Raw genomic sequence first — 72,089 nt, forward strand, 5'->3', positions numbered from 1 at the left:
ACAAGTTATCTGAAACTATCCAACTTTACACAATTCTAGGTCACTCCAACATTCTTTGAAACTGAGTCTTTATTTTCCTGAAACCATGACTTTGGTCAGGGTTAACTAAACTTTTTTGTTAGCATTCTATCCATTATAAGACTTGCTTTGTTATTGTTTTTGCTTAATCAGTCATATTAGTCTTTGTGCAACATCATTTATTTAACATATAAACTGCCTGTTTCTTGGGAGAAAGCCACACACTTATTCTGGCATTTAGTATTCCCAAATTTGCAAACTGTCTCCTTTTGATAAACATTGTCCCTTTCCTAAATACTGAAGCTTTGCCTTTAATTTGACAATATGTTTTTCCATCTGTTTATCTTCTTTTGTGAGGAGTCTATTCCGGTCTTTTGCTCATTTATTGAGTATCTATTTTGTATATGGCAACTTAGCCAAATATGTTTACTAGCATTATTAGTTTTCTTTTAGATTCTTTGGGATCGTCTACATAAAGGATCATGTCATTCCTGAGTAGAGATAGTATTACTTCTTTTCTCTAATTAGGATGACTTCTATATTTTTTTTTTTTTTTTTGTCAAATTGCACAGGCTAAAACACGTTATTGAATAGCAGTGATGAAATCAAGCATTCTTGTCTTATTCCTGATTTTAGGAGGAAAGCTTTCAGACTTTCACCATTGAATTTTATGTTAGCTGTTTTTCATTTGTTTATTTGTTTGTTTGTTTGTAATAAATGGCTTTTACCATTTTGAGGAAGTTCCTATCTATTCTTAGTATTCTCAATGTTTTCATCATGAAAAGAAATTAGATTTTACCAAAAAACAAACAAATCTACTGTGTTCACAACAGCATAATACTAGCACAAGGACAGGTAAGTAGACCAACGGATTTGAATTAATATTTCAGAAATAGACCCTCATATTTAGGCCAATTGATTATCCATAAGGGAGCCAAGTCGACTCACCTGGAAGCTTATAGTCTGTTTCTCAAATGGTGCTGTGAGAACTGGATATCCATATGCAAAAGAATGAAGAGGAATCCTTATCTCACACCATATACCAAAAAGTAACTAAAAAATGGATCAAAGACCTAGATATATGAAACAGGACCATCAAACTCCTAGAACAAAATATGGGGAAATATTCTCAAGATCTTGTGTTAGGCAATGGTTTCATAGACTTTACACCTAAAACTCAAGTGACAAAAGGACAAATAGATGAATGGGACTTCAACAAAATTAAAATTTTTGTGCCTCAAGTGACTTCATCAAGAAAATGAAAAGACAACCTACTCAATGGGAAAAAAAAATTTGGAAACTACCTATCTGATGAGGGTTAACTATCCAGAAAATAAAAGAAATCCTACAACTCAATAATAAAAGTCTTTTTCTGAAGATAGTATTATTATTAATTTAATTAGACCAAATTTTGTTTCATGTATTGGCACATATAATAAAAAATATTTGAATACAATTTCTTTTATTTAACATCTTTTCTATTTTCTATTTTATAATATACCTAATATCTTCTTTAGGGTTTTATGTAGCCATTTTACAGATAAAAATGCATATATTTGTTATATAAACCAAAAGATTTACTGATATTCATGTACAACACAAAAAGTTTGGAATTACTCCTCTAGCGAAACTACAAGCAAAAAGATGACAGCTATAAATATAGGATATGATGAGTCAATACAGGGAAAACTAAAAAATGAAACACCACTGACTTGGAGAGAAAGCATGGCCTGCCAAGACCTTGATGCTAGACTTCTAACATTGCAAACACTGAGCCAATAAATTCACGTTTTTAAGCCAACCAGTATGTAGTATTTGTTGTTGCTATCCTGGCAAACTAAGGCACAGTCTATACTCTGATTAGGCTTTTCTCTTGCAAGCAGCCAGGTCTTTCTTTTTTTTTTTTTTTTTGGCTCAGGAAGTCACTCAGGAAACTTCTCTTTCAACTGGTTTCCACTGAAATTCACTTATCTGAAGGAATCCTCTGAACATTCACTTCCTTTGAAAATTGTTCCTTTATTATCCTGGTCACTCTGATGTTCCTTCTTTATATTAAAAATAACATATCTACACTTCTTCATAATACTTATATCATCTTGTGTTATGTTTTTGTTAGGAATATATGTGTCATTCTCCTACACTATATTATGAGTTTTTATCATGAGTCATTTCTAATATCCAAGAATTTTTTGGCCCCACCCTGCTCATATCTTGTTTAGTCCAAATCCCTGCATAATGTAAGTATTTGATAAAGTCTGAACTCAGCTGAAATTTTAGAAATTAAAGAAATGCATAAGGATCTAGCTTGGTAAGTTGTGAGGTACGCAATGTATGACATGATCTTTGTTTAATGACATTTAATCAAGACATAAATACAGTTGGAGGGAAATATAATTCAAACCAGATGAAGAAGAAAATGAATTATGAATATAGGTAAGTGCCATGTAGATAAAGATCAAGGAAAATCAATTTGATTTAAAGGACCTGGAAAAGTCCTCATGGAGGAGGTCAGATGTCAAGTCAAGGATGAGGAAGATTGGGTGAAGTGAGTTGTAGAAAAAGCTTTTTCAAGTGAGGGAGATGTTACGAGGTAATTCATTGGGTCAAGGCCAAAGCAAATGTATAGAGGAACAGTGAAGTGAAGCATGTAGCCAAGTGGCCTGAGGTAAGGGAACAAGCAAGGTTGTAGGTACTGTACAGACAGACTGTGGAGTGTCTAGAATACCAAAAAAAAAAAAAAAAAAAATGGATTTGGTTGAAAAATAATTAGGTACCATTGAGAATTCTTGATAAGAATTCTTCAGTGTCACTTTTGTTCAATAATTCAACAAATATTTGAGTACTAAAAAGTGCCAGACACTCTTCAATATATTAGGAATACAGGAATGAGCAAAACAGATAAGGTCCCTTCTCTCTTAAGCCTGCATGCTAATGGTAGTTGTTGGGTTTTGTATGATGGATTATAGATGCCTCAAAAAATAATGATATAGTATGCTGAGGAGTAATTATGAAGAAAGAACAGGGTATGAAAGTAAAAAACAGCTGGAGTGAACACAACACACTAGAATAGTCTCAGTAATTCATATGTGGGTCTAAATAATAATATCAGAATTATTCCCAAGAGGGCATTTAGGATTTAGGGACAGATTCATTTATAGGGTGAAGTAGTCAGTGGCCCTAGATGAACCCACCATATCTTTTAGTCTGATTTCTACCAAATCCTAATTATCTTTCAAGAACCATATTAATCCTGCTTCAGTCAGTGGTAAACAAGACTGAGACTGTTTCCTGCCCATAGTAGATTTTTTGAACAGAATGGTGAACAGGATTGTAAAAATGAGATCAGGGACAGCAGGATGATCAAAATTGTAATCAATTAGATTTTCATGAGGTTCATTTCCATTTATCCCAATATCTCACCAGAACTTCCTTAATTTATGCCACATGGTTTATGTGTTTTAGGGACAAAATAACCTCACATTAATAAAATGATGTCTGTGCAAGTAAGCCCCTTTAGGGATTGTTAAAAAACATGTTTTGCACTCTAAAGAACACAATATTGACACTAACCTATTAGTTGTCTCCAGACGTTCATTTTTTAATCCCAGATGTTTTAGAGACCAAGCATTTTATTTTGAAATTCTATAAATCCTAACACCATAAAGCAATTAACAAGCTGCAACAAACACTTCACTTTGAAATCTAGGTAGGAGAAATATTCTCTTTATTTTTACTTTTCATAATATTCTTGGTTATTTATCTCTCTAAATTTATCATTTTTCAATGTTCTTGGATTACAAATCCTTAGTTAACGCTCTAGTTTTTCTCTAGATTGAAGACCATAGAGACTAGGTTGAGGCAAAATACTGCAATGACTTTTTCTGCTTAAGGTAGAATTTCAAAACATGTAGCAAGATCACAAAGATGTCAAATAATACAAGAATATGCATTGAAAGTCATTTATAATTTATCTGAATTAATGAATTATATTTTAAAATAAAAAATAAATAAAATTTCAGTAAGATAATTTATAGTGACATTATCATTATGAAAAATTAAGTAGTTTTGACTATAGAATTTACATGATTCATCTCTTAATAACTTAATACATCACTTAATGAGAAAAAATAGCTTTGTAAAGCAAAACTAAATTAGCTCTCAAAATCCTAGTAATATTTAAGGATTTCATCCTTTTGTAAGTATTGGGAAAATGAGAATAAAGGCTAACATCTATATATTAATTTGTAGCTATTGAGACATATACTAGAAAATTTTATAAATTTTCGAGGAAGCAGGAAAATAGTAGTGATAAGTCAATTCAGATAAAAGAAAGACACCTGCATTTTTAAAAATGATCTATTTGAAAAATTTTCTTGGTAGACTCTTCTTCAAAGTTAAAAATCTCAATTTGTAGACAAAAAATTGGTGAGGTCGTATCATCAGTGAGATAGTGAAAACAAGTTCATTTTTCACAGGTGATCAGAGTAGATAAAGGATTTGAAATATTTTGCCTTTCTCATATTTTTAGGTGCCTTAAAAGAAGTATGTCATCATAAATCTCTAATACTACAAACCAATAAGAAAATTATACATGATTAAATAAAAAATAGATTGTAGATGATCCCAGATTGCTTTGCATATATAATTCCTGGCTGATGGACAGGAAAATGAAGATCAGTGTGGTCTGGGGTATTTAGTTAGAATTTTAAGGAGCATTATATCTAAACTGTGCATGATATAAAATATGGAAATGATTTTGATATATTGATAAGATAGGAATAAAAGCATGCATGGTCAGTGCTTGTGGAAATGAGTGTGGTACTCAGTGTGGAGGGAGGACAGTGGTGAGCAAGGAGTGGACACAGTGGCATAGCAGAAAGAGCTGTTATTGAAGGGGAGAAATGAAGATGGTGGTCAATAAGGTTAGAGAGAATTGTAAATGCTACCATAAGTAATTTGGATTTATTTTAGAGGCACCAAAGTTTAAACCTTTACTGGAAATAGATTGTTTCTTTTGTCAATATCAGGAAATTATGGCCACTGAACTCCAATAAATATAAATAGTTCTAGAAATGGTCATTGGAATGTGCACTTAAATGAATAAATACGTAATTAGGGGCCCTTTTATGAGAAGCTACAAATGTCAGGAGGAGTCTCTATGGAGATTGGAAAAGGTACATGAAAAATTGGAAAGGGTACATGATGGATATTTATAAAATCTCATAATTTGTTCACAATTATGAGGGCATGCTCAGAAGCCTAATAATATAACATCAAGGAGAACCTTAAATAAGAAATGTTTTTATTCTAATAAATGTAGGAAAAATGATATTTTATTTACAAGTAGTCTCAGAGAATTTGTTCTGCATAGGCAGAAACAGATTCCACAATGCATAGATGTAAATATGAAAGTTATAGTCACAAATTACTTATTAAATAAAGACATGGATATTTATTTCCTGACCTTTCCAAGTACGTTTCATTAAAGGTAAAGTCCTATGTGTGATCCTTAGTTCTCTTTATACATATTCTGAGATATATAAATTTCATCTGAATGCATGTGCCAATTTCAAACATATTTACACTGGGATTGGATATAAAAACTGCTCAGTGGGAAAAAATACATATATAAGAAAATTGCTTTTGAGTATACTATGAATAGTCAATACATAACTAACAGTGAAACCATTTGGAAAAACTGAACAAAGTATGGGTAACCTATATTTGTTCACTAAGCTTGCATAAATTCATACAGAAAACATTTACTACTACAAGCACTGTCTTTGTAATGATTAAAATAGTCCTATGGAACTTAACCTCATAAGTCACATAGCTGGTTTTTAGGGGAGATGATGTGCCCTAGGGGTATGTGTGCCTAGTCTCAAAAGAGATTAATTGAAGCAAGTCCTTATACTGTTTTAAAAAGGGAAATTTAAAGGAAAGATTAGAGATGTAAATTAGAATCTTATTTCTCTGTAATATCTATCTGAACACAGAAGGTAGAGATGATTGAAGATAACCACTCCACAACAAAGGAATTTATCCTCATAGGATTTACTGCTCAACCAGAGCTGAAGCCCCTTCTGTTTGTTGTGTTCTTTGCCATCTATCTGATCACCATGATGGGGAATCTTGGTTTGGTGGCACTGATCTACATGGAGCGTCATCTGCACACACCAATGTACATCTTTCTGGGTAACCTGGCTTTGATGGATTCCTGCTGTTCCTCTGCTGTTACCCCCAAGATGTTAGAGACTTTCTTTTCAGAAGACAGAACAATATCCCTTGATGGATGCATGGCACAATTTTATTTTCTCTGTCTTGCTGAAACTGCAGACTGCTTTATTCTGGCAGCAATGGCCTATGACAGGTACGTGGCAATATGCAGCCCACTGCAGTACCACACCAGGATGTCGAAGAAACTCTGCATTCAGATGAGCACAGGAGTCTACATAGTTGCAAATTTGAATTCTATGATTCATGTAGGGTTACTGTTTAGGTTAACTTTCTGTGGCTCCCATCAAATCAATCACTTCTTTTGTGATGTTTTTCCATTGTACAGACTTTCTTGCATTGACCCCTATATCAATGCCCTGATGATACTTATCTTTGGAGGGTCAATTCAAATTTTTACTATTACCACAGTTCTAATCTCTTATTTCTTCATCATTTTCACTATTTTCAAAATGAAATCCAAAGAGGGAAGGGGCAAAGCCTTATCAACTTGTGCATCCCACTTTCTCTCCGTGTCAGTATTCTATGGTTCTCTTCTATTTGTTTATGTTCAACCAAGCTCAGTCAAAGAGAAAGAGAAAGATATTCCTGTTGCTCTTTTTTATACTCTAGTAATTCCTTTTTTAAACCCATTTATTTATAGTCTGAGAAATAAAGAAGTGTTAAATGCTGTGAAAAGAATTATAAATAACAAACCTCAAACATTCTGAAACAAATATGGGATGGCAAACAAATATAAAATGACTACTTTGTATATAAAATATTAAATCAGTAAAATATCATTTTTGTAAGTCCAGTAATGTATAAATGGATGCACAATACCAAAACAGAGTATTTCTACTGAGATGTATTTCAAAATCTAAGACCATAGATCTGTTAGGAAGGAGTAAATGATTACTCCTGGGGTAACAGATTATCTCACAGCATAATTACATTAATTTTTCAACACTGTCAACAAATGATAGGAATAGAAGACAGTTTATAAATTTAATATTGTTGGCAAATGTATGGAATCTCTAACTTAAAAATTCAATCATATTCCAAGATCTCAAATACTAATCATATGAGAAACACCATCTATCAGATGCAAGCTGTGCTTTTGAGTTTGATTCTCAGTTTTGTTTTTGTTCTAGAGATTATGAATGAACGTGAATTTATGCAAACTATGTGTTCTCAAATCAAGAATATTTTTCTTTGGTCTTAGATATCAGTCCTCTCAAGCTCTCTAAAATAAAGTATCTTTATATTGAGGATTTATTATTCTGTAGTTGCAAATGATGCTACTTATAACGAAATCCCTATGAATTTGAATATTTTCATGTTGTTTGATTAGTTATACACACATGGCTGTACAGTTCCTAAATAAATCAATTAAATCAATGGTTTGTTTCCCTGTTGTCATGTTTGTCTTCTTTCTTATTAGAAACACCACTAACCTGTAGTGTTTCCAATGCAGATTGTGTTATAATCACATCATTAGCAGAAGTAGGGAAATCAGTGCAAGCAAGTGAACAAAAATATTTACTGAACACTTAAAAGTAAATGTGAAAGAAAAAAAAAATACTTACTGAGAACCTCATATCTGGTAGGTAATAAATTAGAACTTTTGAATGCATTCAATACCAAAGAGTTAGGCATTATTTTTTCATATATTTCCAGAGCATAAACTCACAGTTTGAAATATTTAGTAGCTTAACCAAATTCATCTTGCTCACCTGGTATTTGGATCTGGAATTTGGGTCAAGACTGCCTTTTCCCCATAATATTTTACAACTCCATTCACAGTAGCTTAAGTTACAGTTAATCACAAAATATGAGGATATTTAACATACGTATGAATAAAAATTAATGCAGATTATACACAAACAATTCAGATTGTGTTGGGAGTTCACACATGAATTTCATGGGACATTTTGTCAAATTTAAAGGGATTTTGGAATCATTTGTTAGTGGGATTTGGGTGGATAAAATGTTATATATATAATGTTATAGATATATATATGTGTGTGTGTGTATATTATATGTAATGTTATATATAAATATATATGATATATATAATATATATTCCAAAAGTTATATTCCAAAATAAGGAATTGTCAATATCCTTACTGTCCAGATGTCCTAGTACTAGTCCTAACTAGTCCTAGTCCTAGTACTGATCTTCCTAGTATTAGAAAATAGTATAATGTTGTCAATCATAATTTCAGTTTAAATTGTGTTACATGCCACAGACACAACCGAATTTCCTTCTCTATTGCATTATTTTATATTGATTTCTCAAAAGAACTTTCACTTTTATAAAACAGTAATTACTTAACCCTGGCCATTCTTGGTCTTTTGTAAGTCTTTTGTAATTCAGATATATTTTTTTGATGTTATTGTTTTATTCTAATGTGTTCCTTGAAATCACTTGCAGTTAGCTACAGGTCTGAGAGTTACATCTTCACCATAAAAGGGACTGTCACAGCCACCCATGAAAAGGACTGGATCAGGTACTTGGGGACACCAGATTCTAATGACATTGCTTTAAGAACCTTGAAACCATACCACAAGACTGAGTCATGATTTCCAGAAATCTAATGGGATGCTGAGTGGTTCTTGAGATTGCTAACACAAGATTGAGTGGAAAAATAATTATTTACTTCGGACCAAATGGATTGGTGAAGAATGATTATGATTTTGTTTAAAATATTGCTAGTGGTTTAATGTTTTTCTCTCTTCATATGTGTGCATGTGTGTATACATAAGATGAATATACTTTTAATTACTGACCTCATGATATATTGCTCTGGAATTCTCCAACATGCCTCAAAAGAGTAAAGACATTTCCCATTTAATCATAATAGCATCATCATAAACAATAAATTTACAAATATTTAAATGCCATATATTAGAGTTCATGTGCAAGTTTTTCCCAATTGTCCCAAACTTGTCCTCTATAGATAATTAGTTTTTTGTTTGTTTTTTTGTTCTTTTTTTATTTATTAAAATTTATTCACACACCATACAATCATCCAAAATATGCATTCAATTGATCACAATACCATCATATAGTTGTTCATTCATCACCCCAATCTATTTTTTTATTCTCCTTGTACCAGAAAAAATGATCATAAGAAAAAAAAAAATAATGGTGAAAAAGGAACACCCAAATCATCCCCCCCTCCTGCTCTATTTTTCCTTTAGTTTTTTGCCCCCATTTTTCTACTCATCCATCCATATGCTGGATAAAGGGAGTGCGATCCACAAGGTTTTCAAAATCACACTGTCACCCCTTGTAAGCCACATTGTTATAAAATCGTCTTCAAAAATCAAGGCCCCTGGGTTGGAGTTTGATAGTTTCAGGTATTTACTTCTAGCTATTCCAATACATTAAAAACCTAAAAAGTGTTATCCATATAGTGCATAAGAATGTCCACCAGAGTGACCCCTTGACTCCATTTGAATCCTCTCAGCCACTGAAGCTTTATTTTCATTTCATTTTGCATCCCCCTTTTGGTCAAGAAGATGTTCTCAATCCCATGATGCCAGGTCTAGATTCATCCCTGGGAGTTAGATCTTGTGTTGCCAGGGAGATTTACACCCCTGGGGTTTCGGTCCCACCTAAGCGGGAGGGCAGTGAATTCATTTGTGGAGGTGGCTTAGTTAGAGAGGGCCACATCTGAGCAACAAAGAGGCATTCAGGGAGAGACTCTTAGGCACAATTATAAGCAGGCCTACCCTCTCCTTTGCAGCAACAGGCTTCTTAAAGGCAGGTCCCGTGATAGAGGGCTCAGCACATCAACCTGCCAGTTCTAAATGTTTGTGAGAACATCAGCAGCCATCCAGGTGAGGAAGCCCAACACCTCTGCATTTTCCCCCAGCTCCTCAGGGGAGCTCTGCAAATTTTTTTCATAGTTTTTTTTAATTAACTTTATCAAAAAATTAAAAAAAAAAACAGGCAATAAAAACCATTTCAAACAAAAACCAAGGAAAAAAAAAACAAATATCCTAGAATAACTACTTTACTTCCAACATGTTCCTAATCTACCCCAAGAAAATATACAGACTATATCCTAGGAAAGGAATAAGAAAAACAGATAACCTAAGATAATTACATTTTGTGATCTTGTTCCAACCATACCCACCAGAAATTAACAAACCATAGTCATTCCTGAGCATTCCCAGAGCATTAAATTTACCGAAGATAACTTATCTGTTCTTATTAGATTGTCATTCCCCCTTCACTAATTGCTATCTTTTGCTAGGTCCCCTGTATTCTACATTAGTGGTAACATATAATATTTCTCTTCTTGTGCCTGGCTTATTTTGCTCAGCTTTATTTCTTCAAGGTTCATCCATGTTGTCATATGTTTCATGACATCATTCCTTCTTACTGCCATGTAGTATTCCATTGTGTGAATATACCACATTTTATTTATCCACTCATCTGTTGAAGGACATTTGGGTTGTTTCCATCTCTTGGCAATTGTGGATATTGCTGCTATGAACATTGGCAAGCAGGTATATGTTTGTGTCACTGCTTTCAGATCTTCCGGGTATATACTGAGAAGCGTGATTGCTATATTGAAGGGTAATTCTATGTCTAGTGTTCTAAGGAACCGCCATACTGTCTTTCAGAGTGGCTGAACCATTATACAGTCCTACTAACAATGAATGAGTTCCAATTTCTCCACATCCCCTCCAGCATTTGTAGTTTCCTGTTTGTTTAATGGCAGCCATTCTAATTGGTGTGAAATGGTATCTCATTGTGGTCGTAATTTGCATCTCCCTAACAGCTAATGCATCAAGGATTCAGGAAAGTTCACTATTTACATTGCATTATCATGAATTTTTATATATCTTTAATCTAGGAGAATGATCTTGCTTTTTTTTCCATGAATGATATTTAAGTTCTTAAAAATTGAGTCAATTGCCTTATAAAATATCCTGCAATTTGTATTTTTCTGGTTTCCTCACAGTTATATGCAGCTTAAATAATATACCCTGATATGTGTGTTGTTTTCCTTTCTGCAGCATGACTGGTAATGCTAATGTTGTTAATTTGGTTAAGGCAGTGTCCAACAGATTTTTCCATGGCAAAGATAACATGTTTCTTTCATAATTAAAATAAAACTAGTTGGATAATAAATGGAATACATGTGGATTTCAAGATCCCAATACTTTCATCAATGGTTTAACTTTTATTAATACACCTTGCATGAATCAATTCTTACTTTGGCAGTGGAAAAAAGTGTTTTATCTGATTTCTCTATGGCTTCATTCTGAAAAGTCAAGCTTTCCCTCAAGGCAATATTATATGTTTAAATAAAAATTTTTAACAGTTTTAGAATCACTGAAAAATTGTGATGATAGTAAGAGAATTCTCATATATGATGCACCAAAAATTATCATATTATTAACCTTTATCTTACAAATCTATGTTACATTTGTTGCAATTAATCATCAGCATTGATACATTATTATTAACTAAAGTCATACTTTAGGTAGTTTTAACTAATTTTCTGTTTCAATATCCCATCCAGGATACCACATTACCTTATTCTTTAGGCTCCTTTTGGCCTAAAATGCTACTCAGATTTTCCTTGCTTTTGATGGCATTGCTTGTATGCAAAGTATTTGCTTTGATATTTTCTCCAGGCTTTTCCTTAATTTGTGACACTATAAGATGATCCAGGCTTGTCATGTATATTTCCTTATTCAGTCCTAGAATCAACTATTTCTCCAAGGTTTCTTTCATTGGGGAATGCTATTAGAAATGAAGATCTGTGGAATAGTGCTTATTACTACTGGTATGTCATTGCTTCTAGCTAGCAGAGCAAGGATGTCTGTGTGTGTCCCTGTTGCTCTACATGCTCACCAGCAACTGGAATTCTCTGCATTTTTGTTTGTTTGTTTGTTTGTTTTTTAAGACATTACAGAGGATAACCCATTACTGTTTTAATTTGCAACTCCTTAATGGTAAATGATATCGGGGTCATTTTCATATGCTTATTTGCCATCTTTCTCTTCTTGGTGAGCATAGATCTTGTGCTTATTTTTTAATGGTGTGTTCATTTTGTACTTGGCAACTTAGCTGAATTAGTTTATCAAAACTCTTAGTTTCTTTTGACTTCTTTGGGATCACATTAGTTAGGGTTCTCTAGGGAAACATAACCAACGGGTGTATATCTGTAAATGTGAGATTTTATACAAGTGTCTCACACAACTCTGGGGATGCATGAGTCAGAATTCCATAGTCAGAATTCCATAGGACAAGATGAGTGAGTCCAAATTCTATAGGGCAGGATGATGATTCCATATTCTGTAGGCAGGCAGGGAGCTGGCAACCCCAATGAAGGTCTTTGTTGAACTCCCCTGGAAAAGCTGGCTAGCTAAAGAAGAAGTGAAAAATCTCTTTCTTCTCCCTTAAATGTCTTCAACTGATTGGGTTAAATCCAGCTGATTGACTTATTTCATTGTGGAAGAAACTCCCTTTTTGATGTAATCAGCCACAGATGCAATCAATTGTCTCATGATTTAATAAATGAGGCTTCTGTTTTATTAACCAGCCACAAGAGTCCTTTCAGTAACACTCAGGCCAGTGCTTGCTTTACCAGAAACCTGGGCACAATCACCTAGCCAAACTGACACATGAACCTAACCATCACAGAGATTTTCTATATAAAGGATCATGTCATCTGATAGAGATCATTTTACTTCTATTCCAATTTGTATGCCTTCTATTTATTTTTCTTGCTAATTACACTGGCTAAAACTTCTGTTGTTGAATTGTTTGGGTGAAAAATAGACTTCTTATCTTAATCCTGATTTTAGAGAGAAGATTTCATTCTATAACCATTGAGTATTATACCTTGGGTTTCTCAATAAATAGCTTTTTGTCATGTTGAGGAAGTTCCATTTAATTCCTAGTTTTCTGAGTATTATCATCATGTGATGGAATTACATTTTGTAAAATGCCTTTCCTGTGTTAAGATTATCGTCTGTTTTTCCCTTTGTTCTATCTAGAAGGAACAGAGAAAATTAAACTATATAAATTAAAAACTAATTATTATGATGCTTGGTGAAACTCTTCTGCTTATAACAATTTGTATTAGTCTCCTAAAAGGTTCAGACATAGTGTATCTATCCTCTCTATTCTTTCTTTCTCTATGACCCCATCTATTTTCTATCATTTTAAATATCATCAATATGAAGATATCCCAACAGATATATTTCCAGCTCTGACACATCCCCTAATCTCCAGAATCATATATCCAACTGGATACTTGACATCTTTGTTTCATAGTTAAAAAGGCAACTCAGATTTAATGTGAACACACACTGCACTTGAAATTTCCTTAAATATTTTACCCCTGGTCTTCTTCATCTTGGCTGTACTATTGACCTACCAGTTGTTAAGGAGAAATGCAGAATAGTCCTTCCACTCCCGATACTATAACATTCAAACTTTCATAAAATTTACCATTGTATCTCTTAACTTTATCTTAAATGTGCTTACTTCTCTCCATTTATACTATCTGCATGCAATTCCATATCACATCATCTCTCACCTGTTTGATAGCAACAGTTTCAATCTGCTCACTCTAGGTTCCAGTTTGCTAAATCTGCAAAATACCAGATATGGATTGGCTTTCACGAAGTGAATTTATTAGGTTACAAATTTAGAGTTCTAAGGCCATGACAGTGTACAAAATAAGGTATCAACAAGAGGATACCTCCACTGAAGAAAGGCTGATGGTGTCTGGAAAACCTCTATCAGCTGGGAAGGCATGTGGCTGTTATCTGCTGGTCCTTTGCTCCTGGGTTGTGTTTCAAATTGTCTTTCTCTCAAATCTCTCTGAGCTTCTGTATCTCTTAGTTTCTCTCAACTCTCTGTTTGGTTTTCCTGACATGCTGCTCTCTTAGTATCCAGGAGTCCTCTTTTTAATTCTCTGGGGCAAACTCTGGGCTTTGTCTCTTTGGTTAGCATCTCCAAATATTTTTCTGTCTGCTTCACCAAGTATCTGGGTCTGGGTCAGCTCTTAGACTCTCATGGGGGCAAACTCTGAATTACATATCTTAGCTTCTCCCCAAAATGTCTCTCTCAGCCTATCTGAATGCCTTCTCTCCATGAGCCCTCTAAAGGAATCCATTGATCTAATTAAGTCACATATGGAATGGGTGGGGTCACACCTCCACAGAAATGATCTAATCAAAAGGTCTCACATACAGTTGAGTGGTTCACATCTCCATGGAAACTACCTAATCAAAAGGTCCCACCCAAATCAAAAGACTCATAAGTCTTCCCCGACAAGATTGTGTTAAAGAATATGGCTTTTTTGGGGGACATAATAGATTCAAACCAGCACACTCTACTTTACTCCTTTTACTTCTTTTGAATATTTATTCATAAAACAATTTAAAAATAGTACTGAAAGATGCATTTCAGACACTAGTATCCTGACCAACACCATGACCTATGCATCTCAACTTCACAATTTTGCAATTTTTTAGAATTAACCTAAAATAGAATAAAGAGTCTGACAACATCACCAATGTCAGGAGTCCCATACCCTTCCCCCAACCCCCATAAACATTTTGTTTTGGTACATTGCCTTTGGTACACTAAAGGAAGTATAACACAATGTTTCTGTTAATTATAGTCTCTAGTTTGCATTGACTGTTTCCCCCCAATCCCATCCTATTTTTAGCACCTTGCAATGTTGACAATCATTTGTTCTACCTCATGTGAAAACATATTATTACCTTTGATTACAATTGTTGAGCACCCTAGGTGTCTCTGAGATATACAGTTCCAGTTTTTATCTTTCATCTTTCATTCTGGTGTCTCATATGGTCCAAACCTTCTCTTTCAACTATATTCACAGCCATCTTTGTTCAGTGTACTTACATTGCTGTGCTTCTATCTCCCAAAATTGTGTTCCAAACCTCTCACTCCTGTCTTTTCTTTCTGTCTGCAAAGCTTCCATTAATGTTTCCTGTAGAGCAGGTATCTTGCTCACAAACTCTGTCATTGTCTGTTAGTGAGAGAATATTTTAAGCACTCCCTCATATTTGAAGGATGGTTTTGCCAGATATAGGATTCTTGGCTGGTGGTTTTTCTCTTTCAGTATCTTAAAGATAACACAACACTTCCTTCTTGCCTCCATGGTATCTATTGAGAAATCTGCAGATAGTCTTATCAAGCTTCCCTTGTATGTGATAGATATCTTTTCTCTTGCTGCTTTCAGGATTATCTCTTTATCTTTGATGTTTGATAATCTGATTATTAAGTGTCTTGGTATAGGCATATTCAGATCTATTCTGCTTGGGGTATGCTGCACTTTTGGATCCATAATTTTATGTCTTTCATAAGAGATGGGAAATTTTCATTGATTATTTCCTCTATTATTGCTTCTGCCCCTTTTATCTTCTCTTCTCCTTCTGGGACACCCATGACATGTACATTCCTGCATTTCATTTTGTCATTTAATTCCTGGAGACATTGCTCATATTTTTCCATTCTTTTCTTTATCTGTTCTTTTGTGTGTAAGCTTTCAGTTACCTTGTTCTCCAGTTCCTGAGTGCTTTCTTCTGCCTCTTGAAATCTGCTGTTGTATGTTTCCATTGTGTCTTTCATCTCTTGTGTTGTACCTTTCATTTCCATAGATTCTGCCAGTTTTTTTTTTCTTTTGATTTCTACCTTATGTATGCCCAGTGTTTTCATTATATGTTTCATATTTTTTGCCATATCTTCCCTAAACATTGTGAATTGATTTAGCATTAGTTGTTTAAACTCCTCTATCTCAGTTGAAGTGTAGGTTTGTTCCTTTGACTGGGCATAACTTCATTTTTCTTAGTGTAGGTTGTAGTTTCCTATTGTCTAGGCATCTGATTTCCTTGGTTATCCCAATCAGGTTTTCCCAGAGCAGAATAGGCTCAGGTCTGAGAAGGAAGAAATATTCATTATCTGGTTTCCCTGAGGGTGTGTCTTAGAAGATTAGTGCACCTTGTGAGGCCTCAAGTCACTGTGCTTTTCTGCCCAGCAGTTGGTACCTGTCAGCCTGTAGCTCCAGACTGTTGTAAGGAGGTGTGGCCTGTGGCTCTTTTCTCCCAGGCTCTGGGGTCTGGTTCTGAATGTAAGGTGGGTAGTAGAGCTAGGCCTCACCTCTTTCCTTTTAGGGAAGATAGAATCCCTAGGGAGAGGTCATCAGCATTTGAATGGTCTCTGTCTGTGCTATCTCCACCCTTGTCTGTGTCAGAGAGCTGGGAACTGAAAATGGCTGAGGCTTTCTCCACTGAGCTAAAAAAGGGACAGAAAGCATTGTTTAGGTCCAGTCTACAGCCACCCTCTGGCTCTCTAAGTCAGCCATCACCAAAACCCTCTGTCTGCTTTTTGGGGATTCATTTCTTGCATTGAGCAGAAATTGAATCCCCAGTTGGAAGTCAGTTGAGCTCTATTTGCTTGCTCAGAGAGTGCTGCTGTCTAGCACCATGAGGCTTTGCAGCTCAGGCCATGGGTGGAGGGGGCTCCTGGCTTGGATCTGCAGTTTTTACTTACAGATTTTATGCTGCAATCTTGGGCATTCCTCTCAATTCAGGCTAGTTTATGATGAGTGGACAGTCATTTTTGTCTCCCCACAGTTATTCCAGGTTATTTACCAGTTGTTCCTGGTTGTTTGTTACTTGTTCCAGGGGGCCAAACTAGCTTCCACTCCTCTCTATGCCACCATCTTCTTCCATCTCTACAGTTAGTAGTTTAACATTCTTTCATCAACAGTAACAAATTTATTATACCAATACTATGAATCAATAATGGAGGGGGGATGGTTAGGGGTATGGGAGGATTTGAGTTTCCTTTTTTTTTTTTGTCTTTCTTTTCTTTTCTGGAGTAGTGAAAATGCTGTAAAAATTGAAAAAAAAATAATTGTGTTGATGGATGCACAGCTGTATGATGATACCATGGGCAATTGATTGTATGCTTTGGATCTTTGGATAATTGTATGGTATGTGAACAATCTCAATAAAAATAAATAAATAAAAGAAAAAAATGAAAGAAAATTAAAAAGAAGTTTCCTACCCACAATAGTCCTACACACACAGGAATGGTTAAAAGAATGTGGCATTTTCTGGGATACATTATAGCTTCAAACTACCACATCTTAAAAAGTTATCTTCCAATCTGTGTACACAGGATACTTTGTAATGTATTCTGATCTTTAAATTATTTCAGCAGTGTTTTGAAGTTTCATTACACAAGTCTTTTATACCCTTGTTAAATTTATTCATAGATATTATATATTTAAGGCTGTTGTAACTGGAATTGTTAACTTCTTTGTAATGTTCAGTATTAGTGTTTAGAAACAGAACCAATTTTTGCACATTGATGTCACACTGTGCAACTCTGATGAAGTTGTTTATTAGCTCTAGTAACATGAAAATGGATTACTTTGGATTTTGTGTATACAAGATCATGTCTTATGGCAAAGGAGACAGTTTTACTTTTTTCTTTCCAATTTGTTATCTTGTATTTCTTTTTCATTCCTTATTGCTCTGGCTAAATTTTCTAGGAGAATATTGAAGATCATAGATGAAATTAGGCATAACTGTCTTGTTCATCATCTTAAGGGGAAGCTTTCACTTACCATTTAGAATGATATTTTTTTTTCATACTTACCCTTTTCATGTTGTGGAATTTACCTTCTATTACAGGTTTTCTGTGTGTTTTAACCATAAAAGGGTGCTGGATTTTGTCAAATGCCTTCATGCATCTTTTGAGGTGATCATTTTTCTGTGTAAAGAGGGTGTTTTTCTTCATTCTGTTAATGTGATGTATTATTTTAATGTACTTTCTTATGTTGAGCCACTCTTGTTTTTTGGGGAGATAAATGCCACATGGTCATAGTTTGTAATACTTTTTTTTTAATTCAATCTTATTGAGATATATTCACATACAATACAATCATCCACTGTGTGCAATCAGTTGTTCACAGTACATCATATACTTGTGCATTCATCAACAAATTAATATTTTCATCACTCAAAAAAAATAAAAATAAGAATAAAAATACAACTAAAGACAAACATCCAAAACATTCCATCCCCCAAGCCCCCTTATTATTCATTTAATTTTTGTTCCTATTTTTCTACTCATCTGTCCATACACTGGATAAAGGGAATATGAGCCACCAGATGTTCAGAATCACACAGTCACACCATGTAAGCTACATAGTCATACAATCATCTTCAAGAATCAAAGTTACTTCATTCAGTACAACAGTTTCAGGTATTTCCTTTTACCAATTCCATTACACTAAAAGCTAAAAAGGGATATCTCTGTAATGCATGAGAATAATCTCCAGAATAACTGTTTGACTCCTTTTAAAATCTTTCAGCCACTGAAACTGTGTTTTGTTTCATTTCTCTTCCCCATTTTTCTCAAGAAGACTTTCTTAATCCCATGATGCCATATCTAGGCTCATCCCCTGGAGCCATGTTCCACATTGCAGGGAGAATTACACCCCTGGCTGTCATGTCCCATGTAGGGGGGAGGATAGCAAGTTTACCTGCTGAGTGGGCTTAGTGAGAGAGAGGCCACATCTGAGCAACAAAAAAGGATCTCTGGGGGTGACTGTCATGCACAGTTTTAAGTTGGTTTAGCCTCTCCTTTGCAGTAACAAACTTCATAAAGGGAAGCCCTGAGATTGAGGGCTCAGCCTTCTAAATTGGTAATCCCCAATGCTTGTGAGAATATCAGTAATTCCCCAGTTTGGGAAGTTTAATATTTCTGCAGTATATCCCACTCCCTCAATGGGGCTTTGCAAATACATTTTTTTCTCTGCCCAAATTACTTTGGGATGTATCAGGGTTTCACAGTATCCTGACAGCAACAAGATCTCAGTTCCTATTCAAATCCCATGTAATTGAGGTGTTAGAATCAACTGACTGTACAAGTTAAATTATTTGGTCTGCTACCAAAAATATATATTTTGCACCAAGTAAATATCTCTTCCTTTGGTCCCACACAGAAGTTGAAGTTTTAAAATGCAGTCAATATTGTGCTTTACCCTTTAGTCAGTTTTGCCTTAGTCCTAAATAAATATGCTTCATTCATATCTCTTATTGAAGTGTGAACTTTTTTTCAGATTTTTAAACAGTTGCTGTAAGGGGTAATAATTTCATTCATTGCTCCCAAGCTCTAGTTCTGAGTCTCAGGTGTCACACAGATACTCACACTTCCAGGGACCAACCAGGTTATAGACAAAGAGCTCAGCATCGTAGAATACAGATATAACCATTACAACTCAGGAATAGATGTTACTGCTGTAAGAGCTTACAGTCTAGGGACCCTACAATAAACCTTCCCCTTATAACCTGTGCTCTAATATTCAATTCTCAGAGTTTGTATATTAAGTTAGTATGTATTAGTGAGGCATTATAATGTTTGTCTTTTCATTTCTTGCTTAACTCAAAATGCTCTCCTCAAGGTTCATTCACATAGTTGCATGCCTTTACAACATCACTCCTTCTTGCAGCTGCTCAATATTGTATTGTATGCATACATGACTGTTCACCATTCTGTTCCCCAGAAGACATACCCTTAGGCCACCTCCATCTATTGCAAATCATGAATACTGCTTCCATAATAACCAGTGTGTAAATGTCTATTCATATCCCTGCTCTTTCCTTCAGGGCCATCCTTTTGTATTTAATGCTGGAAGCTCTTTGGGGAAAATGGTGAGCATTTCACATGAAATCTGAATTGATTGGTACTCGTTCTGCCACCGTTTCCTGACACCAAGTCTGTGTATTTAAGTACACTGGGAGCAAGTGTGCTGAGGTCTGCAACACTTTGATTTTTATTTATCCTCCTTTCTAGATTTAGCTTAAGCAGGAAAATCTCCTCTTTCACAGCCAACTTTTTTTGGCTAGCACTACTTGAAAACCTAGCTACTTTTTGAACTAAAAATAATAGGAAAAACTCACTATAATAGACCAAATCCACAGGAGAGAGCTGCTCTCACAAATCATCACCTGTTACCCATACCTATAGCACACACCTCACAGGAAATCACCAGCTTGGATTACCATCAACTCTCACTAACTTTGTGCCCAGAGCCTGGAAAACCTGCAGGACATTTTCCTCAAGGATCACTGTTTTTCCTAATGCCTTCCTTTGGTATCCCTCTATTGACCACCTGCTTCTTATCATTTTAGTCAGCTTGGAGGGGGGCACATACGGCAAGAAGTAGAGATTTTTCACAGGTGAGTCCACTGGCCACAGAGCCTCTTACAAGCATCAAGAGACATTCAGAGAAAGCAATAATTAACCAACGTTCAACTCCTACCTGGCTCCTCTATCCAAGGGTTGTGATTGTGTTCCTTGTTTTGTCCTAGCAGTGGTTTCCACTTGCCTTTTTGGGTCAAGCTTTTCCACCTATCTACAGGGGTGGCTCAGAGGAATCACAGAGGCTTCCTCAAGAACCCCAAGGTGGAACCAGATGTTGGCTCCTCTAAGAAACAAGCCTTATTGTTCGGGTAGATGCTGCTTTGTAACAACACAGTCACCAGACTTTTCCTGATGGCCATATGTTCTTCCTAGATTCTGAGAGGGGGCCCTAAGCAAGAGGCTTCTCCTGACCACATTTCCCTCCTTGGTGCATAGCTTTATCATGGACCATGTACTTCCTGGGAAGTCTTGGTCCAGGGCCTCTGTTCAGCAATTAGACAACTTCCAACTAATAATAGCTGGCATCCAGAGGGCCAGGAAAGAGGTTGACTCAACCTGCCCTTTTCTCCATTTCATATTCTCACCTGGTCTGCTTCTTGCTGTTTTCACCCACTTCTCCCCTACAAAAAAGGTACAAACATCACTGACTTGATGAAAAGGTTGTGAGAGAGGTGAACAAACCTGAAACAAACTGTCTTCCCTACCAATGCCTGAAACTGCAGGAGCCTTGCGGGAGAACAAAGTACTTGGGTATGGGGGTGCCATCAGACTAGCTTGTCCTCAGCTCAATCCCTCCAAGCCCATCTCCCCTCATTGGCATTGGCCTCTTTCTTTGAGTCATTGTTGTTCCATGTTTCCATGTTAGTCCACATTCACCTTTACATAGGTCTTTCTTTAGATGTGTGCAGCCTTCGCATGCCAAATTCATGAAATGCCTTCTGCCTTTTTTTAAAGAGTCCTTGCTGCAGAGCCACCAGCAGCAAACCATGTTCAGGATCATGTTTAGCATGGATGGCAGCCAGGCCACATGGCAAGGTGGGAAGGTGGGAAAACCCTGCACATTACAGAACAACTCGCAATCCATTTACTGCACCATGGAAAGACTTTTCAAATAACAGGAACTGTGAGCATCTTTACCTGGGGATGGCTTGGGAAGCACTTTCTTGAGAAATATGTTGAAGCTATAGAGTGCTGGCAGTAACCTCTAGGAAGGTGGTGGCAAAGTACAGCACTCAAACTTCTGTTCTAGGGTCTCTAACCTCTGTCTCAAATGACAATGAAAACATGGGCCCAACAAGGACAGTACTGACCATTTCAGTAGTCAGGACTGATTCATCAGATGTCTGGAAAAGAAGCCAGTTCTAAGGGCTGGGCTCTTGGAGCAGAGGAGAGTGCTATTTCTATAACCAAAGTCTAGCAGGTGGTGGTGAGACCAGACTGACTTGCCAGTGACCTCAGCACATGGCATATCTGAGCAAGAAGGCCCTGTAGCTTTTCTCTCTGGGGAGCTCTAAGGACAAAGCTGAGCTCCCACTCTGCTGGCTGTTTCAGCTTAGGGATAGCTGAAGCTCTTGAGAAATACTTTTATTCAATGTTGACAAAGCAGAAAATCTCCTCTGTGGGGGGACCTCTTGGGTCTGGCAACAAAAAGATGGCAGAGTGTGCCACCCAAACACATTGGTCTTGCCTTGCTTTGTGGGAAAGTGCTGGGCCACCAGCCCCCACCTCCAGTCTATCATGCTAGAAAATCTTCTGTCCTGTTTCCTCAGTGGTCTATAGGGAAAATGCTTATTAGGCACTTTCAGCTTTGAGTAAGCCCTCCACCCCCACCTGCCCACCCCACTCCTATCCCAAGGAGAAGATCCATGCTTTTGCTGCTCTTCCTCACCTCTCCTTCTCCCACCATTCTGTGCATCCTCCTCTAACCCTAAATATTGGGAGCTCTGGTCCCCTTTCAATAAATTATGCACAAATGTGAATGACGGAGACAGGGCTGGATATATCTTTGTTCTGTGATTTTCTGGATGTCAATGGTTCTCATCAAATTACCCTACAAATTAGCACCTAAGACAATAAGGAATGAACTTTAAATGTTTTGCTTTCTAAAACAGTCTAATTATCTGCAGCTGGAGGGAAAGAACTGGAAAGTTGGTTTGGACACAGAACAGAAAGCAAGCAAAAAAAAAAAGATCATAAAGGAAGGACTGCACTCAGACATTACCACTTCCTAGAGCCAAATGGCAAAGTCACTGAACTGGAAGTGCCATGAGAGGTGTTTGTGACATCCCATGACTCAACCCTGAGTGGTGCATGAGCACATGTGGGGTGAGTCCCAGGCCTGGCCTAGCTTGTTGTTCTTTTGAAGGACAAAGCTTCACTTTAATGTATTGTGTATAATGTTGGAAAGCAGTACAGTGCCTTATGTCTAGTGGGGACTCTGCCCTCACTCCTGTCCCTTCTGCAACCCTGACAGTTCCAGATTAGGTTTTAGGGTGAGACATGTTCATGTGTACATGTTGATTGTGCCATCTGGTGGTGCTCAGCCATAGCACAAGCTCAAATTGAGTCCAGAACTGTTGTACAAAGCTACATGTCTGCATGATGTCACCTCTGTTGTAACTCTGTGGGAAAACTTGTATGTAAATATACAGAAATAAAATGTTGCTCCATTAATAAACTTCCTCTGCAATGTCTTCCCTACCTCATCTGATGGCATCCAATGAAGGACATTTTACTACCACTATGAGTAACAAAAACACTCCCTGTTCATTCAAATCTTGCTGTATACTGCATCTGTACTCTGGCCCTGAGAGGAGCTGGCATGCTCTGTCATCACTTGGAGAGCCCTAACTGTCCAAGGCAGTCAGAAGCAGAGAGTGCCTTAAATGTAAGCTGTTTTCTGAACACCAGTCTCAGGCCACCTGAGAAACATGCCCACTTGTAAATTTAGGAGGCATCTTTTTCTCACCTACTAATGTTCTGCTTATTGACAGCCTGAGGGTTCCTAGAGAGGTCAAGGAATGAATATCATACACTGTGATTCTGTAAAGAAAGACTGGTAACCCAAAAGCCTCTTCTTTAATGTGGTATTTTTTAACCAGAAAACATTATTTCTTTAATAAAGTATTTATACCAAAAAAATGCAAAAGATAGTTGATATGCTGCAATTTTAGGGTAAGTTTACTGTACTTTTTCTAAATAGATAAGGTATTAAATTAATCTGCCTGAAACATTTTTAACTTTGTTAGATAGTAATGAAACTATACACATTTACACTGATCCAGAATTTGATATCCTACTTTAAAATTCCCAATTAGAAAGCTCGAATATTTTTTAACTTATCATCCAAGTAGGAAGACAGAAAATTTTGTCCTACTTAATAGTGTACAAACATTCAAAAGACCAAATGATAACAATGTGAAAATAAGTAGAATATATTTGTAATGTAAATACATGTCACAGAAACATTTATTTTTGGCACCACCTAAAAACAAAATCCAACAATACTTTGTTACCCTTCAGATATCTGGGAATACTTTAACTTTCTAACTACTAAACTTCTTTTCCTCCAGAGAAAAAATAATTCAAAATTTTGAATTGGTGTTTCAAAAGCAAAGGATTTCCTTTTGTTAAATCTTAAATGATCTGCAGAATGAATGGTTATTCAAGGTTTTAGTTAGCAGTCAATGTGTTCATTATGACTTTACATTTTAACCCTGATTAAAATGCAAAGTTGATTATTTCAAGCAATGATTTTATCCAGAAAGCTATGGTTTCTTCTTAAACAACCATTGTACCAAATGTGTAGTTCTGATTTGAAAACAAATCATAGTGGATAGTTACAAAGGCATTAGAATATGTTAAATTAACGGAAATAGAATCTTGAAAAACTGTCTATTTTGGATAGATGTTAGTGTAAACTTAGAGAGAAAAAACAGTCAATAGCAAAAAAAGTTTTCTTTAAAACAGGTTAATGCTGAGAATAATAACTTTTAAAATTTCTGTTTAAAACATAAGCTTAATATACATAAATACAAATTTTAATTCAAAAACTTATCTCTTTCAAATGTCCTGTTCTCTTACATACAGCAGAAAATACATTTTTCATAATTTTTAACATGATATATAATAATGAGGCTGTAGTTAGATGTACTTTTAATATATTCAAAAAAATATGATTTTCAGTCCCATCCCTAGGCTTATGTCTGTACCATGTTTTCTGAATGGCAAACTGTTCACAAAACTGGTCTTCTGAAGGAGGTGCATAAGAGAAACCAAGGAATGCATTGTCTGCCTCCATTATGCTGGCATTTACCATTGAATAGTCAGAAGATACACACAGAGTATGGAACTGTTTCTTCTGTAAATGTTGCATCAAAGTTCTTGATATCATCTGGTCCAGCTACATTAGGATTAAATGGTAGAGGAATCTTCTTTTGCATAAGGTCAATTCAGCATAGAGATTCAGAAAAAGGATGATTCTGAATTTTGAGAAAGTCTTTGGCACTGAGTCAATTTTGCCTGTCTTTATCTAGGAGTTCTTCCAGAATGGACCAGGCAGTCAGGCTCACTCCTGGCCTCAGACTCAGCAGATTGTGAAGAATATTGTGATATATTTCAGCAACATCTCGACAATAAAAAGGAGGCAACCCTTAGAGCATTTCATACAGTACAGCACCAAGGCACAGTACCAGTCTACTGTGTTGCAGTAGGGCTGTTTTCTGATGACTTCAAGAGGAAGGTACTCTGGTGTCCCACAAAATGTAGCTGTGGTATCACAAATAGCAATTCCTTCTTTACAAAGCCCCAAATTTGGTAACAAAGTATGCCCTACTGAATCCAAAAGAATATTTTCTGGTTTTAAGTCTCTGCACTAGTTATTTCAGTAGCATAAAACTTATCTCTGTGCTCAGGAAAGGACCATTCTCTTTGTAAATGAAAGAAGAGCTCCCCTCCATTAACAAATCCAGAACAAAATAAAGCTTTTCAGTTGTTTGGTAAGACTACTGTAATCCAACCCAAAACAGACGCTTCATATTTTTCAAGAGCACATTATGTTCAGCCATAATATGTTTTTGCTCTTTTCTTTTGAGAACTATTTTTTTCTGTATCACTTTAACAGCATAAAATTCTCCATCCAGTTTCCATTTTGCAAGAAGAACCTTGCCAAAACTTCCTTTTCTGATAACTTTTAAGAAACCAAGGTCTGTTGGTTTGGCATGAGGATTTCCAGATTGTCCCAGGTTGATGGTCTGTGAGGTAAAGTGTAGCTTCTGAGTATTTCTTTCTCCATATCTTCAGATGGATCCGATTGATGTATTGGACTGTCCATTTGAAGGAAAGCTCTGACATCTGGATGGTTATAAAGCACTGGACACCTAAGTAAGTTTTGAATGAATTCATTCAGTTCTGCTCTTCTTTGTTTAATAAAATCTGGATCAAAATTATCACCAAATATTCTCTTGGCAGGAATCTTAAGGGCCATAGCAGGTAACTGTTTCTTTAAAGTGTTGTAAAGCTTATTGAATTCTGCATATCTCTTGAAGATGAACCACTTATGCCTGCCAACTGAAACCAGAACTTTATAAACAGTAAACCTCTTCTTTTTTCTCTGTATTCATCAGAGTTGGGAATGCTAACACTTGGGCAGTTTTCCTTGTAATCCATGGTATAATCTCTTTGAGTTTAGTGCCTCAAAAGGATGTCCTTACTAATATATTGTATTGTATGACACTTTATTTTTCTTTTTATTATTATCTTTTTTATTATTCACCAAAAAAAAAAAAAACTATTTCATAGTAATCAATATGTTCAAATGTTGACTGTGGTGATAAATGTACAACTATCTTATGATACTGTGAACAACTGATTGTGCACAGTGGATAACTATGCTATGTGAATATATCTCTATAAAATTGTAGGAAAAATATAAATAGGGGTAAAAGTGCTGGAGAAAACATGGAGAGAGATATGTACCTATTTTCCATTGATGGGGAGGCAGGATGGTGTAGCCTTTCTGGAGGTCACTGTGCTGGTTCCACAAAAAGCTAAGTATGTGGGCTCCATAAAGTCCAGCAACCTCATTATGGGGTATGTACTTGAAAGATCTGAGAGCAGAGACCTGAATGGACATTTGCATATTGGTGTTTATGGAGGCAGTATTCATGAATTGCCTAAGGGTGGAGGTGGCCTAAGGGTACACTGACTGAGGAACAGAATGGTGAACTGCCATGTATGCATGCAATAGAATATTGAGCAACTACAAGAAGGAGTGAAATTGTGAGAAATACCAGGAGGTGAATAGACCCTTGTCCTAGTTTGCTAATGCTGCAGAATGCAAAACACCAGAGATGGATAGGCTTTTATAAAATGGGGGTTTATTTCACTACACAGTTACAGTCTTAAGGCCACAAAACATCCAAGGTAACACCTCAGCAATCGGGTACCTTCACCGGAGGATGGCCAATGGCGTCCAGAAAACCTCTGTTAGCTGGGAAGGCAGCTGGCGTCTGCTCCAAAGCTCCGGCCTCAAAGCAGCTTTCTCCCAGGACGTTCCTCTCTAGCAAGCTTGCTCCTCTTCAAAACAGTCACTCACAGCTGCACTCTGTTCAGTCTCTTTGAGTCAGCACGTTTATATGGCTCCACTGATCAAGGCCTACCCTGAATGGGTGGGGCCATGCCTCCATGGGAGTATCCCACCAGAGTCACCACCCACAGCTGGGTGGGGCACATCTCCATGCAAACAACCTAATTCAAACGTTCCAACTTAATCCCCACTATTCTGCCTGCCCCACAAGATTTCATCAAAGAATATGTTTTTTTCTGGGGGACATAATACATTCAAACTGGCACAACCCTGTAGACATAATTTTGAGTATAGTACACCAGAAACAAAGGCAAACACTATAGTGCCTCACTGATATGAACTAACTACAATGTGTAAACTCAGAATTGAATCTTAGAGCACAGATTAACATGGAAATAATTATTGTAATGGTCCCTAGATTGTAAGCTCTTACACCAGTCAAATCTATTTCTGAATTGTAATGGCTATCTCCAAATTCTGAGATGTTGATCCCTTGGTGTATAGCCTGATTGGTCTCTGGAACATTGGGTATCTGTGTGACACCTGAAACTCAGAGCTGGAGCTTGGCAGATATTAATGTCAGTATTAATGCATGCAGCAACTGTTAAAAAAAAAAAAAAAAAAAAAAAGCTGAAAAAGATCCCAAACTTCAATTAGAGATATGAGTGAAGCAGATCTGGTTAAGACTATGGCAAATTAGGCCAAAGGGTAAAGGTTGAAACTGACTGTGTTCAAACTTCAACTTCCATGTGAGACCAAGGGAAGAAATGTTTATTTGGTGTAGGATCTATATTTTCTAAACAATATAACTTCTACAGTCAGTTTGTTTCAAACACCACAATTGCATGGAACTTTGAATAGGAAGTGAGATATAGCAGGTCTGTATAGGTTAGAGTGAAATAGCAACACATCCCAAAATAATTTGGGTGGGGAATAAAAATATATATTCAGGGACCCCTGAGGAGCTGGAGGAGGGTGTGGAGGTGTTGGATTTCCTCACCTGGACTACTGTGTTCTAACAAACACTGGGGACTGATGGCTTGACATGCTGAGACTTCTGTCTTGGGGCTTGCTCCTATGAAGTTTGTTACTGCAAAGGAGAGGCTACACATGCTTATAATTGTGCCTGAGTGTCTCCTCCTGGGTACCTCTTTGTTTTCTACATACGGGATCATGTTGTCTGCAAACACTGAATGTTTTAGTTCCTCCTCTCCAATTTGTATGCCTAATTGTTCTAGCTAGAACTTCCAGCTCAATATTGAATATCAATGGTGACAGCTGGCATCCTTGCAGTTTTCCTGATGTTAGAGGGAAAGTTTTAAGGCTTTCAGTTTTTCCCATTGAGTATGATGTTGCCTGTGGGATTTTCATATTTTGCCTTTATCATATTGAGAAAGGTCACTTCTATTCCTATTCTTTAGAGTGTTTTCATCAAGAAAGGATATTGAATTTTGTCAAATGCCTTTTCTTCATTGATTGAGATGATCATGCAGTTTTTCCATTTTGATTTATTGATGTGGTATATTACATCAACTGATTTTCTTGTGATGAACCAGCCTTGCATACCTGGAATAAATCACACCTGTTCACGGTGTATAATTCTTTTAATATGCTACTGTATTATATTTGCAAGTATTTTTCTGGGTATTTTTGCATATACATTCATTTAAGAGATTAGTCTATAATTTTCTTTTTTTAGAATCTTTGTCTGACTTTGGTATTAAGGTGATGTAGGCTTCATAGAATGAATTAGGTAGCTTTCCCTCCTCTTCAATTTTTTGACATAATACTTTTAAAAAGCTGTTAGAATCAATTTTCTTTAACTTTGTTGTAAGTTTTTGCATCTATATTCATAAAGGAAATTGTGTGATTTTATTTTATTTGTAATATTTACTTGGCTTTGATATCAGGGTAACATTGGCCTCACAGAATGAATTAAGAATTGTATCCTCCATTTGAATATTTTGCAGGCTTTTGTGAAGGATTGATGCTAATTATTTAAATGTTTAGTAGAAACTCTAAGTGAAGCTATCTGATCCCGGGCTTTCTTTGGTGGGAGATTTTTTTATTATTGATTCAATCTGTTTAATTGTTGTAAGTATGTTGAGATTTTCTATTTCTTCAGTTGGTTAAGGTAGTGGTTAGTTTGGTTTTCTAGGAATTTATCCATTTCATCTGCATTATCCAATTTGTTGGGGTACAACCATTCCCATATTTTCTTATGACCATTTATTTTTAATTTCTGTAAAGTCAGTAGTGATGTCACTTTTATTTCAATATTTTCTTTTTTTCATTCTCAGTCTAATGAAAAGATACCAGTTTTATTGAACTTTTTAAGCAGTCAACTTTTAATTGATTCTATCATTGTTTTTTATTCTCTATTTTTCATTTATCTCAACTTAAATCTTTATTATTTTCTTCCTTCCGTTAATTTTTGGTTTACTTTGCTCTTCTTCTAGCTCCTCAACATATGAAGCTACATTATTGATTTGAAATATTTCTTCACTTTAAACATGGAATTTAGTCCCATAAGTTTACCTCCAATCACTGAGTTAGCTGTGATCCATAAGTTTGTTATGTTTTGATTTCATTTTCATTCATCTCTAAGTATTTTCTTATTTCCCTTGTGATTCTTTATTAACCCATTAGATACTTAAGTGTGCTGTTTTTCCCACATATTTGGAAATGTTTCAATTTGTCTTCTATTACTAATTTCCACTTTCATTCTATTTTATTTGGGGAAAGATATTTTGTATGATTTCAAATTTTTAAAATATGTTGAGACTTTTCTTATGTCCTAAATTTGGTTTGTCATGGATAATTATGCATGAGAACCTTGAAAAATGTGTACTTTGTTGTTCTTGGGTATAGATTTAGTTGGTTTATAGTTTTTCTCAAGTTCTCTATTTCCTTGTTGATCTTCTGTGTAGATGTACTATACAGTATTAAATGTGTTATATTGATGCCTCTATTACTGTGGAATTGTCTATTTCTCCCTTCTCTCCTATTAGTCTATTTTTAAATATATTTTGGTACCCAGTTTAAGAGCAGTTTCCCCTTTTAACAACATTCAGATATATATTTCAGTGCTGTCAATTATATTCACAATGTTGTGCTGCCATCACTACCATCCAATACCTAAATTTTTTCATCATTCCAAGTAGGAATACTGTACATTTTAAGCCTTAACTCCCTATTCTCTAACCCCACCCTGTGCTGTAGTAACCTATATTCTAGATTCTATGAGTTTGCTTATTCTAATTATTTCATCAGTGAGATCATTCCACATTTTTCCCTTTGTGTCTGGCTTATTTCACTTAACATAATGTCTTCAAGGTTTTTCCATATTATTGTGTGTATCAGAACTTTATTCCTTTTTTATGAATTAATGTTCTTCCATAATGTTATTATGAATTAATATTATGTAAACATCATATACTGTTTATCCATTTATCAATTAATGAACACTTGGTTTTCTTTGATCTTTAGACAATTGTAAATAATGCTTCTATAAATATTAGTGTGCAAATATCTGTTTGAGTATCTGCTTTCAATTCTTTTGGGAATTTAAACTAGTAGTGGGATTGCCAAGGCAAAGAGTCATGAAAATAAAGTGATAACCTACAAAACGGGATAAAATATTTGGAAATCATACTGTTTTATACTTATCTTTCTGAAGTATCACCAAATTATGTTCCATAGTGTCTGCGCCATTTTATGTTGCCCCCAGCAATGAGTGAGTGTACCTACCTCTCTACATCTTTTTCAATGCTTGTTATTTTCCATTTTTCTAAAAATCACATCCATTCTAGTAGGTGTGGAATGGTGTCTCATTATGGTTTTAGTTTGCCTTTCCCTGATGGCTACACATGTTGAGCATCCTTTCATGTTCTTTTCAGCTATTTGTATATCTGCTTTTGAGAAATTTCTATTCAAGTATTTTGCCAACATTTTAATTGGGTTGCTCATCTTTTTGTTGTTAAGTTAAAGGATTTCCTTTTACATTCTGGTTATTAAACTTTTATCAGATATCTGATTTCTAAATATTTTATCCCATTGCATAGGTTATAATTTTACTTTCATGATAAAGTTCTTTGAGGCACTTCAGGTCATTTTTATTCCTCTCTTCAATATCCCTGCATGGATACATTTGAATTTAGACTTTATTATTTTTTTTAAATCTTCATTTTATTGAGATATATTCACATACCATACAGTCATACAAAACAAATCATACATTCGACTGTTCACAGTACCATTACATAGTTGTACATTCATCACCTAAATCAATCCCTGACACCTTCATTAGCACACACACAAAAATAAAAAGAATAATAAGTAAAGTGAAAAAGAGCAATTAAAGTAAAAACAACACTGGGTGCCTTTGTCTGTTTGTTTGTTTGTTTCCTTTTCCTATTTTTCTACTCATCCATCCATAAACTAGACAAAGGGGAGTGTGGTCCTTATGGCTTTCCCAATCCCATTATCACCCCTCATAAGCTACATTTTTATACAATTGTCTTCGAGATTCATGGGTTCTGGGTTGTAGTTTGATAGTTTCAGGTATCTACCACCAGCTACCACAATTCTTTAGAACCTAAAAAGTGTTGTCTAAATTGTGCATAAGAGTGCCCACCAGAGTGACCTCTTGGCTCCTTTTGGAATCTCTCTGCCACTGAAGTTTATTTCATTTCCTTTCACATCCCCCTTTTGGTCAAGAAGATGTTCTCCATCCCATGATGCTGGGTCTATTTTCCTCCCTGGGAGTCATATTCCACGTTGCCAGGGAGATTCACTCCCTTGGGTGTCTGATCCCACGTAGGGGGGAGGGCAGTGATTTCACCTTTCAAGTTGGCATAGCTAGAGAGAGAGGGCCACATCTGAGCAACAAAGAGGCATTTGGGAGGAGGCTCTTAGGCACAATTATAGGGAGGCCTAGCCTCTCCTTTGCAGCAACAGTCTTCCCAAGGGTAAACCCATCAAACCACCAGTCCCCTATGTCTGTGGTCATGTTAGCAACCAGCGAGGTGGAGTAAGCAAATACCCCTGCATTCTCCACAGGCTCCTCAAGGGGGCTTTACATATTTTTTTCCTTGTTTTTTTTTAACTTTTTTTTTTTGAATCAACCGTATGAAAAATAAAAAAAAAATAATATTTAAAAAAATACAATAAAAGAACATTTCAAAGAGACAATAACAAGGGAGTAAGTAAAAGACAACTAACCTAAGGTAAATAATTTACTTCCAACATGTTCCTACTCTACCCAGGAAAGTTACCTAATATAGCAACATTTCTGTGAACTTGTTCCTACTATACCCATCAGAAATTAACAGACCATAGTTATTCCTGGGAATTCCCAGAACGTTAAATTTACTCATGATAGCTTATGTGTTCTTCTTGGATTATTGTTCCCCTTTCCTTAATTGCTCTCTATTGCTAGTTCCCCTACATTCTACATTATAAACCATTTGTTTTACATTTTTCAAAGCTCATATTACTGGTAGCATATGACATTTCTCTTTTTGTGCATGGCTTATTTCGCTCAGCATTATGTCTTCAAGGTTTATCCATGTTGTCATATGTTTCATGAGATTGCTCCTTCTTACTTCCATCGTGTGTATATACCACATTTTCTTTATACACTCATCTGTTGAAGGACATTTGGGTTGTTTCCGTCTCTTGGCAATTGTGAATAATGCTGCTATGAACATCAGCGTGCAGATTTCTGTTCGTGTCACTGCTTTCTGATCTTCCGGGTATATACCGAGAAGTGCAATCGCTAGATCGAACAGTAACTCTATATCTAGTTTTCTAAGGAACTTCCACACTGACTTCCAGAGTGGCTGAACCATTATACAGTCCCACCAACAATGAATAAGAGTTCCAATTTCTCCACATCCCCTCCAGCATTTGTAGTTTCCTGTTTGTTTAATGGCAGCCATTCTAACCGGTGTTAGATGGTATCTCATTGTGGTCTTAATTTTCATCTCTCTAATAGCTAGTGAAGCTGAACATTTTTTCATGTGTTTCTTGGCCATTTGTATTTCCTCTTCAGAGAACTGTCTTTGCATACCTTTTGCCCATTTTATAATTGGGCTGTCTGTACTATTGTCATTGAGTTGTAGGGTTTCTTTATATATGCAAGATATCAGTCTTTTGTCAGATACATGGTTTCCAAAAATTTTTTTCCCATTAAATTGGCTGCCTCTTTACCTTTTTGACAAATTCCTTTGAGGTACAGAAGCTTCTAAGCTTGAGGAGTTCCCATTTATCTATTTTTTATTTTGCTGCTTGTGCTTTGGGTGTAAAGTCTAGGAAGTGTCCGCCTAATACAAGGTCTTGAAGATGCTTTCCTACATTATCTTCTAGGAGTTTTATGGTACTTTCTTTTATATTGAGATCTTTGGTCCATTTTGAGTTAATTTTTGTGTAGGGTGTGAAGTATGGGTCCTCTTTCATTCTTTTGGATATGGATATCCAACTATCCCAGCCCCATTTGTTGAAAAGACCATTATGACCCAGTTCAGTGACTTTGGGGGCCTTATCAAAGATCAGTCAGCCATAGATCTGGGGGTCTGTCTCCAAATTCTCAATTTGATTCCATTGATCTATATGTCTATCTTTGTGCCAGTACCATGCTGTTTTGACAACTGTGGCTTTATAATAAGCTTCAAAGTCAGGGAGTGTAAGTCCTCCCACTTCCTTTTTCTTTTTTAGAGTGTCTTTTGCAATTCGAGGCATCTTCCCTTTCCAAATAAATTTGATAGCTAGCTTTTCCAAGTCTGCAAGTAGGTTGTTGGAATTTTGACTGGGATTGCATTGAATCTGTAGATGAGTTTGGGTAGAATTGACATCTTGATGACATTTAGCCTTCCTATCCATGAACATGGAATATTTTTCCATCTTTTAAGGTCCTCGTCTATTTCTTTTAGTAGAGTTATGTAGTTTTCTTTGTATAGGTCTTTTACATCTTTGGTTAAGTTTATTCCTAGGTACTTGATTTTATTAGTTGCTATTGAAAATGCTATCTTTTTCTTGAGTGTCTCTTCAGTTTGTTAATTTCTAGCACATAGAAACATTACTGACTTGTGTGCATTAATCTTGTATCCCGCTAATTTGCTAAATTTGTTTATTAGCTCTAGTAGCTGTATCGTCAATTTCTCAGGGTTTTCCAGATATAAGATCATATCATCTGCAAACAATGGCAGTTTTACTTCTTCTTTTCCAATTTGGATGCCTTTTCATTCTTTGTCTTGCCAGATTGCCCTGGCTAGCACTTCCAGCACAATGTTGAATAACAGTGGTGATAGTGGGCATCCTTGTCTTATTCCTGATCTTAGAGGCAAGGCTTTCAGGCTCTCACCATTGAGTACTATGCTGGCTGTGGGTTTTTCATATATGCTCTTTATCATATTGAGGAAGTTTCCTTCAATTCCCATCTTTTGAAGTGTTTTTATCAAAAATGGATGTTGGATTTTGTCAAATGCTTTTTCAGCATCTATTGAGATTATCATTTGATTTTTCCCTTTTGAATTGTTAATGTGTTGCAATACATTGATTGATTTTCTTATGTTGAACTATCCTTGCATGCCTGAGAATGATCCCCACTTGGTCATGGTGTATGATTTTTTTAATGTGTCTTTGGATTCGATTTGCAAGTATTTTTTTGAGGATTTTTGCACTTATATTCATTAGGGAGTTTGGTTTGTACTTTTCCTTTTTTGTAGCATCTCTACCTGGTTTGGTATTAGATTGATGTTAGCTTCATAAAATGAGTTAGGTAGTGTTCCATTTTCTTCAATGTTTTGAAACAGTTTGAGTAAGATTGGTGTCAGTTTTTTCTGGAAAGTTTGGTAGAATTCCCCTGTGAAGCCATCTGACCCTGGGCATTTATTTGTGGGAAGATTTTTGATGACTGATTGGATCTCTTTGCTTGTGATGGGTTGGTTGAGGTCTTCTATTTCTTCATTGGTCAGTCTAGGTTGTTCATATGTTTCCAGGAGGTTGTCCATTTCCTCTACATTATCCAGTTTGTTGCCATACACTTGTTCATAGTATCCTCTTATAAATTTTTTTAATTTTTTTGGGATCTGCAGTTATGTCACCTTTTTCATTCATTACTTTCTTTATATGGGTTTTCTCTCTTTTTGATTTTATCAGTCTATCTAGGGGCTTGTCAATCTTGCTGATCTCAAAGAACCAACTTTTGTTGATATTTATCCTCTCTGTTGTTTTTTTGTTGTTGTTGTCTATGTCATTTATTTCTGCTTTAATCCTTGTTATTTCTTTTCTTTTACTTGGTTTAGGATTGGTTTGCTGTTCATTTTCTAGCTTCTTCAGTTGATCCATTAGTTCTTTGATTTTGGCTCCTTCTTCCTTTTTAATATATGCGTTTAGTGCTATAAATTTCCCCCTCAGTACTGCTTTTGCTGCTTCCCATAGGTTTTGGTATGTTGTGTTCTCATTTTTATTCATCTCTATATATTTAGCAATTTCTCTCGCTATTTCTTCTTTAACCCACTGACTGTTTAGGAGTGTGTTGTTTAACTTCCAGGTATTTGTGAATTTTCAAAGTCTCTGATGGCTGTTGAATTCTAATTGTATTCCATTGTGGTCAGAGAACGTGCTTTGAATAATTTCAATCTTTTTAAATTTTTTGAGCCTTGTTTTATGTCCCAGCATATGATCTATTCTGGAGAAAGTTCCATGAGCATTAGAGAAGTATGTGTATCCTGGTGATTTGGGATGTTATGTTCTATATATGTCTGTTAAATCTAATTCATTTATCAGATTGTTTAGGTTTTCAGTTTCCTTATTGGTCTTCTATCTGGTTGATCTATCTATAGGAGAGAGTGATGTGTTGAAGTCTCCCACAATTATTGTGGAAACATGAATTGCTTCCTTTAGTTTTGCCAGTGTTTCTCTCATGTATTTTATGACATCTTGTTTAGGTGCATAAATGTTTATGATTGTTATTTCTTCTTGTTGAATGGCCCCTTTTATTAGTATGTAGTGGCCTTCTTTGTCTCTAAGAACATCCCTGCATTTAAAGTCTATTTTATCTGAGATTAATATTGCTACACCTGCTTTCTTTTGGCTGTAGCTTGCATGAAATATTTTTTTCCATCCTGTCACGTTCAATGTCTTTGTGTCCCTGTGTCTAAGATGAGTCTCTTGTATGCAACATATTGATGGTTCATTTTTTTAAATCCATTCTGGGAAAGTATGTCTTTTAATTGGGGAGTTTAATCCATTTACATTCAACATTATAACTGTGAAGGCATTTCTTGAATCAGCCATTTTATCCTTGGTTTATGTTTATCATATATATTTTTCCCCTCTCTCTATTAATATCCTTTAATGTACCCATACCAAATCTCTTTAGTACTGAACCTTTCTCCAAGTCTCTCTCTCCTTTCTTTGTTTCTCTGTCTGTAGGGCTCTCTTTAGTATCTCCAGTATGGCAGGTCTCTTACCAAATTCTCTCAGCAATTGTTTCTCTGTGAAAAATTTAAGCTCTCCCTCAAATTTGAAGGAGAGCTTTGCTGGATAAAGTATTCTTGGTTGGAAATTTTTCTCACTCAGAATTTTAAATATATCATGCTACTGCCTTCTTGCCTCCATGGTGGCTGCTGAGTAGTCACTACTTAGTCTTATGCTGTTTCCTTTGTATGTGGTGAATTGCTTTTCTCTTGCTGCTTTCAGAACTTGCTCCTTCTCTTCCATGTTTGACAGTGTGATCTGAATATGTCTCAGAGTGTGTTTATTTGGATTTATTCTATTTGGAGTTCGTTGGGCATTTATGATTTGTGTATTTATGGTGTTTAGAAGATTTGGGAAGTTTTCCCCAACAATTTTTTTTGGATACTCTTCCTAGACCGTTACCCTTTTCTTCCCCTTCTGGAACACCAATGAGTGTTATATTTGGACGTTTTATACTATGTATCATATCCCTGAGGTCCATTTCGATTTTTTTTTAATTTTTTCCCCATTCTTTCTTTTTTGCTTTCATTTTGCATTCTGCCATCTTCCAAGCACTGATTCATTGCTCAACTTCCTCTAGTTTTGTACTATGAGTATCCAGAATCTTTTTAATTTGGTCAACAGTTTCTTTAATTTCCATAAGGTCATCTATTTTTTTATTTAGTCTTGCAATGTCTTCTTTATGCTCTTCTAGGGTCTTCTTGATATCCTTTGTATCCCGTACTATGGTCTCATTGTTTGTCTTTAGTTCTTTGATTAGTTGCTCTAGGTACTGTGTCTCTTCTGATCTTTTGATTTTGGTGCTTGGGCTTGGGTTACCCATATCGTCTGGTTTTTTCATATGCTTTATAATTTTCTGTTGTTTTTAGCCTCTTGGAATTTGCTGAACTTGATAGGGTTCTTTTAGGATTTGTAGACCAATTGAAGTCCTTATGTCTAATTTATCAGATCTACAGCTTTGTGGATTACACTTTCTCTAACTAACCATCAGGTGGCGTCCATGAGCCACCTGGTCTCCACAAGCCAGTTCTCCCCTGCTTTGCTTTTGTGGTGAGTGGGGGAGTGAGTCTTGTGGGGTCCAATTGGTGTACCAAGCTTGTGTGTGTAATTGGTGTTGCCCGCCCTGTATATGGGGTGTGTGTCTGGGTGGTCAGGGGGGGGGGTGGCTCTAACAATCAAATCTCCCTGGTGTTCCTGGAGTTTTAAATCTGCTGCAATAGTCTAATCCTTCAGTTCAGTCCTGCCACAGTTTGTCTCTGCCACTGACCCACAAGTCCTTGGCTTTGGCATATGGCTCCTGAGATTTGCAAGTGGGTCCCTCTTCCAGGCTGTGCACTTCCTGCTCCTCTGTTGAGGGATGACTGTGCTATGTCACAGGTGAGTGCCATCCCCCCAGTGCAGTTTTGGGCTGCTGGGCTGTGTAGGGAGGCTCCCAGTCCGCTGAAATGATGGCTGAATGGGGCTTGTTAATTCATACTGCTCCACCTTCCCAACTCTGGGACAACCAGCTGAGGGTGCAGGGAAGGCTAATGTCCATGCCCAGTTTTGTGGTGTGTGTGTGTTATTTGAAGCACTTCCATCACACTGGGTTGTCTGGGGCAGCTCTGGGCTATGGGGCTGGCAATGGGCAGGAGTGTTTCCTGTCCACCAGGATGATGGCTGTGAGCGGACACCCCCCTTTTCTTGGGAAGTTGTGGTGTTTAGTGAATTTTCTCCACAACTGGATTATTGCCTTTTGTCTCAGAGCTCTCTTAGTTCTGCTCTTGTCTTGACCTGCCCAAATTGCAAGTCTTTGAGGCTTTCTGTATTGGTCTTCTTAGAGTAATTGTTTTAGAAACAGAAAAAAACAAAGATAAAAAAAAAAAAAAGCCCTTCTAGCAGATCTAATGGGTTATTGAAATGCTAAGAGACAAAGCAATTAGGGCTATTAAGGAAAGATCCAGGGGGCAGAATGATCAGTTTTTCTTTGGGATTTGCAGATGGGCTTCAGGATCTGAGCTCTGCCCTTCCTCTTTCTATGTTCACCAGAACTCCAAAAATCCTCCGCTTTTATTTTGGAGTTTTTCTTGCTGTTTTTTGCTATGCCTGTCTCCTGTCTGCTGGGCTGGCTGCTCTCAGATTCTCTGGTGTCTGGTCTCAGTCTATCTATGGTTGGAGTTTTGATCGGTAGAATGAGTTTCCGATAAGAGCTGCCACTGCAGTTCTCCCTTCTTCCCAGCACTGACAGCCCCTCCTCCCACAGGACTGAGCCTGGCAGAGAGGGGTGCGGGTCCCCTGGCCACAAAAACTTACGGATTTTGCTAATCTCAGTAGTTTGACGTGTTCATGAGTGTTGTATGAAGTATGCCCAAAGTCAAATTGCTCTGTGGTGTCCAGTCCACGCAGTTCCTGGCTTTCTACCTACTTTCCTGGAGGAGTAACTAAAACATACAGCTCACCTAGCCACCATCTTGCCCCGCCTCTGCTGAAGTGCAGTCTAGACTTTATTATTAAAACAAGTTTTTATTTCTTACTGTAATCCATATCATCATGCCCTTTTCAGGGCATGGTGTTTGCACTTGTCTTATTTAGTGTAAATTTTAATGATGGAGAATCAAAGATGTCTGTATATCATCTGAATGCCAAATATATTTACTGACTCATTGTATAACATCATGCTTAAGTCTTCATGATTATCTGAATCAATTATCTCTGCAAGCCTCAACACTTCTTTCCTTTAAGCTAGTCTCTTTGCCACAAACTCAAAGTGAATTGATGGCAGTTGTATCTTTAAATATAAAAGTTTACTCATTGTCCGTCCTGTATAATCATTTCCACTCTGAGAATCAGGACATCTAAACATATAAAGCTCAGGTATGGGAAGACGGAAAGTGTAAATTTGACAACCAGGAATCTTGGGTAGATTCTGGACCAATCTATGCAACCTACTGAAGACACGTTATAATATAATAATTTTCACTGAATCTTGGAGTATACTACATCCTGTAGGGTTCACTTCCATCATCACAGGGCATCCATTCCAAAATGAGAACTCAAATGTATCTTATATAGGCCATTCCAGAATTGTTTTAAGCCAGGAGTTTCAGGATGTTGTGGAATATGATAGGGCTGGTGGATCAATCATTACCAAATGCCACATCTCCTTTACTCTAAAATAGATTTCTTGGTCCATTACAATAGATCTTAGATAGTGGTGCTTCCTGAAGCCTTGTACATAGGAAAGATAACCCATACTTAGATTATCTCCAAGTCATATGAATTTTTCTCCTATCAGGGTGAAAGGGGTTTACAAAGGCCAACTTGCTTCCAAGTGGTTAATTAAACTCCACAAGACATATTGCCATATTGAAACACCATATGGTTTCTGTTTCTGGAATACTGGAATCCTAGAGGCAACCATAGTTAAGCCTGGCTTGAAAAGTGGGTTCCATGCTGCCAGGCACAAGCATGCCTTCATCTCTTCCAGTATATCATCTTTGTTCATGTGCCAATTGAGTCACCATTTGATTGGCAGATGAACAAAGCTGCACCTAAACTGTCTGAGTTATTCTATATAACTGGTTGTTTAGTGCTCTTCCATTGTAGCTCCCATGGAACTACATGGCATTAACATGTGTTATAAAAATCTCCATACTTAGTATTCACACCAAAAGATCCATCTATATATTCTTCCACAGATCTCCATCCCAGGTCTTTAATTGTTTACCTTCCTGGTCATTGACAGCATCCAGGCTATTTACACTTACTGAATTTGTATCTTCTTACCTTGGACAACATTTCTTTCCATTTAGTAGACATTGATCAAGTCACTGTCCCAAAGGAGGATTTTCCCCTAATGATGCCTTTCATGGCCACCCTTGGATGGAGCTGTAGACTTGCATCACTACATTTCAGCATATATGAAAATACCCAATGGACCATCTTAAAACCAAGATTGGCCATTTCTTCCACTGTCAGCATCATAGGACAATACCTGTGAGGCCAGCAGTGTGATCTGATGCAGAGATGCCAGTGCAACAATATGGATTTCATGGATGTCTGGGGACATGGTTGTGCAGTTTACTCTGTCCTAAAACATTGTTTGTCCCTGATCTTGGATGTACAACCTTCATGTTATAAAGGAATGCTCCTGGGCTGAATGGAATTTTTATTTTTATAGTCTGAGAAATCCCAGCTTATGTAGGGAAGTTCTATCTTTATAGTCAATAGCTGTCCAAAGGTCAGGAGCTCTGACTACAGCAGTGTTCACAGCACATCAGGGAATTATTCTCTTGCATAGTTTATAAATTTCTGTTAAAGACAGCAAAGATTTGCTCAAAATCATGGGGGTGTATGTTGTGCATCTTTTCTTGGTGCTTTCCATAAACTTTCCATGAACTCCACATCCATGCCCAGTTTTATTAATGCAGCAGATCTGCTAAGTCCTGTGGCCCAAATGTAGGACTATTTGCAAAACAGCTTGTAACCACTCAAGAGCTCATTCATTTTATGGGACCCTCTCAAAACTGACAATCTTTTCCAATTTGGACAAATGAATCTGAATGGTATCTTTCAACTATGTCATATATTTAGAAATGTTAGGTTAGAAATTTGTACAAGTCCATGAATTTGTGGTAAACTGAAATTTCATACATAATGTCTATATCATCACATTTCTTCTGAATATAACATTATTTTATATAACAATAGTGTTAGACTAAGCAATGATATTATGATGTCAATATAAAATATTTAACACCATTTCTTTATTTAATCTCATTCTTTTAAAATTTATATTATTAAGATTTATAGTAGCTTAGTATAATACATATCAAAAAAACTCAATTATAAGCATCTTGTCAAGAATCATTTCTAAAAACTAAGAAGTTCTCAGCCCCATCCTGCTCACACCCTGTGCTTCCCCTACCTAGTGTCTTGTGGTTTGCATGATCTATTGTAAGTGGTTGATAAAGTTTGAACAGAACTGTAATTTTAGCAGTAAATGAAGAAAGTAAATATGGAGAATCTACTCCAGTTCATTGTCAGGACCCCAAAAGATATGACATGATCCCTGAAAAAGGCTATTTAACCAAGATGTAGATATTAGGCTACCCATACAAGTCACACCTTATTAAATGTCAGATAACTCATGAAGACAGGTAAGTATCATGTAGATAATGATGTGGTAAAATCAATTTGATCAAAAAGACCTGGAAAATTCCCCATGAAGGAAGTCAGATTTGAGCTCAAGGATGAGTAGGATTGGGTTGAAGGAATAGTAGAAAGAGGTGTTGTAGGTGAGGAAACATTGTCATTGAATTCATTAAGTCAAGGTTGAAGAAAGTACATAGAGGAGCAGTGAAGTGTTGCACATGGCCAAGTGCCCTGAGGATAAAGGGAGAAAAGATGGTGCTACATAAGATACAGACTATGGAGTATCTGTAATAACAATACCGTATAGGGAAAGTGGAGTTTGTTTGAAACTAATGAAGGACCATTAAAAATTCTTGAGCAAAGAATTATTGGCTATCACTTTTTATTCATTTAATGAGTATCTATAAAGCATAACAAAGTGCCAGATACAATTATAGGTATTAGAAATACAGTAATAAACAAAATAAAGAAAGTCCCTTTGCTCTTAAGATAATATGCTAATGTTGAGAGTGAGGAGGGGAGTGATAGATTATAGAGGTAGAAACAAATAACCATACGGTATGATAAGGAATGGTTAGTGGTATGACAAATAAAAAAAAATCACACACACACACAGGGTAAGTCATGTAAAGAGTGAAGTGAAAAGACTGAACAATTGCTGTAATTCATATGTGTGTCTAAAAAGTAATACTGAAATTTTTCCATGAGGGCTTTGTAAGACATGGGGACAGATTCAGCTCACAGAGTGAAGAAGCCCTTGACCCTCACTGAACCCTTCACTACATCACTACCAAATCCTAATTATGCTTTTTAGAAAACCGTATTAATCCCACTTCCTCTAGTAAAGTGAGCAAACCAGCCTGAAACTCCTTTCCCTACATTTTAAGATACGTACAGAATGGTGAACAGGATTGTAAAAGTGATATCAGTTATGAAAGAATCATCAATATGATCATCAAACAGATTTTAAAGAGGGACATTTGCTTTAACCTAGTATCTCACAGAGAATCTTTAATCATGCTGCACAGTTATATGTTTTGGGGACTGAATTTCCCTACAGAAATACACTGATGTCAGTGCAAGGAAATCCCTTTAGAATTTGATGGAAAACTAAGTTTGCATTGTGAGGAATATAATTATTGGCACTGACCTATTAGTAGCCTAATGGATGTTTACTCCTTTAATCCCAAATGTTTCAGAGGCAAGGATCTATATCGTGAATGTCTTCAAGTCCTACTACCGTAAGGAAAATAATTAGTTGTAACAAGGGCCTTCTCAGTGTAATCTAGGTAACAAGGTATACTAATTTGTTTTGACCCTCAATAAAATAAATGAATATTTACTTCTTTTATTTATCATTTTCATTGTTATTAGATTTCAACTCCTTCTTTCTCTTTATAATTATTAATCTATATTAAAGCCTATGGGAGGCTAGAATGAGACATAATACTGAAATCATCTTGATTTTTTCTGAGTATAAGGTAGAATTTCAAAATAAGAGGTAAGTCTCTAAATAATTGTTATATAATTCAGGCATGAGCTTTGAAATTTATTTCTGGTTTGGCTGAATAAGTAAATGGTTTATATTTAATGTTTTAAAATAAAAGTACATAAATAACCAGGCATTGTCTTGCTTTTGATATTATGATTATAGAAAAATAAACTCCTTGTGAGCATAGAATTTACATAATTAGCATATTTAATCCAATGCTGTAATGTAGCATTAATAATAAAAGAAGTTAGAATTTTAAAGAAAACTTTTTTTCTCAGAAGTCCTAATAATATTCAAAGGGTTTTCAATGTGTCTATGTTTTATCAAATTGGAGTATAAAGGCAACCATACCATTTTAAATTAATTTTTAAGCTATTTTGATGTACCTCAAAAATCTTAAAATTTCTGAAAAATAATAAATAAGTCAATTCAGATCATAGAAAGGCACCTGAATTTTTTTTTAAATGATGTGTTTTGAATAATTTCCTTTGCAGACTCTCCTTCAAAATTTACAATCCTAATTTGCAGATGCTAAAGAGCAGATTTTGTATCATTAGTAGGATAATGAAAACAAGTTCACCTGTCTCAGGTGATCAGAGTGAAGCCAGAATTTGAATCAATCCTGCCTTTTCCCACTGCATTTTAGAGCTCCTTTTGCATTAATATGCCACAGTTAGCCTCAAATGCTTAAATTCTAATGGGAAATTGTGGATGGACATATAAAATAAAAATCAATGTACGTCATCTTCAAGCAATTCTCCATTATTATGGGTATATAAATATGTTTCCAGTATTTAGAAAATGGAGATCAGAGTGTTCTGAGGTATTTAGTAATAGGCAAAATTGTATTATGTAGCATTATGTGTAAACTATGCTTTTACTATAGGATTAAGGATTTAAGTATTTAGGCAAAGGACAACTGGACTAACAGTATAGGCAATGCCATTTCTTATGGAAATGAGTATGGCTCTAGCGGTGGTGGAGGATGGAGAAGAGCAAAAGATGGAGAGGGTGAAAAGGTGGTAAATCTTTTGGTGAATGTTTGAAGTAAGGTTGGAGATGGATCTGGTCACAGTGAATTTTAAATGCCACTTAAGGAATTGAAATTTTTCTTAGAGGTTGCAAATAATGAAGTCATCCTGGAAACAGACTGTTTCTTATGTCAATATCAGGAAGTCATGGCCACTGAACACAATAAAGAAAAACAGATCTGGCAATGATCAGGGGAATGTGACCATAAAGAAGTAATTACAAAATGGGGAACTCTTAAGTGATAAGGAAAACTGTTGGTGGCGGGGGAGGTCTCTGTGAAACAGGTTGGAAAGGATACATGAAGGCTGTTTTTCAAATCTCATACTAGGGTCATCAGTCTGAGAGTCTGGCCATAAGATGACATGATATTTGAACATCAAGAAGCCCCTTCATGTTTTAAATAATTATTCAGATAAGTGGAAAAAAAATCTAATATACTATTTACAAGTAGCCTCAAAGTATTTACTCCACCAAAACAGGAATAGGATCCACAATGGGATGATAAAAGTATGAAAGTGTTATATTCAAATTAACTTATTAAGGAAGCATATTTTTTTTTTATTTTGCTATCACTCCAAGGTAATTTACTTTAAAGATGAATTGCTCACCCTTCACCACCTTCATTCTTAGTGATTTTTCATATTTCCAAAGTTATAAAATTAACATATCTAGAGTACCCTATTTTCAATTATTTACTCTACTAGGATCATATGAAAACTATTTTCAGTTTTCTCAGAGAAATATATATATATATATATATATATGAAAGAAAAGTGACTAAGTAAATCTTAATGATCTTCAATAGAAAAAATTATATTGCAATTATTTGGAAACACTGAACCAAATACAGGTACAGTAGATCTGTACACTATCCTTGCATACTTTCATTCGGACAAACCTTTATCACTATAAAACTTCTCCTTAGAATTATCAGAATATTCTTGTGAATCTGAGTTTCAGAGTTCTAGGTGGCAGAAGATGAATTTCAAAGCAACTAATATCCTCTAGAAGTATTTGTGCTTGTGTTCCATAGGCACCACAAAAGCTTGAAGAAGAAACTCCTCTTGCTGTTGTTCAAAGAAAATTGAAGCAAAAATTAGACATATTCTAAATTTTAATCTTATTTCTCCATAATTCTTAATTCAACAGAGAAAGAAGAGATGACTGATCAAAACTACTCCATGACAACTGAATTTATCCTGATAGGACTTACAGATCAACCAGAGCTGAAGCCACTTCTGTTTGTGGTGTTCTTTGTCATCTATGTGAGCACCATGGTGGGGAATCTTGGTTTGGTGGTACTGATCTATATGGAGCGTCGTCTTCACACACCAATGTACATCTTTCTGGGCAACCTGGCTCTGATGGATTCCTGTTGTTCCTGTACCATTACTCCCAAGATGTTAGAAAACTTCTTTTCAGAAGATAAAATAATTTCCCTTTATGAATGTATGGCACAATTTTATTTTTTCTGCTTTGCTGAAACTGTCAACTGTTTTCTTCTAGCAGCCATGGCCTATGACAGGTATGTGGCAATATGCAGCCCACTGCAGTACCACACCAGGATGTCAAAGAAACTCTGCATTCAGATGACAATATGGGCCTACACAGCAGGCAACCTGCATTCCATGATTCATACAGGGTTTCTATTTAGGTTAAATTTCTGTGGTTCTCATCAAATTAATCACTTTTATTGTGATATTCTTCCACTGTGCAGACTCTCCTGTGTAGACCCTTTTATCAATGAACTGATGATATTTATCTTTTCAGGGACCATTCAGTTTCACGGTTACCATGGTCCTAATATCTTATCTTTATATCCTCATCACTATTTTCAAAATGAAATCTAAAGAGGGAAGAAGCAAAGCTTTATCGACTTGTGCATCCCACTTTCTCTCTGTCTCAATATTTTACGGTTCTCTTCTCTTCATGTATGCTCGACCAAGTACAGTTAAAGAAGGAAGCAATGATATACCAGTTGCTGTTTTTTATGCTCTAGTAATCCCCTTAATAAATCCTTTTATTTACAGTCTAAAAAATAAGGAAGTAATAAATACAGTGAAAAAAATTATGAAGAAGATTTAATCTCAGAACATTCTTAAACTGTTATCACACACTGTGGAAAACTGATTTTAACTTGCTAACAACTTTGGTTCTCAAAGTCAAGGGAGTTTAAAAAAAAATGGAAAATGGCCTCGTTGTATATAAAGTATTAAATCTCTAAAATATGTCAGTGTGTAAACCAAAGGATGTGTAAATGGATAAAATAAAGTTCAATACAGGTATTATTCTAAAGTATTTCAAAATCTAAGCTACTGGAGTTCATCAGGAATGAATAAATGATTACTAGAGAGGTCACAAATTGTGTCATTAGTTAAATTTTTAAACATTTTTAAGTTCTAGGAATAGAAGTTAGCATATAAAAGTAACCTCTAATTAGTATTAATGCCAAATTCTTGGAATCGTTAAGGACAATCCTTCAAAATCAGACACATTCCAAATTCTCAAATATTAATCTAGGAGATAAAATCTGTGAATTTGAATTTGATTCTCAAGTCTTTCTGAGATTGTTCAAGGGATTACATTTTCATATGGTTTCTGAAGAATACATATTCTCAAGTCAGGAATATTTTCATCATTAGCATTAATCATTTTCCTCTCAAACTTTCTGAAATGGAATATCTTCACAATGAGGATTTATCACTGTATTTGAAAATGATCCCATTTATATTGAAATTCCCAGAGATTTAAATATTTTATGTAGTTTGATTTGTTGTTTGTGATGCATGACATGCAATTGCAGAAAATGTCAACTCAATAAATGGTTTTGTCCTCCTGATATAACTACTTGTCTTTTTTATTATTAGGAATACCAATAACCTGCACCAATACCTGTGCAAATTATTATTATAGTCATAGAATTACAAAAAATGGTAAATGATGCTCTAGCATAAATGTGGCAGAAAATAATGAAAATCGTAAATATCTATCTATATATTTATTGTTCATTTAAATGTGTAAATGTGAAAAATAAATATTTCACTGAGAACTTACTATCTGCCAGGTATTAAAAACTGGAATGCTTATGTGTATTACCTACATTGAGTTAGACCTTATTTTCACACTTTTCCTAATTAGAAAACAACAACAAAAACTCACACTTTGAAAAATTAAGTAGTCTGGCCAAATTCATCCAGGGATGAAGCTAGGATTTGGAACATAACCTTTACATCAGAGTATTTGTGTTTTCTTTATTAGAGAAGTTGTGGGTTTACTGAACAATCATGCATAAAATACAGGATTCCCATATGCCATCCTGTCACCACCTTGCATTGGTGTGAAGCATCATCATAGCATTTTACAGCTTATTTGACAATGTTTAAGTCACTGTTTATCTCAAAAAACTTATAATAAAGATATTGAACATATGCATATGATAAAAAGGATATAGATCATACACAGAAATTTTAGATTGTTTTGTATACAAAACATTCTGCAGTGTTTATACAATGATCAGATTTTTGAGGGAATAAAAATTCCCAGGAACAATAACATAAGCAGAGTCAATATTCATGGATATGAATATGACCCTCTGGTGGGGAATGAAGGAGGTGAATTTATGTTAACATCATCAAACTTTGAAATCTTCCTGGCAGCAGAGCAATATGATTGTATTTTTAGTAAACTCATCTACATTTGATTGGGAAGAGAGACTGGAAGCGATGAGACTAACTGCAATAATTCATGTAATAGTTGATGACATTTGAAACAGAAAGGGATGCTAAGGATAAGAGTGCATAGAAATAAGCAATTTTTCAAAGAAAAATAGTAAATTGTACTTTGTGAATAATAAAATGAAGACCTATTTTCTTTTTTGTGAGAAAAAACCATGTCATATCTGGTCTTTTATTACCAACATTTCATACAGTGCCTGGCACTTTTGGGCATTCAGTAAACATTTCCTGAGTACATGGTGTTTAAGTAATGTAATATTTTTTTCATTTTTGAACAAATTATAAGCTATCTACTTTAATGGCTGCTTCTACTTCCAAGAAAATTTTCTGAGACAGGGCTCTGGAGTTTGTGGTAGGGATGATGGCAAACTTTTCTCTGAGTGATGCCCCACTGTTGGAGCTGAGAGCTCAGTGGAGGTTCTCTTGTTTTGCATCTCTTAGCATGAGACCACTGCTTTATGGGATAGGCGAAGGGTGACCAGGTCCATAGTATTCTCGAAATGTTGTGTCCAAGGTAGAGACTCCACTGCTAGGAGCCCGGTGGAACCCAGCACATCTAAGTTCCACCACACTAGCCTGGACTTAACAAGATATAGCTGAGGACTGGCTGAGAAGTACTATAGCTTTTCTTCATTTAGGAAGAAAGCAAACTGACAGCAAGCTCAGAGAAGGCAGGTCCATGTGCTCCTGGAGGCAGCAGTCTTGAGTAAAGTCTCTACCTCAATAAACTGGGAAGGAGGATGGAGGAAGAGTACTTGGTTCAAATACCACAGATTCACCTTCTTACCAAATTTTCATAGATTTTCTTGAATGGATGGATATTTTGTATTTGTTGATTCCCCTGAATATCATTTTTAGATACTTTAAATGGTTGTGTGTGCGTGTGTTTTAAATTATATTTTCTGGTCTTCTTAGAGAGTAGGTCAATAGGGTTCTTCACACTGCAATGCCAGAAGTCCATTACCGTATACTCTTAATACCATAATCTACTTCAGATTTATACCTTTTGAAACCAGTGAGATAGAGAAATGTTGCCCTTTGTCTTTGCTTTCCAGGACTGCTATAATAAAATACCTGAACCTGGTTGGTTTAAGCAACCAGAATTTAATGACTCAGTTTAGGGGCTAAAAATCCAAACTCAGGTATGGACAGGCCATGCCTTTTCCAAACTCTGTAGAATTCTGATGGTGGCTTGCAGACAATCAATATCTGCTGCCATCACATGGTGATGGGTTTCTTTCTGTCTCCTCCTGTGGCTTGTACTTTATGTCCTTTCTTATGAGGACTCCAGTCATACTGGATTAAAGCCAACACTTACTCAATTAGACATTGTCCAAATAAGATTTTTGAAGACCCTATTTACAAATGAGTTTAGGCACACTGGACTGGGGGTTATGATTGAACATATCTTTGGGAAGACATGATTCAATCCCTAAATATATGATTGTAAAGGAAGGCTAAAATTGTTCTTATTCATAGACAACATTATTGCTTACATATAATACCCCAAGGAATCTATAAAATGAGAGGAAATTCCTATAATTAATAAATGAGTTTAGCAGTGTCTTTGAATACAAAGTCAGCACCAAAAATCATATTTTTCTAAGCTAGCACTGTACAATTGGAAAATGACATTTAAAAATACCATTTATAATAGCTGCAAAAATGTAATACTTATGTATTAATCTAGGAAATACATGCAAGATCAATTTGCTGTAAACTACAAAATTCTGAGGAAAGATATCATGGAATACCTAAATAAAGAGAAATGTGTCATGCTCATAGACTGGAAAATACAATATAGCAAAGATGTCAATTCCCACCAAGTTAATCTGTAAATTTGATGTAATTCTAATCAAAATCCTAGCAGGATATATTTTTTTATTTGGCTAATACTGCTTTAATAGTAACCTCTTGATAGACAACTTAAGGGACACATTAATTGTTTCAGGAAGCCATGATTTCCCAAAAAAAAATTTAAATCAGAGACATCATAGGTTTACAGAAAAATCATGTAAAAAATACAACATTCCCATATGCCCCCATTATTAACATTTTGTGTTAGTGTGGTAACTTTGTTATAATTGATCAAATAATTTAATAATTTTACTATTAACTGTAGTCCATAATTTACATCAAGGTGAATTTTTCCCATATACCACCCTTTTATTAACACCTTGCATTAGTGTGTTACATATGTTATACTTCATGAAATAACTTTTTAAAATTGTACTGTTCACTGTAGTCCATCATTTACAATAGGGTTCCCTATGTTGTATAGTCATATGTTTTACTTTTTAATTTTTATTCTAGTAACACATATACCAGCTAAAGATCCCCTTTTAACCATATTCACATATATTATACAGTGCTGTTAATTATACTCACAATATTTTACTACCATAACCACCATCCATTTCCAAAACTTTGTAATCAATGCAAATAGAAATTCTGTACAATTTGTTAAGTCCTCATTCTCTACCCCAAATCCACACCAGTGAATCTATATTCTAGATTCTAACTCTATGAATTTACTTATTCTAATTATTTCATATCAGTGAGATCATACAATATTTTCCCTTTTGCATCTGGCTTATTTCACTTAACATAATGCCTTCAAGGTTCATCCATTCATCACATGAATTAGAACTTGATTCCATTTTAATGCTGTATAATATACCATGGTATGTATACAACATATTTTTGTTTATCCATTCATCAATTGATGGACATTTTGGTTGCTTCCGTCTTTTGACAATTGTGAGTAATACCGCTATGAACATCAGTGTGGAAATATTTTTTAAGTTCCTGCCTTAAATAGTTTTGGGTAGATATCTAGTAGAGGGATTGCTGAGTCATATGTTAATTCTATACTTAGCTTACTGAGGACCTGCTAAACTGTCTTCCACAGTGGCTGAACCATTTTACATTCCCATCAGCAATACACAAAGTTTCCTATTTATACACATCCTCTCCAACAATTGTAATTTTCTGTTTTTTTTTTGTTTTTTTTTTAAGTAGTAGCAATTCCAGTGGGAGTGAAATGTTATCTTACTGTGGTTTTGATTTGAATTTCCAAAATAGCTAATGATGTTGACCATCTTTTCATGTGCATTTTACTCATTTGTATGTAATCTTTGGAGAAATGTCAATTAAAGTCTTTTGACCATTTTTAATTGGGTTGCTTGTCTTTTTTATTGTCGAATTACAGGATTTCTTGATTTATTCTGGATATTAAGACTTTATTGTATATGTGATTTCTAAATATTTTCACCCATTGAATAGGTTGCCATTTTACTTTCATGATAAAGTCCTTTGATATAAAAAGTTTTTTTTTAATTTTGAGACGGTCCAAATTATTTATTTATTATTTTTTCTTTTGTTGCTTGTGCTTTGGGTGTAAAGTCTAAGAAACCATTGCCTAACATAAGATACTGAAAAGGTTTCCCTAAATTTTCTTCTAGGTGTTTTAAATTCTTGGTTGTTATATTTAGTTCTTTGGTCCATTTTGAGTTAATTTTTGAATAGGGTGTGAGAAAAAGGTCCTCATTCATTCTTTTGCATATAGATATACAGTTCTACCAGCATCATTATTAAAGGGACTATTCTTCCCCAATTAAGTGGACTTGGCACAATTATCAAAAATCATTTGGCTGTAGACCTGAGGATCTATTTCTAAGCACTCTAATTGAGTCCATTGATTTATGTATCTATCCTTGTGCCAGTACCATGCTTTTTTTCACCATGGTAGCTTTGTAATAAATTTTAAAGTCAGGAAGGGTGAGTCCTTCAGCTTTGCTGTTTACCAAGATGGATTTGGCTATGTGAGGTCCCTTACCCTTTAAAATAAGTTTGATATTTGGCTTTTCAATTTCTGAAACAGTCTCTTGGAACTTTTATTGGTATAATATTGAATCTGAAAATCATGTTGGGTAGAATTAACATCTTTTTTTTTCATTTATAATTTATTTTTATTTTTAATGCAGTTTTAGTGAGATATATTCATATACCAGATAATCATCCAAAGTGCACAATCAGTAGTTCACAGTATCATCATACAGTTGTTCATTCATCACTACGTTTTTTTTTTACATTTTCATTGCTCCAAGAAAAATAAAAATAAAAAGAACATTCACAACATCTCAAAACCCTTATCCCTCCTAATATTTATTTACAGTTTGTCTTTGTTTCCTTACTCATCTGTCCATACACTGGATAAAGGGAGAGCCATTCACAAGGTTTTCACAATTACAAAGTCACACCATAAAACCTATATAATTATATGGTCATCTTAGAAAATCAAGGCTACTGAATTAAAGGAGAACTGTTTCAGATATTTCCTACTAGGTATCCCAATACACTAAAAAGTAAAAAGTGATAAGTATAAAATGCATAAGAATACACTCCTGAATGACCTCTTGACCTTATTTGGAATACTTTAGCCTTTGAAACACTATTTTGTTTCATTTTTCTTCTCCTTTTTGGTCCAACAAGTCTTTCTGAATCCCATGGTGCCAGACGCAGGATCATCCCTGGGAGTCATGTACTATATTGCCATGGAGACTTACACCCTGGGAGACTTGTCCTTCATAGGGGGATGGTCAGTGGGTTTACCTGAAGAGTAGGCTTAGAGAGAAAGACCACATCTGAGCAGCAAAAGAGGTTCTCAGGGGTGACACTTAAGCATAATTATAAGTAGACTTAGCTTCCCCATTGCAGAAACAGGCTTCATAAAGACAAGCTACAAGATCAAGGGCTTGGTCTATTTAATTTGGTAGTCCCAATGCTATATTAAAACTTCCCAGGTGGGGAAGTTTAATATTTCCAGATTTCCCACCAGTGCCTCAAGGAGGCCTTGCAAATACTCTTTTATTCTCTGTACAATTTACTCTGGTATGAATTGGGGCATCACACTAACCTGTACAAACAAACAAGTTCTCACTCCCTATTCAAGTTTCCATGTAATTATGGTGTTTGAATAAATTGAACACACAAGTTAAATTAGATAGTGTGCTACAGAAGATATAAATTTCACACTAAATAAACATCTGTTCCTTTGGTCTCACACAGAAACTGAAGTTTTAAAACACCATCAATATCATCCTTTACCCTTTAGTCTGGTTTGCCTTAGTCCTAACCGGATAAGCCTCATTCATATTTTTAAATGAAGTCTTATCTCTTTTCCAGTTTTTTAACAGTTGTTGTATAGGATAATACTGACTTTCATAGCTTCAGAACTCTAGCTCTGAGTCTCAGGTGTCACACAGATATCCACAGTTTCAGTGAATGACTAGATTGTAAACAAAGTGAGAACCATCTCAGAATTTAGAAATAACCATAAAAATTCAGGAATAGATGTGACTGTTGTAAGATCTTACAATCTAGGAAACTTTTCAATAAACCTCCCCCTGTTAACCTGTGCTCTTGAATTCAATTCTCAGAGTTTGCACATCACATTTAGTTCATATTAGTGAGGTGTTTTAATATTCTTTTTACTTCTGGCTTATTTCACTCAGCAGACTGTCTTGAATTTTCATTAATCTAGTTGCATGCCTCACAACTTCGTTCCTTCTTGCAGCTGCTCAATATTCCGTTGTATGCATACACCACAATTCATCCTTGCATTCATCAGTTGATGCACACTTAGGGCAACTTCATTTATTGCAAACAATGAATACTGCCCACCATATACCAGTGTGAAAATGTCCATTCGTGTCCCTGTTTTCATTTCCTCCAAGTGTATACCTAACAACAGCAACCTGGTGTTATAGGGTTACATGGCAACCCTATACCTTGCTTCCTGTAGAACCACCCCACTGCCCTCCAAATGGGTTGCACCATTATACATCCACAACAACAGTAAATAGGCACATACATCTCTTCACATTTTCTCCAGCACTTGTATCTTTCTGTTTATTTTTGAAACAAACTTACTCACACACCATACAATCCATCCTAAATAAACAATCAATGGTTACTGGTATAATCACCACTATCTATATGAGCACGTTTCCATTTCTTCCACAAAGGAATAAGAGAAAAAAAAAGTTATTAAAAAATAAAATAAAAAGGGAAAGGAACAGTAACATGAAGAATTCCATACCTTGCCCTTATCTATCCCTCTTATTGATATTTAATTTTTGTACATTGCGTTTGTTACATTTCCTGGAAGTACATTACAATGTTACTGTTAATTATAGACACTAATTTGCATTGATTATATTTTTTCATATGCCATCCCATTTTTAACACCTTGCAATTGTGATAATCATTTTTTCTCCTTCATGTAAAAGCTTTCTTACATTTGTACATTTTATATCCTTCATTGTGCACTCTAGATTTTGCTCCCAGTCCTCATTGTCTATCTTCTCTTCTGGTGTCATACATGCCCCTAGCCTTCTTCTTCCAACTCTACTCAAACTCAGATTTGTTCAGTGTACTTACAATATTGTGCTATTGTCTACCATTTTGTCTTTTGGATATTATATATCCTATCATATTTTATTTTTATTTTTCCTCTTTCTTTCTTTTTACCATTACTGAGAGTCTTCAAATCTCTACTCTTCTCCAAACATCTATCTCCTGTATTTTCCTATATGTCTGTAGTGCTCCTTCTAACATTTCTTGTAGAGCAGGTCTAATGTTCACAAATTCTCTCAGTGTCATTTTGTCTGTAAGTACTTTAAACTCTCCCTCATTTTGAAAGACAGTTTGCCAGATATAGAATTCTTGGTTGTCAGTTTTTCTTTCAGCATCTTAAATACATCATACCACTGCCTTCTTGCTTCCATGGTTTCTGTGGAGACACACACATAATCATACTGACCTTCATTTGTATGTGATGTATCACTTTTCTCTTGCTGCTTTCAGAATTCTGTCTTTGTCTTTGACATTCAATAATCTGATAAGTCTCTGTTCTGTGTGGGGTATGATTTGCTTCTTGGATCTGTAATTTTATGTTTTTCATAAGGGAAATTTTCAATGATTATTTCCTCAATTATTCTTTCTGCTCCTTTTCCCCTCTCTTCTCCTCCTGGGATATCCATTGCATGTATAATCATGTGCTTCATGTTGTCATTCTGTTCCCTGAGATTGTACAAATATTTTCCCATTCTTTTCCATGTCTGTTCTTTTGTGTGTAGGATTTCAGATGTAATGACCTCTAGTTCACTAAACCTTTCTTTTGCCCCTTCGAATCTGCTGTTGTACGTTTCCATTGTGTTTTATATCTAGCCTATTGTGCCTTTCATTCCCATAACTTCTGCCAACTGATTTACAAACTTTCAAGTTCTTCCTTCTGTTCACCAAATGTATCCTTTATATCCTTCATCACTGATCTGATTTTGAATTGACTTAACGAATTTGTTTGGATAACTTTAGTTGTTTCATCTCCTATATGTCATTTGAAGTGTTAGTTTTTTCCACTTACTGGGCCATATCTTCCTTTTACCTAGTGTGACTCATATTTTTTTTTGCTTGTCTAAGCAACAGGTTTCCATGATTAGTTTATTCTAGAGGTTGTTTTCACTCTTTTACTGAGGGTTTTCTTCTTGGTTGGCTTTGTTCTCCATCTTTTCTTTCATATTCAAGTCAATTTATTCTAGACATCTGGCATAGTTTTGTTTTTGTTTTTGTTTTTTGTTTTTTCAGTTTTCAGAGTTTACACATTATAATCCATATTGGTGAGGCATTATAATGTTTGTATTTTTGCTTCTGGAATACTTCACTCAAATTGCTGTTCTCAAGATCGATTCATTTAGTTGCAGGTCTCACAGCTTCATTCCATTTTGCAGCTGCTCAATATTCTATTGCATGCATACACCAGAGTTTGCAATACTGTTCATTGTTCAATGTACCCTTAAGCCAGTTCCATTCATTGCAAATCATGAATACTGTTACCATAAACATCAGTATGAAAATATCCATTCATGTCCCTGCTCTCAGCTCTGCTAAGTATATACCCCATAATGAGGTGGCACCCATATGCTTAGCTTTTTGTGGAATCACCATACTCTCCTCCAGATAGGCTACACCATTCTACTTCCCCACCAACAGTAAATAGTTACATCTCTCTCTCCATATTTTCTCCAGCATTTGTATCTCTCTGTTTATATTTTTCCCTACAACTTAATAAAGATATATTCACATACCATGCAATTATCCATGGTGCACAATTGTTTACAGTATCATCATATAATTGTGCATTCTTCCCACAATCAGCATTTGACCATATTCATCACTCCAAAATTTTTTAAAAGAATAATAAAAATGATAAAAAAAAAATACAACACAATCCAATGCAATGCCATGATAAGGTCAGAAAAAAAACACCACTACCAAGAATCACATACCCCTCACTTATACCCCTGTCCCATAGACATTTAGCTTTGGTATATTGCCTTTGTTATATCTAATGGAAGCATATTACAATGTTACCTGTTAACCATAGATTCCAGTTTGCATTGACCATATATTTTTTCCCCTAAAACCAACTGTGCTGGGTTGAATGTATTATGTCCCCCTAAATTCCATTAACTTTGATGCAATCTTGTGTAGGCAGACATTATTGGTACTGATTAGATTGAATGTTTCCATGGAGATGTGACCCACCCAAATGTAGTTGATAAGTCCGGTAGGATAATTTCCATGGAGACATGGCCCTGCCCATTCGGTGTAGGCCTTGATTAGTTTACTGCAGCACTATGTAAGTTCAGACAGAAGGTGTGAGCTTGCTACAGCCAAAAGGGACACTTTGAAGAAGGCATGGGAGCTGAGGAGCTGCAGCTGAAAGACTGTTTGAAGATAGACATTGAAAGCAGACTTTTGCTACAGAGAAGCTAAGAGAGGATAAACACCCCAAGAGCAAATAAGTGTGACGTTTTGCAGGAACTGCAGCCTCAGGAGGAACATCCTGGAAGAAAGCAAGTTTGAAACCAGAACTCTGCAGCAGACACCAGCCATGTGCCTTCCCAGCTATTAGAGGTCTTCCAGACACCATTGGCCATCCTCCAGGGAAGGTACCTTTTGTTGATGGACACTTTATGGATGGCCTTAAGAGTATAACTGTGCAACCAAATAAAACCCCTTTTATAAAAGCCAATCCATTTCTGGTGTTTTGCAGCATTCTGGCAGCATTATCAAACTAGAACACCATCCCTTTGAGGGTAGACTTATTTTGGTGTGGGACTTTTGTTTAGGTTGCTTCTATGAAGCTGTGACCCAGCCCATTCAAGGTGGGTCTTAATCCCCTTGTTGGAGTCCTATATGAAAGGATTAAAAAACAGATGAACCTCAGAGAGCTCAGAGAAGCTAAAATAAGGAAATGTACCAGGAGAAGCCAGAAAGACCTGGATAGGTTGATAAAGAATCCCATAGATATTTTGGAGAAAGCCACAGCTACATGAAGCTAAATCCAGGGGAGAATGACCATCAGACCATGGTCATGTGCCTTCTGATGTTATAGTGGATCGCAAATGTCATTGGCCTTTCTTCAGAGAAGTTATCATACTGTGTTGCCTTAACTAGGACATTTTCATGGTCTTAGAAATGTAAACTTGTGAACTAATAAACTCTCATTGTAAAAGACCATCCATTTCTGGTATAATGCATTCTGGCAGCTTTAGCAAACTGAAACACATTTTGGTAACAGAAACATGGAGTGCTGTGCAATTCCAAATATCAAAAATTTTGGAATAGCTTTATAAATGGATAAGGGAAAGATTCTGGAAGAATTATGAGATTTTGAAAGGATAAGTACAGATGCTTTGAAGAAGCTGTTGGTAGGAACATGGGTGCTAAAGAATTTGTGATCAATGAGCTGTGATACTTAGCTGAAGAGATTTTGAAACTAAATGTGGAAAATGCAGCCTGGCTTCTCCTCAAATATTACAGTAACTTCTGAGAAGAAAGGGATAAGCTTAGAACTGAGCTCTTGGGTTCAAAGAAACCAGAAATTGATTGGAAAATTCTGAGTTTCTGGAAAGTTGTTCCTCAGAGAATAGTGCCCCATATGAAGAATTAACCAAACCTGGAGTCAGTCAGTCATTTCAGTATGGGCTGGACTTAAACACGGACTTATCCAGAAAAGAATTGTGGAAAGTCCTATTATTTGATGTTTGTGATCTCTTTATGCATGCCAAACCAACAAGTTTTCTAGTGAGATCTATATAAACAGAAACACTGCCAGCCTGGACTACATGGGACAAAAAGGGGACAGACTGAAGAAAAAATCACTTCAAAGACCCAACCATGGAAACTAAATTCTGGAGCTAAGAAACCTCAGCCCAGGAGAGTGAACCCACCCAACCAGATGGAAAGGGTGAGCTTGCCCTGGGGTTTGCAGAGGACAGGCCTTCTGCTCCAATGCCCAGGAAGAGTATTACCACCACAAGTCTTTTAGATTTATGAGGGGATTGAGGGAAATTGGCTGCCCCATTGTTAAAGAAGAATGTTGCTACACTAGTCCTCAGAGAGTATAGAGCACATATTTCAGTGATTAGGAGAGCCCAGCCACAACCCACTCATCTAAGGGTGTTGAGAAAGCTTCCAAGAGATGGCAGAGAGTCTAGGTACCACTCTGCTGCTTCAAGAGATTGGAGCCAAGTACCTGGTGGTATCCCCAAAGATTGGAGAGAGCAGGACCACTGCATAAGCACTTGAAGAGGGTGTGACTGCCACTCTGTCAAGTCCCAAGCTTAAAATGTCTTTCTGTAGATGACTCTTAGACTTTGAAATCTAATGAATTATGCCTGTAGGTTTTTGGAAATGTTTGGGTGTGAGACCATGTTTTCTTTCCAATTTTTCCCTATGGCAACTGGAAAATTTATCCTATGACTGTACCTGCTTTTTTTTTTTTTTTTTTTTTGACTTTTAATTGCCTCATTTATTCTTTTATTTTTTATCATCATTTTATTGAGATATATTCACATACCACGCAGTCATACAAAACAAATCGTACTTTCGATTGTTTACAGTACCATTACATAGTTGTACATTCATCACCTAAATCAATCCCTGACACCTTCATTAGCACACACACAAAAATAACATGAATAATAATTAGAGTGAAAAAGAGCAATTGAAGTAAAAAAGAACACTGGGTACCTTTGTCTGTTTGTTTCCTTCCCCTATTTTTCTACTCATCCATCCATAAACTAGACAAAGTGGAGTGTGGTCCTTATGGCTTTCCCAATCCCATTGTCAACCCTCATAAACTACATTTTTATACAATTGTCTTTGAGATTCATGGGTTCTGGGTTGTAGTTTGATAGTTTCAGGTATCCACCACCAGCTACCCCAATTCTTTAGAACCTAAAAAGGGTTGTCTAAAGTGTGCATAAGAATGCCCACCAGAGTGACCTCTCGGCTCATTTTGGAATCTCACTGCCACTGAAGCTTATTTCATTTCCTTTCACATCCCCCTTTTGGTCAAGAAGATGTTCTCCGTCCCACGATGCCGGGTCTACATTCCTCCCTGGGAGTCATATTCCACGTTGCCAGGGAGATTCACTCCCCTGGGTGTCTGATCCCATGTAGGAGGGAGGGCAGTGATTTCACCTTTCAAGTTGGCTTAGCCAGAGAGAGAGGGCCACATCTGAGCAACAAAGAGGCATTCAGGAGGAGACTCTTAGGCACAAATATAGGGAGGCCTAGCCTCTCCTTTGCAGCAACCGTCTACCCAAGGGTAAAACTTATGGTAGAGGGCTCAACCCATCAAACCACCAGTCCCCTATGTCTGTGGTCATGTTAGCAACCATGGAGGTGGGGTAGGCGAATACCCCTGCATTCTCCACAGGCTCCTCAAGGGGGCACTACATCTTTTTCTCCTTGTTTTTCTTTTTTTTTTTTAACTTTCCCTTCTTTTTTAAATCAACTGTATGAAAAAAAAGTTAAAAAGAAAACAAACATACAATAAAAGAACATTTCAAAGAGACCATAACAAGGGAGTAAGAAAAAGACAACTAACCTAAGATAACTGCTTAACTTCCAACAAGTTCCTACTTTACCCCAAGAAAGTTACATAATATAGCAACGTTTCTGTGAACTTGTTCCTACTATATCCATCAGAAATTAACAGACCATAGTCATTTCTGGGCATCCCCAGAACGTTAAATAGCTTATCTGTTCTTCTTGCATTATTGTTCCCCCTTCCTTAATTGCTCTCTACTGCTAATTCCCCTACATTCTACATTATAAACCATTTGTTTTACATTTTTCAAAGTTCACATTAGTGGTAGAATATAATATTTCTCTTTTTGTGCCTGGCTTATTTCGCACAGCATTATGTCTTCAAGGTTCATCCATGTTGTCATATGTTTCACGAGATCATTCCTTCTTACTGCCGCGTAGTATTCCATCGTGTGTATATACCACATTTTATTTATCCACTCATCTGTTGAAGGACATTTGGGTTGTTTCCATCTCTTGGCAATTGTGAATAATGCTGCTATGAACATTGGCGTGCAGATATCTGTTCGTGTCACTGCTTTCCGATCTTCCGGGTATATACCGAGAAGTGCAATCGCTGGATCGAACGGTAGCTCTATATCTAGTTTTCTAAGGAACTGCCAGACTGACTTCCAGAGTGGCTGAACCATTATACAGTCCCACCAACAATGAATAAGAGTTCCAATTTCTCCACATCCCCTCCAGCATTTGTAGTTTCCTGTTTGTTTAATGGCAGCCATTCTAACCGGTGTTAGATGGTATCTCATTGTGGTCTTAATTTGCATCTCTCTAATAGCTAGTGAAGCTGAACATTTTTTCATGTGTTTCTTGGCCATTTGTATTTCCTCTTCAGAGAACTGTCTTTTCATATCTTTTGCCCATTTTATAATTGGGCTGTCTGTACTATTGTCATTGAGTTGTAGGATTCTTTGTATATGCAAGATATCAGTCTTTTGTCAGATACATGGTTTCCAAAAATTTTTTCCCATTGAGTTGGCTGCCTCTTTACCTTTTTGAGAAATTCCTTTGAGGTGCAGAAACTTCTAAGCTTGAGGAGTTCCCATTTATCTATTTTCTCTTTTGTTGCTTGTGCTTTGGGTGTAAAGTCTAGGAAGTGGCCTCCTAATACAAGGTCTTGAAGATGTTTTCCTACATTATCTTCTAGGAGTTTTATGGTACTTTCTTTTATATTGAAATCTTTGGTCCATTTTGAGTTAATTTTTGTGTAGGGGGTGAGGTAGGGGTCCTCTTTAATTCTTTTGGATATGGATATCCAACTCTCCCAGCCCCATTTGTTGAAAAGACCATTATGGCTCAGTTCAGTGACTTTGGGGGTCTTATCAAAGATCAGTTGGCCATAGATCTGAGGGTCTATCTCTGAATTCTCAATTCGATTCCATTGATCTATATGTCTATCTTTGTGCCAGTACCATGCTGTTTTGGCAACTGTGGCTTTATAATAAGCTTCAAAGTCAGGGAGTGTAAGACCTCACACTTCCTTTTTCTTTTTTAGAGTGTCTTTAGCAATTCGAGGCATCTTCCCTTTCCAAATAAATTTGATAGCTAGCTTTTCCAAGTCTGCAAAGTAGGTTGTTGGAATTTTGACTGGGATTGCATTGAATCTGTAGATGAGTTTGGGTAGAATTGACATCTTAATGACATTTAGCCTTCCTATCAATGAACATGTAATATTTTTCCATATTTTAAGGCCCCCTTCTATTTCTTTTAGTAGAATTATGTAGTTTTCTTTCTATAGGTCTTTTACATCTTTGGTTAAATTTATTCTTAGGTACTTGATTTTTTTAGTTCCTATTGAAAATGGTATCTTTTTATTGAGTGTCTCTTCAGTTTGTTCATTTCTAGCATACAGAAACATTACTGACTTATGTGCATTAATCTTGTATCCCGCTACTTTGCTAAATTTGTTCTTTAGCTCTAGTAATTGTGTCATCGATTTCTCAGGGTTTTCCAGATATCAGATCATATCATCTGCAAACAATGACAGTTTTACTTCTTCCTTTCCAATTTGGATGCCTTTTATTTCTTTGTCTTGCCAGATTGCCCTGGCTAGCTCTTCCAGCACAATGTTGAATAACAGTGGTGATAGCGGGCATCCTTGTCTTGTTCCTGATCTTAGAGGGATGGCTTTCAGTCTCTCACCATTAAGTACTATGCTGGCTGTGGATTTTTCATGTATGCTCTTTAAACATTGAGGAAGTTTCCTTCAATTCCTACCTTTTGAAGTGTTTTTATCAAAAACAGATGTTGGATTTTCTTGAATGCTTTTTCAGCATCTATTGAGACAATGATTTGATTTTTCCCTTTTGATTTGTTAATTTCTTGTAATACATTGTCTGATTTTCTTATGTTGAATCATCCTTCCACGCCTGGAATGAACCCCACTTGGTCATGATGTATGATTTTTTAAATGCATCTTTGGATTCAATTTGCAAGTATTTTGTTGAGGATTTTGCATCTATATTCATTAGGGAGATTGGACAGTAGTTTTCCTTTTTTGTAGCATCTTTGCTGGTTTTGGTGTCAAATTGATGTTAACTTCATAAAATGAGTTAAGCAGTGTTCCATTTTCTTCAATGTTTTGAAAGAGTTTAAGTAAGATTGGTGCCAATTCTTTTTGGAAAGTTTGGTAGAATTCCCCTGTGAAGTCATCTGACCCTGGGCATTTATGTTTGGGAAGCTTTTTGATGACTGATTGGATCTCTTTTCTTGCGATTGGTTGGTTGAGGTCTTCTGTTTCTTCTCTGATCAGTCTACATTGTTCATATGTTTCTAGTAAATTGTCCATTTCCTCTACATTATCCAGTTTGTTGCCATAGAGTTGTTCATAGTATTCTATTATAATTTTTATAATTTCCTTGGGATCTGCAGTAATGTCACCATTCCCATTCATTATTTTGTTTATATGAGTCTTCTCTCTTTTTGATTTTGTCAGTCTAGCTAGGGTATTGTCAATCTTGTTGATCTTCTCAAAGAACCAACTTTTGGTGTTATTTATCCTCTCTATTTTTTTTTCAAGTCTCTATGTCATTTATTTCTGCTTTAATCCTTGTTATTTCTTTTCTTCTACTTCGTTTAGGATTGGTTTGCTTTTCATTTTCTAGCTCCTTCTGTTGATCCATTAGTTCTTTGATTTTGGCTCCTTCTTCCTTTTTAATATATGTGTTTATTGCTATAAATTTCCCCCTGAATACTGCTTTTGCTGTATCGCATAGGTTTTGGTATGCTGTGTTCTCCTTTTCATTCATCTCTATATGTTTAGCAATTTCTCCTGCTATTTCTTCTTTAACCCACTGATTGTTTAAGAGTGTGTTGTTTAACTTCCAGGTATTTGTGAATTTTCTAAGTCTCTGATGGTTATTGACTTCTAATTGTATTCCATTGTGGTCAGAGAATGTGCTTTGAATACTTTCAATCTTTTTAAATTTATTGAGCCTTGTTTTCTGTCCCAGCATATGATCTATTCTGGAGAAATTTCTGTGAGCACTAGAGAAGTATGGGTATCCTGGTGATTTGGGATGTAATGTTCTATATATGTCTGTTAAATCCAATTCATTAATCAGATTGTTTGGGTTTTCAGTTTCTTTATGGGTCTTCTGTCTGGTTGATCTATCTATAGGAGAGAGTGATGTGTTGGAGTCTCCCACAATTATTGTGGAAGCAACAAATTCTTCCTTTAGTTCTGCCAGTGTTTCTCTCAGGTATTTTGTGGCATCTTGATGGGGTGCATAAACATTTATGATTGTTATTTCCTCTTGTTGAATTGCCCCTTTTATTACTGTGTAGTGACCTTCTTTCTCTCTCATTTAAACTCTATTTTATCTGGGATTAATATTGCTACACCTTCTTTCTTTTGGCTGTAGCTTGCATGAAATATTTTCCTCCATCCTTTCACTTTCAATTACTCTGTGTCCCTGTGTCTAAGATGAGCCTCTTGTATGCAGCATATTGATGGTTCATTTTTGTTTGATCCATTCTGTGATTCTATATCTTTTAATTGGTGAGTTTAATCCATTTACATTCAACGTTATATCCATGAAGGCATTTCTTGAATCAGCCATCTTATCCTTTGGTTTATGTTTGTCGTATATATTTTTCTATCTCTCTGTTAATATCCTTTAATGTACCCATACTGAATCTCTTTAGTACTGAACGTTTCTCCATGTCTCTCTCCCCTTTCTTTGTTTCTCTGTCTGTAGGGCTCCCTTTAGTATCTCCAGTAGGGCAGGTCTCTTGTTAGCAAATTCTCTCAGCAATTGTTTGTCTGTGAAAAATTTAAGCTCTCCCTCAAATTTGAAGGAGAGCTCTGCTGGATAAAGTATTCTTGGTTGGAAATTTTTCTCACTCAGAATTTTAAATATGTCATGCCACTGCCTTCTTGCCTCCATGGTGGCTGCTGAGTAGTCACTACTTAGTCTTATGCTGTTTCCTTTGTATGTGGTGAATTGCTTTTCTCTTGCTGCTTTCAGAACTTGCTCCTTCTCTTTCATATTTGACAGTGTGATCATAATATGTCTCGGAGTGGGTTTATTTGGATTTATTCTATTTGGAGTTCGCTGGGCATTTATGATTTGTGTATTTATGGTGTTTACAAGATTTGGGAAGTTTTCCCCAACAATTTCTTTGAATACTCTTCCTAGAACTTTACCCTTTTGTTCTCTTTCTGGAACACCATGAGTCTCATATTTGGATGTTTTGTGTTATCTATCATATCCCTGAGGTCCATTTTGATTTTTTCAATTTTTTCCCCATTCTTTCTTTTGTGCTTTCATTTCCCATTCTGTCATCTTCCAGGTCATGGATTCATTGTTCAGCTTCCTCTAGTCTTGTACTATGAGCATCCAGAATCTTTTTAATTTGGTCAACAGTTTCTTTAATTTCCATAAGATCATTTATTTTTTTATTTAGTCTTGCAATGTCTTCCTTATGCTCTTCCAGGGTCTTCTTGACGTCCTTTGTACCCTGTTCCATGCTCTTCTTGATGTCCTTTATATCCTGTGCCATGGTCTTGTCGTTCATCTTTAGTTCTTTGATTAGTTGCTCTAGGTACTGTATCTCTTCTGGTCTTTTGATTTGGGTGCTTGGGCTTGGGTTATCCATATCTTCTGGTTTTTTCATATGCTTTAAAATTTTCTGTTGTTTTTGGCCTCTTGGCATTTGCTTAACTTGATAGAGTTCTTTTAGGATTTGTAGACCAATTGAGATCCTTATCTCTAATTTGTGAGATCTACAGCTTCGTGGAGTACACTTTCTCTGACTAACCAGCAGGCAGTGTCCAAGAGCCAACTGTTCCCCTCAATCCAGTTCTCCCCTGCTTTGCCTCTGTGGTGAGTGGGGGAGTAAGTCTTATGGGGTCCAATTGGTGTACCAAGCTTGCATGTGTAGTTGGTGTTGCCCGTCCTGTATAAGGAGCATGTGTCTGGGCAGTCAGGGAATGGGGCTGCTCTAACAATCAAATCTCCCTGGTGTTCCTGGAGTTTTAAATCTGCTGCAATATTCTAATCCTTCAGTTCAGTCCTGCCACAGTTTGTCTCTGCCACTGACCCACAAGTCCTTGGTATTGGCGTGTGGCCCCTGAGACTTGCAAGTGGGTCCCTCTTCCAGGCCTTGCACCCCCTGGTCCTCTTTTGAGGGATGACTGTGCTATGTCACAGGTGAGTGACATCCCACCAGGGCAGTTCTGAGCTGCCAGTCTGTGTAGGGAGGCTCCCAGTCTGCTGAAATGATATCTGAATGGGGCTTGTTAATTCATGCTGCTCCACCTTCCCAACTCTGGGACAACCAGCTGAGCATGCAGGGAAGGCTAATGTCCATGCCCAATTTTGTGGTGTATTCATGTTATTGGAAGCACTTCCGTCACACTCGGTTGTCTGGGGAAGCTCTGGGCTATGGGGCCGGCGATGGGCAGGAGTGTTTCCTGTCCACCAGGATGATGGCTGTGAGTGAATGCCCCCCTTTCCTTGGGAAGTTGGGGTGTTCAGTGAATTTTCTCTGCCACTGGATTATTGTCTACTGTCTCAGAGCTCTCTTAGTTCTGCTCTTATCTTGACCTGCCCAAATTGCAAGTCTTTGAGGTTTTCTGTATTGGGCTTCTTAGAGTAATTGTTTCAGAAGAAGAAAAAAAGTAAAAAAAAAGAGAAAAAAGAAAAAAAAAAAAATGGCCTCCTGGCAGAGCTAATGGGTTATTAAAATGCTAAGAGACAAAGCAATTAGGGCTATTAAGGAAAGATCCAGAGGGAAGAGAAATTAGTTTTTCTTTGGGATTTGCAAATGAGCCTCAGGGCCTGAGCTCTGCCCTTCCCCTTTCTATGTTCACCAGAACTCCAAAGAGCCTCCTCTTTTATTTTTGAGCTTTTCTTGCTCTTTTTTGCTATGCCTATCTCCTCTCTGTTGGGCTGGCTGCTCTCAGATTCTCTGGTGTCTGGTCTCAGTCTATCTATGGTTGGAGTTTGGATCAGTAGAATGAGTTTCCGATAAGGGCTGCCACTGCAGTTCTCCCTTCTCCTTCCCAGTGCTGATGGCCTCTCCTCCCATGGGACTGAGCCTGGCAGGGAGGGGCATGGGTCCCCTGGCCACAAAAACTTACAGATTTCGCTGATCTTAGCAGTTCCACATTTTCATGAGTGTTGTATGAAGCATGGCCAAAGTCAGATTGCTCTGCGGTGTCCAGTCCATGCAGTTCCTGGCTTTCTACCTACTTCCCTGGAAGAGTAACTAAAACATACACCTCACCAATCTACCATCATGCCCCGCCTCACCTCCTTTAATCCAATCTTGTGGATGCAGGCTTATGAGATTAGATTGGTTCCATGGAGCTATGATCCACCCAATTGTGGATGAGAAGTTTTGATTAGATTATTTCCATAGAGGTGTCTCCACCAATTCAAGTTGGCTCTTGATTAGTTTACTGGAGTCATTAAGAGAACTCAGGGGCTGATACAGACACAGATGCTGGGAGATGCAGACAGAAAGGCATTTGGTGATGCTAAGCTAAGAGATGAAGTCCAGAGTTTGCCCTGTATAATCTAAGAGAGGACCTCCCAGATGCTTAGAGAGAAATACCCTCAGAGAACAAGCAAGGAGGCACAGGAGCTGAAAGAGAGAAGCTAAGAGAGACAGAAACTCAGACACATTATGGAGAAAGCCATTTGAAACCAGAACCTGGGAGCCAAGGACAAGTGGACACCAGCCACTTGCCTTCCCAGCTGGCAGAGATGTTCTGGATGCCATTGGCCTTTCTTCAGTGAAGGTATCCTCTTGTTGGTCCCTTAGTCTGTACACTTTTATGGCCTTAGAACTGTAAATTTGTAACCTAAAAAATCCCCTTTATAAAGCCGATCCATTTCTGATATTTTGCATAGTGGCTATTTTTGCAAATGAGAACAGTGCTTTAGAAAAGGCAAAGGGGATCAATGGATGTAAGGCTTACATATAATAATGTCCACCAAATTGAGGGTGGAAACAGAGGTTGCAGAATTCATTTAATTTGGAGAATCTTGAACTGTTGGATCTTTTGACTCTATGTTCTTAAAAATCATTTAGGCCCTAATAAAATGTTTGCTTATGGTATTTTATCTAACCGTATTACCTAGATAATGGATGAAAGCTGAGATATTAAAACTATTTATTAATTCATTCAAAAATAAAAGTAAAACCAATTACATGTTAATTTAAATAACTGTATTAAAATTTATGGAAGCTTGTGAGAGACCCATGGAGATTCATTTTGCCAATATTTGTCATTTTCAATAATGAAACTTTAAGTGAGAAAAGTAAAACAAAGACAAAGAAAGAAGATGCAAATAGTTAAACAGACCCTTAGGATGGGACATAAAAGAAACCATATTTACTGATTATGTTTTTTAATATAAATTTTATCATGAATAAAATACAGAGTTCCTCTATCCCCTATTATTAACATCTTTCATTGGTGTGGTATATTTGTTACAACTGACGAAAGTACATTTTTATGATCATACAATTCACTATAGTCCATGTTTTAACTTGGGGTTCACTCTTTACTGGTTGATTTTTTTTTTTTTTTTGTATTATTCTTACCATATCCTTGGGTTGACTTCTGGGAAGTAATTTTTTTTCTATAAACTGTATATTGATTCTTGAACTAATATGATAATTAAATTATTACAGATTTATCAAACATTTTAATTTCTGATATCTCTTATAAGTCTCTTTCAATATTTTCTTTGCTTATCTACCTGGTAGATTTTAGAACTGTATAACTAGTTCTTCATAACCCAACTCTGATATTTTGATTGTAATTACATCAAACTCTTCACTTATATCATATGACTAGCATCAGAGAACTATTTCAAATCATTAAACAAAGTATATCCCAGAATGATTCAATAATTAAAGGTGAAAATAGGAAGCATCTGAAAAATATTAATTAATATGAGTTTTCAGAATAGGAAGTTTCTAAGCAGCAAGAGAGTCAAAGAAATTAAAAAGGAAATGAATGATATATATAAATAGATTAAAAGGAAAATTTCTGCACATCAAAAACATTATAAGGAAACTGAGAAGGCAAGTAATTGAGAAAAAATGAACCACAGTTACATACAAAGTTCAATAACCTTTCCATGTTATATATATATATATAACATTGGAATCATAAGGCTCAAAGAAATCATATGGCTCATTAAAAAAATGGCAAAGGACATTAGAAGGTGATTTTTAGGAAAAATTAAAATGGTCAATAAATGTATGAAAAATGTTTAAATTCACTAGTAATCAAAAATATAATATCATATTAGTCAGTACATGATGCACTTAGGGAGTATTTATTAAATGCACAAATATGCCAGGCAGTGTATGAAATCCTTGTAACATAATATCAAATATATCATCATTGATACTCAAAAGAACAAAATAAGCCTTCATTTTATCATGCAAAGCAAATTGCAATTTACTATTTTTCCTTCTTTAAAATATGCTTATATCTATAAACCCATCTCCTTTTGTAGGATCTCTTCCAGTTTCAGCTTTCTTCAAGTATTATAGGAATTATTGTGGTTAAACTCATTGATTTTAGTCTCTCTTTCTAAATGAATGCCAAGTCAGAACTCTGAAATTACAATCATATTACTTTGCTGCCAGGAAGACTTCAATGTTTAATACTTCTTAGATGAATTAAGGTAAGTTAAGATTCCTTAGAGTAGCATTAAGATATTAAGTAACCTGATCTACTTCTGTCCGTTTTTCCCATATTCCCTAACAGTCTCAGCAACACTTCTGCCAGCTTTCTCTCTGTCCACCCTTTATGTCACTCCCTGATCCAACATCTCCAGGGCCAAACATTTCCATAAACTTTGGCTCTGCTTATGTTATCATTCCTGCTTTCCAAATATATGTGTGTGTGTGTGTGTGTGTGTATAGAGAGAGAGATTTTCATTCTTTAAAGCATATTTACTCCTGATGCTATTTTAACTAAATACCCCTTGCAAGATTCTCTGAACAACCTAATTTGATATATACACCCAACACAATCAAGGATTGCTTGTGCGTGATCTGCATTGCTTTTCATTCATATACAGGTGTTCAATATACTTCTTATATTGCAAACATTTGGAGATAAACTATGATTTAAGCTACTGTGCATGCAACTGTAAAATACTTGGAAAAAGGCAGTATTGATCCAAATTTCAATCCTATTCAATGGTGACCTAGATGAACTTGGGTAAACTACTAAATATTTAATTGTGTGAGTTTTCCTTTGGAAAAGCATGAAACATTCCTAACTCATTGGTAGGCAATATATGTGAAAATTCTGGTTTAGCACTTAGCAGATAGTAGGGTCTGAGAAAGTTATTTCTTCTTTCATTTCACACTTTCAAGTGATTAATAAATAATTTTTGCTAAGATGCTTACACAGCAGTTCTATCTTTCTGCTAATGATGTGAATATGACAATGCATATTGAAAACATTACAGATTAATGATATTTCTAAGAACAAAATTCTACCAGTGACTTTAGGGGATCAAATATTTGACTTGATATATTCAGGAATTGCAGTGTCAAACATCATGAAAAACTAATCAAACTAACTAAAAACATACAAATCCAGAGGGATTTCAATATAAGTCACATTATTTTCAATAACATAGTGACAAATATCTTTTTTAAATATTGTCTATTACAAGACAGCTTGAAAGGATAAATAAGACATGAAAATGTTCTTAATTTTGAACGCATGTTCTGCATAAATCCATGTTTGAACATAATCTCTAGAACAAAAATAATGAGAATCAAATTCAAAAGAATAGTTTACATCTGCTCCATGGTGTTGGTTAAGTTGGGATTAGTATTTGAGAACTTTGATTTGAGTATGATTGGGAATTCCATATGTTTACCAACAAGATTTCATTTACATACTGTGAACTTTTCTTAGTATGTGAATTTATTGAACATTGAAAATAGTTACAGTCTGACAGATTTGTGTACTCAGGAGTAATCATTTACTTGTACCTGATGGACTCTATTAGCGTATAGTTTGCAGTGTATCTCAGTAGAAACCCTCCTTTCTGAATATAAATATCCATTTAAAGATTACCTGACTTTCATATCATCTAATTTGAATGAATTAATATTTTACATACAAAATGGCCACTTTACATTTTCTCAATATAACTTGCCTTTGAAAAAAGTTACCATACTAATATCAGTTTGTTTCAGGGGCTGATATTTGTTTTAGAATGTTCTGAGATTTATTCCTCATAATTCTTTTTACAGCATTTATTACTTCCTTATTTCTTAGACTGTAAATAAAGGGGTTTAATAAAGGAATTACTTGAGTATAAAAAACAGCAACAGGTATATCTTTATCTTCTTCTTTGACTGAACTTGGTTGAACATACACAAAAAGTAGAGAACCATAGAATATTGAGACAGAGAGAAAGTGGGATGCACAAGTTGATAAGGCTTTGCCTCTTCCCTCTTTGGATTTCATTTTGAAAACAGTGAAGAGGATGTAAAAATAAGAGACTAGGACTATAGTAATAGTGAAGCTTAGAATTGACCCTGTAAAGATGTGTATTATCAGTTCATTGATAAAGGGGTCAGCACAAGAAAGCCTAAACAATGGAAAAACATCACAGAAAAAGTGACTGATTTCATGAGAGCTACAGAAAGTTAACCTAAACAGTAACCCTATATGAATCATGGAATGCACGTTTCCGGCTATGTAGGTCCATGCATTCATCTGGACACAGAGTTTCTTTGACATCTTGGTGTGGTACTGTAGTGGGCTGCATATTGCTGCATACCGGTCATAGGCCATAGCAGCCAGAAGAAAACAGTCCACAGTTTCAGCAAAGCAGAAAAAATAAAATTGAGCCATGCATTCATAGAGAGAAATCATTCTATCTTCTGAAAAGAAGCTCTCTAGCATCTTGGGTGTAACAGCACAGGAACAGCAGGAATCCATCAGAGCCAGGTTGCCCAGAAAGATGTACATTGGTGTGTGAAGACGACGCTCCATATAGATCAGTGCCACCAAACCAAGATTCCCCATCATGGTGATAAGATAGATGACAAAGAACAGTATAAAGAGAAGAGGCTGCAGCTCTGGTTGATCAGTAAATCCCGTGAGGGTAAATTCAGTTGTCATAGAGTAGTTATCTTCTCTCATCTCCACCTTCTCTGTTTAGATAAACATAATGGAGATATAAGATCTAATTCAGAATATGTCTTAATTTCCCTTCTAATTTCAGTTTGTACAGCAGGCAGAGGATATTCCTCAGTCATCTCCTGTTGTCTTTCTAATACATTCAGACATATCCTAGGAGATAGTATTTCTCCTAAGGTTGAGGTCTATGACCTCAAAGTATTTGGTCAGGATTCACAGTAATATTTTCATAATTATAAACAGAGTCCTTAGAGTAGTAGGTTTTCTTTATGAATTTATAGAAGGTTAGTATACAAATCTAGGATATCCATATGTTATGCAGTGTTTTCAGATAATCTCAACTTCAGTTTTTGTAATGAATATCCTTATAGTATCCTTAAAATTATACTTTACCTATATTTTTTCCCACTGAATAAACATTTTTGTACTATTTCATTGGAATTATGTTTAAAATGGCACACAGATAAGTTAACTCATACATCTTAGGAAGTGTATATAGATCACAAATATGCAGGAGGGGACTGTTCCTCTTTAATGAAACATGCATGGAAAATTAG

General features: G+C 36.0%; 3 protein-coding genes and 1 pseudogene across 3 annotated transcripts; 2 read left to right on the forward strand and 2 right to left on the reverse strand.

Annotated features, from left to right (window-relative positions):
• The first annotated feature begins 6,023 nt into the window (after positions 1–6,023).
• On the forward strand, positions 6,024–14,280 carry LOC119512374 (olfactory receptor 5K1-like). Its single transcript, XM_037807033.1, has 2 exons — positions 6,024–6,940; positions 14,223–14,280. The coding sequence occupies exons 1-2, from the start codon at positions 6,024–6,026 to the stop codon at positions 14,278–14,280; spliced, it is 975 nt and encodes a 324-aa protein (XP_037662961.1).
• Positions 14,281–21,044: 6,764 nt separating this feature from the next.
• Positions 21,045–28,225, reverse strand: LOC119512446 (annotated as a pseudogene).
• A 17,125-nt stretch (positions 28,226–45,350) lies between these two features.
• LOC119512505 (olfactory receptor 5K1-like) lies at positions 45,351–46,275 on the forward strand. The gene is given in 2 exon segments (XM_037807261.1): positions 45,351–45,974; positions 45,976–46,275. Coding segments are annotated over 2 exon segments (924 nt in total).
• Positions 46,276–70,566: 24,291 nt separating this feature from the next.
• Positions 70,567–71,535, reverse strand: LOC119512574 (olfactory receptor 5K1-like). The gene has a single exon (XM_037807365.1). The coding sequence runs from the start codon at positions 71,533–71,535 to the stop codon at positions 70,567–70,569; it is 969 nt and encodes a 322-aa protein (XP_037663293.1).
• Between the last annotated feature and the right edge of the window lie 554 nt (positions 71,536–72,089).

Source organism: Choloepus didactylus, chromosome 1 (assembly GCF_015220235.1).
Source record: "Choloepus didactylus isolate mChoDid1 chromosome 1, mChoDid1.pri, whole genome shotgun sequence".
In the NCBI taxonomy this organism is placed as follows: domain Eukaryota; kingdom Metazoa; phylum Chordata; class Mammalia; order Pilosa; family Megalonychidae; genus Choloepus; species Choloepus didactylus.

What these genes read in the sequence shown, in the direction of transcription:
- LOC119512574 (XM_037807365.1), bottom strand. Translation starts at nt 71,535, where the DNA reads ATGAGAGAAGATAACTACTCTATGACAACTGAATTTACCCTCACGGGA.
- LOC119512374 (XM_037807033.1), top strand. Translation starts at nt 6,024, where the DNA reads ATGATTGAAGATAACCACTCCACAACAAAGGAATTTATCCTCATAGGA. An exon ending in GCTGTGAAAAGAATTATAAA is followed by an intron (nt 6,941 to 14,222) that starts TAACAAACCTCA and finishes TCTTTGGTTAGC; the next exon opens with ATCTCCAAATATTTTTCTGT.